The 72089-nt window shown below is 40.8% G+C and overlaps 3 protein-coding genes across 5 annotated transcripts in view; all 3 read left to right on the forward strand.

The window, feature by feature from the left end:
- Positions 1-16872: 16872 nt before the first annotated feature.
- On the forward strand, positions 16873-33309 carry LOC128703246 (UDP-glycosyltransferase UGT5-like). The gene is made up of 5 exons (XM_070103462.1): positions 16873-17127; positions 17364-17528; positions 17723-17945; positions 19651-19870; positions 30078-33309. Exons 1-5 carry the CDS (start codon positions 16948-16950, stop codon positions 30355-30357), a joined length of 1068 nt encoding a protein of 355 aa, XP_069959563.1. The 5' UTR covers positions 16873-16947; the 3' UTR covers positions 30358-33309.
- A 17712-nt stretch (positions 33310-51021) lies between these two features.
- Positions 51022-72089, forward strand: part of LOC128703110 (UDP-glycosyltransferase UGT5) — a 442390-nt gene continuing 421322 nt past the window's right edge. Inside the window, exon 1 of one of the 3 annotated variants that reach the window (XM_070103478.1) lies at positions 51022-51228. The gene's annotated coding sequence lies outside the window, so the exon portion shown is untranslated. Of the gene's footprint in view, positions 51229-51296; positions 51320-72089 lie in introns of those variants that run through there. The other 2 variants (XM_070103477.1, XM_070103481.1) reach the window with 2 other exon arrangements.
- Positions 56203-72089, forward strand: part of LOC128703245 (UDP-glycosyltransferase UGT5) — a 58417-nt gene continuing 42530 nt past the window's right edge. Inside the window, exons 1-2 of the mRNA XM_070103463.1 lie at positions 56203-56779; positions 66118-66291. Of these exons, the coding sequence (XP_069959564.1) occupies positions 56426-56779; positions 66118-66291 (528 nt within the window). The 5' untranslated portion in view covers positions 56203-56425. The remainder of the gene's footprint in view (positions 56780-66117; positions 66292-72089) is intronic.

The following is a 72089-nucleotide window of genomic DNA, read 5'->3' on the forward strand; positions in this document are numbered from 1 at the left end:
GGTAAGTCAAGCTCCCACTATTCCCGCCTTTTTTCCCCCACCCCGAAAGTGATAGTTTGACTGCCGGCTACTTGTTAAGGTAGGGTCAGTCTAGCTCCTGCCATCCCTTCCGCTCCTTCTTCCCCCCCCCGAAAGGTGACGTGTGGGGCTCTGGTCCAAATAGTAATCACTAGACTCAGCTCCCAGCACTACTGTAAGTACATTCCTGCCTTGTATTCTAGTGGATTTATTGGTTGAAAGCTTCACTTTTGACCAATAATAAACTTAGTCCTTTCAGTCTTGCTCTAGGTTGACTGTTGTAATAATCACCACATCTTTTAGGTATTGTACTTATCATGGAGAGTGATTTCTTAAGCAGTGGGTAACCTGTCTATCTTTCCAGCTTGGATGACAGAGAGGGTCACCTGCCAATCAACGAGCAGAACTGATGGAGATGGACTAACGTCCTGAGACTTCCCCTTTTTGGATTTAATTACCTGTGCACCTGTATGAAATTGCAGGACGTAACCCCTCATCATTGCAGTGGTAAAGAACCTGCTTTCCTGTCATCGGGATATAATACTCAAGGCTATACTGTGAAGAACTAGCCAATGGGTTGTAACCAACACCTGCGACCCCCCCCATCATCGGCAACGGCTACGATTTCAACACTCAGTGTACAACACCAGACACCCCTATATATATTAGCGTTGAATTCAGTTATTATTTATATTTTTCATTTTTCATTTTCTTTAATGTAGGATTAATATTTCATATTTAAGTGTTTTATATTTTATATTTTCTATATAAAAAGTGTTTATGTTTGTTATTATTTCTTTTTCTATTCATTAATTTTCCTGAAGAGGAGCCAGCCTGGGTAATACTGTCTGAACTTGTTACAGGGCTGAGTAAGCCTTCACAAGTGGCGACCTTGCCAGGATCAACTCTACTGAATCAAGATTCAATTCCATCTCGAATCTACCATTGGAACTTCAACGCCGCATACCACAGACGGTTACCACCAGCCATGAGTAATCATTCTCTATGGTAGGACTACAGTACAGGTATTTAAAAGATTTGGTGATTGTTATGGTCTCAATTTATTGTAAGTCAAGTCAAGGCAGGAATACTAGTTAATTCTGCCATCTATTTTTGTGTGAGCTTGAAACACTTTGGAGGATTAGACTCTAGGGACCCGAGATTTTCCAGTGACAATTTGTTTCATTGAGCTCTTTATTATATCAACGGAACTGTCGTAGGACACTCTTGATTTGTTGGTGAGAAGATTGGATGGTCAAGTGACCCCATTCTACTTACTGTTTGCTCGGAGCCAGCATAGAACCTTTCGTTTTAATTAATACATATTGTTTAATTGAAGCAGGGATCGAGCCCTCTGGTTTATTTACAGTTTGAGAGGAGCAGGAATTGAACCCTCCGTTTTCTTTAATACCCGTTTCATTTCCCCTGATAGTTTAAGTTATTCTTGCAAGCATGGAGGAATACCAGTTTTGGATGAATGCTGGAAGTAAGTTAGGAATAACAGGGAAAAATTTAGAATCTTTAATTAGTGCTAAGATCCAGGAAAGACTTGAAAGTGAGAGAGAGAGAGAATCGAAAGAGAAGAGAATAAGGAGAGAGAAAGAATAGAGAGAGAGAATCAAGAAAGACAGTTAGAAAGAGAAAGAGAGGATAAAAAGGAGAAAGAGAACCTTGAAAGACAGGAGAAAAAGGAGAAAGAGAATCTTGAAAGACAGGAGAAAAAGGAGAGAGATTGAATTGAGAGAGAAATCCAAGAAAGACAGAAAGAGAGAGAGAAGACAAAAAGGAGCGTGATAGACTTGATCGTGAAGAAAGAACTAGAGTACGTGAGGAACAAGTTAAATTAAGGGAACTTGAGGAAAGAGCAAAGGACAGAGAATATGAGTTAAGGGAGAGAGAAAAGGATCGCGAGCTCGAACAAGCTCGCCTTGAATTAGAGAACAAAATGTTAACTTTCTCACAACAGCAATTAGATGAAGGAGTAATGGAACAACGTGCAGCTAGTGCACATATTCCAACACCTAATTTACCTCCATTCACAGAGGGGGAAGACATAACTTCATACATTATCAGGTTTGAAAATACCGCTACCCTCTGTGAATGGCCTGCTGACACCTGGGCTACCAGGTTAGGAATGTTATTTTCTGGTACAGCTTTGAATATCTATGCAACTTTGTCGCAGGATATCATATGTAATTATAACCTATTGAAGAAGGCAATCCTTAAAGCATATCAAAAAACCACTAATTCTTACAGGAAAGATTTCAGGTATGCCACCTTACAGCTTGGCCAGAACTTTCTGCAGTTACAGGTAACACTCTTTCGTTTGTTCGAATTTTGGATAGAGAGTTCAGGAATTGATCGCAGTTATGAATCTCTTAGAGACTTCATGATTGCTGACCAGTTCCTGACAGCTCTTCCCCATCAGATACGAACATTCATCAGAGAACGTAATCTGATTAAAGCTGAGGAAGTTGCTGAGGCTGCTGACCTGTATGCTGAGGCTCACAATTCCTATAAAGACCTTAAGGGATCGAACCCTAAGGGCAAGGGTTCATCAGACCTTAAGAAAACAAAGCCTCTAGTGGAAAGTAAAATGACTTCTTTTATTCCTGTTTGTCATTTGTGTGGTGTTAAGGAGCGTAAACGTCCAGATTGTCCAAAGAAGGTCCAAAAAGTTGGAAGATGTTTTAAAGACTGTAATGACCAAGCACCCTTCTGTTCAGGAACAGTTAATGGACTTAATGTATCTACAATTTTACGAGACACTGGATGCACATGTATAATCATTTCTGATAAGCTGTTCCCTAACCTTAAAGAAACTCATTCCTCTGCTATACTTTCAGACTACTTGGGCCGTACAGACACTTTCCTACCATCCGTTGTTACATTAAGTCTAAATGGTTCACAGGTTGGTCTGAAACCGTACTAGCTCCCATCACTTCTTGCTCCGTACTAATAGGTAATGTAAAAGGTGCCATTCTTCCTTCTGAGGTTGACCTTTCATCACCAAAGATGGACATAGGTGTTTCAGATCCTCTTTCTGTAGAGTCAGAGAAGCCCCTCGAAAGTTCAGATGAGACAATGTCTCGTGAGATTCATGTGGGATTAAAAACCAGTGATGCTATTCTCGAAAGTGAGGTAGTAGGATCACCGGTTCACTTATTAGATGAAAGTGAAGATATCACCTCCGATACTATAAATGTCTTGACTACGGCTCAGACCAAAGCCCAGGCTTCTCCTACTGTCCATCCTTTCATTTTCCCTGACTTTAAGCCTTTAGATATATCGAAGGACTCCTTTGTCAATTTTCAACGCAATTGCCCTTCTCTTCAGGATTGCCATAATGCCGCTAAACAAAATCAAGTTATCCAAAGGAAAAACTTTTCATATAAATTTGAATATATAAAAGGTATCTTGTACAAGTCAGTATTCAAATTAAATTCAGATGAGATAGACTACTCCATCTTAGTTGTTCCAAGTCAATGCAGAGAGACTGTTCTTAAAATGGCTCATGACCTGCCAGTGGCCGGACATTTCTCGCATCGTAAAACCTTAAATAAAATTAGGGAAACCTATTTTTGACCAAAAATGTCCTCAGATGTCACTACCTATTGTAGATCGTGTAAAGTTTGCCAACTGTCATCCTCCCGAGGTACCAGGCGAGTACCTATGTTCAAAATGCCAGTCTTTACGGTACCTTTTGAAAGAGTAGCTATTGACATCGTTGGTCCCTTATCTCCACTTTCATCTGGGGAACATAGATATATATTAACATTAGTTGATTATGCTTCGAGTTTCCCTGAAGCCATACCCTTAAAGACCATAACCACTACAGAGGTGGCTGAAGCCCTTTTGTCCATCTTCTCCAGAGTGGGCATCCCTTGAGAAATTTTGTCTGACCGTGGGACACAATTCACATCTGACTTAATGCAACATCTATACCAACTTCTGGGAGTGAAGCCTCTCTTCACCACACCCTATCATCCCAGCTGTAATGGGAGGATTGAGCGCCAGCATTCGATTCTCAAGTCCATTTTAAGGAAACTTTGCTCCCTTAAACATAAGGAGTGGCATCGTTACCTACCCTGTGCTTTGTTTGCCATGAGGGAAGTTCCCAGTGACTCTTTGGGGTTTTCACCTTTTGAACTTCTCCATGGTAGACAGGCCAGAGGTCCACTGTCCATCCTTCATGACTTATGGACTAATGAGGAGGTAAATGCTGAGGTTCAGTCTTCTTACCAGTTTCTCCTTGACCTTAGATCCAAACTTGAGGAGACCTCTGACATAGTTTCGAAAAACCTAAGCTTGTCAATGGACCAGTACAAAACCTATTTTGATTCCAAAAGTCAGAGGAGAAGTTTTAAAGTATGGGATGAAGTTCTTGTACTTTTGCCGATCAAGTCAAATAAATTATTAGTAGCATGGAAAGGTCCACATAAAGTATTAAAAAAATGTGGGGAAGTTGACTACCTCATAGAAATCAAAAGGAAACCTAAGCTTTATCATATCATCATCCTTAAGAAGTATTACCGAAGAAATTCGGTTAACTGCCTTAATAACTTTGACTTAGTTTTTCCACACGAACTTGATACGACAACTGAAGAATGTAAGGTGTGCGTAATTGACACCTCTAACTTAGACTATGATGAAGAACTACATGACTTGGTGACCCTTGACCACTCGGGCGCTACCAACATTAATATTAATGAATCTTTGGATGACCATAAGAGACATGAACTACTTCAATGTGTAACTTTTCAGACGTCTTTACTGATATTCCAGGTGTTACATCCACGGTAGTCCATAAGATTGACTTAGTGACGGACAATCCTATCAAACGAAAATTATACCCAGTTCCAGTTCACCTTAGGGATGCATTTGACCAAGAGGTAGACAAATTATTAAAACTAAAGATCATTGAACCTTCCGTATCTTCATATTGTTCACCAGTAGTCATGGTTAAGAAGGAGGATAATTCATTTAGACTTGCTATTGACTTCAGAGGCCTTAATGCTATAACTCGGTGGGATGCTGATCCTATGCCCTTAATAGATAGCGGTCTACACAAATTTTATGATGCTTCCTTCTTTTCAGAGATTGATATTGCGCAGGCATATCATCAAGTAATGTTAGATCCTTCTTCTAAGCAGTACACCGCTTTTCCTACACACCAAGGACTGATGCAATATAGAACTATGCCCTTCGGTTTGGTAACTGCCTGTGCTACCTACGTGAGACTGATGAGAAAGGTCTAGGGTAATATGCCAAATGTTTTAGTTTATTTTGATAACATTTACATAATGACATCCACGTGGGGCGAACATATCCAAACATTAACAGCAATTTTGCGTAGGTTATGCTTGCATGGCCTCACTGCCAAGCCGAAGAAATGCTTCCTTGGTTATAACAAGATTAGATATCTTGGACTGATACTTTCTAATAATTCTCTGCAGCCTCTCTCCAGTAAGATCAAAGCTTTATTAGAATTTAAATTCCCCAAAACCAAGGAGCTCATGCGTAGCTTTCTTGGTTCTGTAAATTTTTATGCATGGTTTATCCCGAACCTTACTGATCTTACAGGCATCTTATCCGACTTCCTTAAAAAGTCTGTGAAGGAACCTCTTGAACTTTCCGACGTACCCTGGGAAAAGTTTAATGAGATTAAAAATATCTTCTCGAAAGTCCCTATACTTAAGATTCCAGATATTAATAAAACATTTTGTTCAAGAACTGATGCTTCCAATACTGGCTTAGGTGCGGTGTTACTACAATACCATGATGGTACTCCCTTCCCTGTATGCTTCCTAAGCCGGAAACTCCTTCCTGCAAAAACGAGATACTCCACAACAGAAAAGGAATGTTTAGCCCTTGTGTGGGGTATCTCCAAACTTAAATTTTATTTGCTGGGAAAAGAATTCATTTTAGAAATGGACCACAAACCTTTGATATACCTAGAAACTTTTAAGGGAACCAACAGTCGCCTCTTGAGGTGGACATTGGCACTCCAGGCTTTTAAGTTCCATATTGTGTACATCAATGGTTCATCCAATTATTTCTCTGACTGGTTAAGTCGTGACAGTCAGTAGGAGATTTGTTGCCTTACGCGACTTCAACATGTTAGAACTTTTTCCTAGCCAATTCTTCTTATTCTCCTTGACTATAAGTCTTGGTATGGGGGAGTGAGAGGGAAAAGTTCAATAGATAGGAGTAGCGATGGAATATATAGTAATAGTTTCATTGCCTGCTACTTGTTAAGGTAGGGTAAGTCAAGCTCCCACTATTCTGGCCTTTTTTCCCCCACCCCGAGAGTGATAGTTTGACTGCCGGCTGCTTGTTAAGGTAGGGTCAGTCTAGCTCCTGCTATCCCTTCCCCTCCTTCTTCCCCCCCCCAAAAGGTGACGTGTGGGGCTCCGGTCCAAACAGTAATCACTAGACTCACAGCTCCCAGCACTACTGTAAGTACATTCCTGCCTTATATTCTAGTGGATTTATTGGTTGAAAGCTTCACTTTTGACCAATAATAAACTTAGTCCTTTCAGTCTTGCTCTAGGTTGACTGTTGTAATAACCACCACATCTTTTAGGTATTGTACTTATCATGGAGAGTGATTTCTTAAGCAGTGGGTAACCTGTCTATCTTTCCAGCTTGGATGACAGAGAGGGTCACCTGCCAATCAACTAGCAGAACTGATAGAGATGGACTAACGTCCTGAGACTTCCCTTTTTGGATTTAATTACCTGTGCACCTGTATAAAATTGCAGGACGTAAATTGCAGGTGGTAAAGAACCTGCTTTCCTGTCATTGGGATATAATACTCAAGGCTATACTGTGAAGAACTAGCCAGTGGGTTGTAACCAACACCTGCGACCCCTCCCTCCCTCCTATCATCGGTAACGGCTACGATTTCAGCACTCAGTGTCACGAACACCAGACACCCCTATATATATTAGCATTGAATTCAGTTATCATTTATATTTTTCATTTTTCATTTTCTTTAATGTAGGATTAATATTTCATATTTAAGGGTTTTATATTTTATATTTTCTATATAATAAAGTGTTCATGTTTGTTATTATTTCTTTTTCTATTCATTAATTTTCCTGAGGGTGAACCAGCCTAGGTAATACTGTCTGAAGTTGTTACAGGGCTGAATAAGCCTTCACAAAAAGTTAAAAATATGGGCAAACAGGCGTGCTGCAGTGATCCTCCTTTCTTATGTTCTTATAAGATAGGTCCCCTTAAAAATAACTCTGGGCATCTCACTGAGAAGGAGAATGAAATGTGCTCTATTCTTAATAATTATTTTCTCTCGGTGTTCACTCAGGAAGACACTAACAATATCCCAGTAATTAATTTTTATAGCGGGCCTGATGGTGAAGATCTGTCCAGTGTGCCGTAAAGATCTGTCCAGTGTGCTCTCCGTGAATCTGCCTGAGATGTCCTCTCTTGAGCAACTCTATCAGCAGCTAAAATTGCTAAGCTTAGAATTGCTAAGCTTGACATACGGCGACTGACGGAGGAAAAGAGGATTCGAACTAATCCTCCTGTTGTGAGTCCTCAGGTCAAGAGAAGAACCTGGTCAGTGGCCGGCCAACATGGAACGAAGCTCAAAATCAAGAAGACTGTTGGAGTGGCGGAAACAACGAAGATCCAGAAGACTGCTGTGGAGACTTCGAACCCATTTTCGGTGTTACCAGACGAATGTGTGTTGTCTACTGGAAACGTCGCTATGAGTACCAAGGAATCATTGACAGAGGAGAGTGAGTCGACATCCCTTGAAACACCAACGAAGACATCGATGGTCTTCGGTGTTTTAGTTGGGGACAGTCAAGTGAAATTTATGGATAGGGCATTTTGTCTTAGGGACAGGAAGAGGAGGCAGAGGGTATGTTTTCCTGGGGTTGGGATGGGGGATATTGTTAGCCGTCTGGACGACATCATGAAAGGTAATGGGAGCAATCCTATTATCTGCCTCTGTGCGGGAGGCAACGATGTTGGCAAACGTAGGAGTGAAGACCTGATTAGCAGTTATAGGACAGCAATAGAGACAATTAGGAAGAAAGGTGGGAACCCTGTGATCTGTGGTATTTTGGCCAGGAGAGGAGTTGGAAATGAATGATTGTCCAGGGCATTTGGTGTCAACTGCTGGCTGGACAAACACTGTAAGGAAAATGCAATGACATTCATAGACAGCTGGGACCTCTTCTATGGCAGAAATGGCATGTATGCCAGGAATGGGGTTCACTTATCTAGATTTGGGGTAGGAGCACTGGCTAACGCAGTGGAGGGAGCTGTTAGGTCTTTAAACTAGAAATAGATAGTGGTATGGGTTTTCGTGGAGAAACAAGGTATTCTGAGTGTAGCGACAGTGCGAGTTTTAAGGAAATCAGTTATAGGAAGAATGAGGAAGAATTATTGGTGAACGTAGGAAAGCCAATGGCATTAGATGATAAGGAGAATAACAGGCATAATGGAGGAACAGTAATCAGCACGAAGAAAAAATAGAAGGGAGGGTTTCTGAAAATTTATTATACTAACAGTCGTAGTGCGAGAAATAAGATGGACGAATTGAGATTAGTTGCAAGTGCGGGTAACATTGATGTTTTTGCTACAACTGAGACGTGGTTTAATGTGAAAAATAGGGACATGCCTGCTGAATCTCACATTCAGGGTTTTAAATTGTTCCATGTAGACAGAACTATCGGAAAGGGGGGTGGGGTGGCACTCTATGTCCAAGATCTTTTAAATTGTTGCATAAAAACTGGTATAAAGTCGGAAACACATATTGAGTCTGTTTGGGTAGAATTTTCAGAGGCATAAAAAATTGATTTTAGGTGTGATATACCCTCCCCCAAAAGTGGATAGAGACCAAGGAAGACTACTGTGGGAGGAAATTGTTAAGGCCACAAGGCACGACAACGTTGTAATTCAAGGAGACTTTAACTTTAGTCAGATTGACCGGAATTTTTTTGAGAGGGAATTTAGAATCTAATGACTTTTTAGAAGTAGTGCAGGATTGTTTTTTGAATCAGTTTGTGACAGAAGCTACAAGGGGTAATAACCTGCTTAACTTGGTTCTGGCAAACAAGGAATCACTTGTTAATAATTTAGAAATTTCAGAGGAACTTGGCACAAGTGACCAAAAATGAATTACCTTTAGCATTGAATGGAAGTATGATAGTAGGGATAACTCAGTAACAGTCCCAGATTTTCGCTTAGCAGATTACAATGGGCTTAGAGAAAACTTATTATCTGTTGACTGGGGTAACGAAGAGAGCTATCAATTCGAGAGTTTTCTAAACACAATACATGCTGCCCAGAGAACATTTATCCCTTATGAAGAAATTAGGTCGAATAGAAATGACCCAAAATGGATGAATAATAGGCTCAAATATCTTTTAGGACAGAAAAAAGGAATTTATAGGCACAATAAAAGAGGTGAGGGTCATCTTATGAATCATTATACTGACATTAAGAGGGACATTAAAAAGGGGATACGGAAAGCTAAACGTGACTATGAAATTAAAGTTGCTAGGGAATCGAAAACTAACCCAAAAAGTTTTTTCTGGGTGTATAGAACAAAAGTTAGAGATAAGATAGGTCCCCTTAAAGATAGCTCTGGGCATCTTACTGACAAAGAGAATGAAATGTGCTCTATTCTTAATAATTATTTTCTCTCAGTTTTCACTCAGGAAGACACTGACAATATCCCAGCAATAATTTTTTATAGTGGGCCTGAATACGATATATTATGCAATATCATAGTCACTAGCGAAATGGTTATCAAACAGATAGACTGAAGCAAAATAAATCCCCGTGCCCTGATGAACTTTTTTCTAGGGTTCTTAAGGAGTGTAAAATGGAACTTTTTCATATTTCTCTTGAAACAGGAGTAGTGTCTGATATGTGGAAGATGGCTAATGTAATTCCTATTTTTAAAGCAGGGAACAAGTCGTTACCGCCAAATTACCGCCCAATAAGCCTAACCTCAATTGTGGGCAAGTTACTAGAGTCAATTATTGCTGATAATATAACATGCCATCTGAATAAGCATAGCTTGATTAATGATACTCAGAATGGATTCACTAGGGGCCGTTCCTGCTTAACTAATTTGTTGACGTTCTTCAGTAAAGTTTTTGAGGCCGTTGATGATGATAAAGAATTCGATATTGTTTACTTAGATTTTAGTAAGGCTTTTGATAGAGTACCGCACCAAAGACTGTTAAAAATAGTGGCAGCTCATGGCATTGGGGAAAAGGTGCTGTCATAGATCGAGTCATGGCTCACTAATAGGAAGCAGAGAGTATGGTAGATAAGACACATAGGCAACATTTAGGCAACTTTATTTCAAAACGTTTCGCCTACACAGTAGGCTTCGTAGACTTGAGGTTGTAAGTCCCTCAGCCTGGAGAACTTCTGTTCCACAGTCTGGAACTAACTGAAGATCAAGTATGTATAATGTTCGCCAAGACCAGGGTCCTGGCACGGATCTTAATCTTGAGATGACCCGTCTCTGGCTCCTGAAGGAGAATTGATTCTTCACTGTTGCAGCATATGCTGCTCAAGTACTGTTCTGGACAATTCACCTAGTGTGCCTCATAAGCGACTGAGGTTACTCCATCTCAGCTATTTCCTCAGCTGGGGACTGGGCTCTGTCCGCTCTGATAATCTGCAGATTCATGACATCCACTCTTTCCTGCTCTGTCAGTAAGCACACCCTCAGGAGTGTGCTGACCATCTGCCGGAACATGCTCTGTTGTTCCGTGGAGGTGATTGTGTTGGAGATAATTTCTACACCATAGGAAGGTTAGCATAGGCACCACTGTGACCACAGATGCAAGTTTTTACAGACGAATCTCCAGTTAGCGTGGCCGTGACGAACTCTAGATGAAGTCCCCTCAATGCCGTCAACATGACTCACGAAATCGTAATGACACGATTGCAAACAAACCATACCACGGGCGGGATTGAGCCCGCGGTCAGAGAGTCTCCAAAACTACAGACCGTCGCATTAGCCACTGGACCAGCTAGTCACAATAAGATTAGTCCATCTAGGTATATTTCTACACCATAGGAAGGTTAACACAGGCACAACTGTGACCACAGTGGTCACAGTTGTGCCTATGTCCTATCCATGTATCTAACTTGGCTATCCCCAACAACAACAATATTCTTACCTTCCTTGGTGTCGGTCGTTGTGACGTTCCCAGTAGTCGACTCACATTCGTCGGGTAGCACGGAGAGCATTAGATGTTTCCACAACAGTTTCCACAGCAGTCTCTTTCTTCTTCATCGTTACTACCTTTCCATTCGTCTTCTTGATCGTCAACTTCGTCCCATGCTGTCCAGCCACTGACCAGTTTCCCTTCTTGACCTGAGGAATCAAAACAGGAGGACTATTATGAATCTTCTTGTTTTCCTTGGTCAGTCGCCGAATCTCCATCTTCGCTACTCTCAAATCTTCCTTAAGCTGCTGGTAAAGTTGCTCGATGGAGGGCATCTTGGTTCAGTCCACGGAGAGCACACAAGTCACTTCTTCACAGGTCACCACTGAGTTAAGTACAGGTCACAACTGAGTTAAGTACAGGTCACCACTGACCTGTACCACTCCCCTCATTCTTCGTCTAACAAGTGAATGTAATCTTTCTTCATAAGGAAGATTTCTAATGCTACGTATTAATTTAGTCATCCTACGCTGAATGTTTTCTAACGAATTTATGTCCATTCTGTAATATGGAGACCAGAATTGAGCTGCATAATCTAGGTGAGGCCTTACTATTGATGTATAAAGTTGCAGTATGACGTCTGAACTTCTGTTGCTTACACTTCTTGATATAAATCCCAGTAATCTATTTGCCTTATTACGTACGCTTAGGCATTGCTGTCTTGGTTTAAGGTTGCTGCTTACCATATCCCCCAAGTCCTTTTCGCAATCTGAATGGCTAAGTTTTACATTATTTAACTTATAATTGCTAGGGTTATAGACACTCCCGAGCTTCAGAACCTTATATTTATCTACATTGAACTGCATCTGCCACTTTTCTGACCAAGAATAGAGTTTGTCTTAATCCTTCTGAAGTTCCCTAACATCTACGTTTGAATCAATTATCCTACCTATCTTTGTGTCATCGGCGAATTTGCTCATATCACTAGTAATTCCTTCATCAAGATAATTGATATATATTATAAACAACAACGGGCCTAGACTGATCCCTGTGGAACGCCACTTGTTACTGATCCCCACTCGGATTTAACCCCATTTATGGACACTCTCTGCTTCCTGTCTGTGAGCCACGATTCGATCCATGAGAGCACCCTTCCCTCAATGCCATGAGCTGCCACTTTCTTTAACAGTCTTTGGTGCGGAACTCTATCAAAAGCCTTACCAACATCTAGGTAAATAATATCAAATTCTTTACCGTGATCAACAGCCTCAAAAGCTTTACTGAAGAAAGTTAATAAATTAGTTAGACAAGACCGGCCTCTTGTGAATCCATGCTGAGTATCATTAATCAAGCTATGCTTATCGAGATGGCTTCTTATAATCTCAGCTATAATTGACTCTAGTAATTTGCCTACAATTGAGGTCAGGCTTATTGGGCGGTAATTTGACGGTAACGACTTGTCCTCTGTTTTAAAAATAGGAATTACATTAGCCATCTTCCACATATCAGACACTACACCTGTTTGAAGAGATAAATTAAAAATAATAGTTAATGGTTCACAGAGTTCCATTTTGCATTCCTTAAGAACCCTTGAAAAAACCTCATCAGGACCCGGTGACTTATTTTGCTTCAGTCGGTCTATCTGCTTCACAACCATTTCACTAGTGACTGAGATGTTACATAATTTATCTTCTTCTGGCCCACTATAAAAATTAATTACTGGAATATTGTTAGTGTTTTCCTGTGTAAATCCGAAAGAAAATAATTAAAATCGAGCACATTTCATTCTCTTTGTCAGTAAGATGCTCATAGTTATTTTTAAGGGGACCTATCTTATCTCTCACTTTTGTTCTATAGACCTGGAAAAAAGTTTTTGAGTTGGTTTTAGAATCCCTAGCAACTTTAATTTCATAGTCCCTTTTAGCTTTTCTTATCTCCTTTTTAATGTCCCACTTAATGTCAATATACTGATTCATAAGATGACCCTCACCTCTTTTGACACGCCTATAAATTCCTTTCTTATACCCTAGTAGATATTTCAGCCTATTATTCATCCATTTTGGGTCATTTCTATTTGATCTAATTTCTTTATACGGGATAAACGTATCATATTGATAGCTTTCTTCGTTACCCCAGTCAACAGATGATAAGTGTTCTCTAAGCCCATCGTAATCTGCTAAGCGAAAATCTGGGACTGTTACTGAGTTATCTCTACTATCGTACTTCCATTCAATGCTGAATGTAATTGATTTGTGGTCGCTAGCACCGAGTTCCTCTGAAATTTCTAAATTATTAACAAGGGATTCATTGTTTGCCAGAACTAAGTCAAGCAGGTTATTTCCCCTTGTAGGTTCTGTCACAAACTGCTTCAAAAAACAATCCTGAACTACTTCTAAGAAGTCGTATCATTCTAAATTCCCAGTCAAGAAATTCCAATCAATATGACTAAAGTTAAAGTCTCCTAGAATTACTGCATTATCGTGCCTTGTGGCCCTAACAATTTCCTCCCATAGTTGTCTCCCCTGGTCCCTATCTAAGTTTGGGGGACGGTATATCACACCTAAAATTAATTTTTCATGCCCCTCTGAAAATTCTATCCAGACTCTGTATGTGTTACTTCAGACTTAATACCCGTTTTTATGCTACAGTTCAAGCGATCTCGGACATACAATGCCACCCCACCCCCCTTCCCGATACTTCTATCTACTTGGAACAATTTAAAACCCTGAATGTGACATTCCGCAGGCATGTCCCGACTTTTTATATTGAACCACGTCTCAGTTAAGGCAAATACATCAATGTTACCTGCACTAGCAACTAGTCTCAACTCGTCCATCTTATTCCTAGCACTACGACTATTTGTGTAATATATATTTAATGACCCTCCTTTCTCTTTACCCTTCCTGGTCCTTTCTGTTATTCTACTAAACCTATTACTGTCCTTGTCAATTAGTGCCACCTCATTTTGCCTATTACTAGTTCTCCTAGCACTCATATTACTACACTGCGACTTCACTGTTTTCCCGCCAAAACCCATACCACTAACTATTCCTAGTTAAAAGACCTAACAGCTCCCTCCACTGCGTTGGCCAGTGCTCCCACCCCACACCTAGATAAGTGAACCCCATCCATGGCATACATGTCTTTTCTGCTATAGAAGAGGTCCCAGTTGTTAATGAATGTTGCTGCATTTTCCTTACAGTATTTGTCCAGCCAGCAATTAACACCAATTGCCCTGGACAACCATTCATTTCCAACTCCTCTCCTTGGCAAAATACCACATATGACAGGGTTCCCACCCTTCCTCCTAATTATCTCTATTGCTGACCTATACCTGCAAATTAGGTCCTCACTCCTACGTTTGCCAATATCGTTGCCTCCAGCACTGAGACAGATAATAAGATTGCTCCCATTACCTCTCATGTCATCCAGACGGCTAACAATATCCTTTATCCCAGCCTCCTACTCCTATCCTTCAAGCAGAATGCCCTATACATGTACCTAATCTGGCTATCCCCAACATCAACAATGTTTTTACCTTCCTTGACGACGTCCGTCGTGATGTTCCCAGTAGTCGACTCACATTCGATAGGTAGCACTACACCTTCACAATGCTTCCTTTGTGCTCGTTGTGACATTCCCAGTAGAACACCCACATTCGTCAGGTAGCACCGAAAGTTGGTTGGAAGTTTCCACAGTAGTCTTCTGGGTCCTCGTTGTTTCTGCCTCTCCAACAGTCTTCTTGATCCTCAGCTTGGTTCCATGTTGCCCGGCCACTTAACCTGGGGACTCACAACAGGAGGATTGCTTCGAATCCTCTTGTTCTCCTCCGTTAATCGCCATATCTCCTGGTTAGCAACCCTAAGCTCTTCCTTCAGCTGCTGGTAAAGTTGCTCAAGAGAGGGCATCCTGGTTCAGATTCACATAGAGCACACAAACAGGTCTTCACAGAGCTAAGTACACGTCACCACTGAGTACACGTCACCAGTGTACTCGTCACCAAATATATATATATATATATATATATATATATATATATATATATATATATATATATATATATATATATATGCAAAACAACCACTGTGAAAGAATAGTGAAATTCCAAGCTTTTTTTGTGACTACTAACATTATCAAGGAACAATATTCCTTGATGTCTTTTGCTGTCTTTTATACTTCAGGTAGAGACCTTGTTTCAATAGATGTCTTGAAGATTGTTGTTAGTGGTACACATAGCGCTTCTCTTCCCTCTCTCAGACAAATGGAGAGATGTTACCGGCCCTATCGCCTTGAGGTATCTAGCTCGCTTAGCAGCCTCTTCACTTCTTCCTCTGTTACGTATTGTGTCCTACACTTGATGGTGTATTCCACCTCTCTGCCTTTCTGGAGGCCCTTCTGTCTCCCCTGTGAACACTTCTTTGAATCTCATGTTGAGCTCCTGACATACTTCGCGGTAGTTTCTTGTGACCTTCCCCACGAATGCCACATAAGCTGGACAGCCTGGTTCACAAGCCATGTTTCTTCCCAGCCCGGGCACGTCAGTCAGCCTCAAGCATGGCTTCAAGCTGTTTCAATCTCCTCCTGTATGTTCTGAACTCTCAAGCAACTTTTATATCAATGCACCACACAGAAACAAGAGGGGAATATTTAGAGGAAGATCGCAGTCAGCAGGACTCGATACTACCACTGAGACGGTCCAAATTCCCAGGCAGCGCTCTTATCGTGTCCTGCTGACTGCGATCTTTCTCGACCCTCTTTCTTGGATCCTTTTCTAAAGTATCTGGAGAGTTTGTGATCAGTTGGTGTTTGAAAGAATTTTTTTTTAAAGAAAATTTTTAATTCAATTGGTTAGGTTACATTTTTTTTAAGTGAAAATTTGTTTAATTTTACAGTTTTGAATAATAAGAAGCACTTACTCATATTTCCCATTAGTTCTTTTAGATATTCCATCGATTGTTGATATCCTTTGCTCTAGTAAAAACACTCATAATTTAAAAATATTATAAAATCTATTCAATGCATCTACAGAAACAAGTGATTTAAAGCAAAAAACCGACTACTATTGGCCAGGATTTTTAAACCTAATTGTCTACAAAACCTCCCCGGAAATTAGCTAAACTCTTGATGGTTTAGGGTGTTGAGAATTTATTTAGCTACCATGGAGGCTGGCTGGACAGCTCGGTTTTAAAATCCCGGACAGTCAAAGCATGTTCTTTGGTTTATTATAATCGTAAACCTCTTAAACATTATCTCTTTATCTTAAGTGGCAGAGTTGCATGGACACAGTGCTTGTAGGAACAAAGTTGAACACACTTTTCTTGACATGTATTGAGTGTATAAATGAATAATGAACATTTGAGCAAACATATGCAAACATTTACAAACATATGTCCAAAAGGCACTGCATGGTAGTGGCTTCTTTTTCAGTCTAACAATATTTTATTATATGTAAACTACATTACCTACATACTGCATAAAATTAATATATTATTTGTATTTGTAACAATCGTAGTCTTGTTTGTGATTTTTTTATAATTTAGAAATGTTGCCAGGAACATTGGAATTTGGAAAGATAATAAACATGTTGCTGTCTCTCTCTGCTTTTGATATATTGAGAATGGTTAAAGCAAATCTGGAAACATATGAAAGTGATGAAGTGATGATTTAAGTCGGTGTACTGTGGCTCACAGATCTCACTCTTCCACAGATTGTATATCCCTTCCTGCACGAAGTTCCCTTCATTACAGTTTCAACGTCAGGGATGGAATCACGCCAGAGTTCAGTTATGGGTAACGTTCTCAACCCAGCCTACGTTCCTAACTTCTTGCAGGACTTCCCAAGACCCATGAGTCTCTGGCATCGCTTTTACAATACTTTGGTACACATTAGATTTGCGCTTTACTGGAGGAAATGGACCATTTTGCCACTGATACAAAAAGAGGTGAGAAATATGCAATCGCAGGCAATACACTAGGTTGGTACAGCAGATTATCGTCAGGGAACGAGTTGAATTATCTAAACAAAATTATTACGTTTCATTAAAAGTGTAGCAGTTATAATTTTACTGTAGTGAGTGAATGCTAATGTTACTTTGAGCAACTGAATCATTTTGATATTTTGATGCAATGCCAGACCTGCTCCCATGCACAACTGTTAAGTATCGGTGGTATTCCTCAGATCTCAGCTCAGTTCCCGGAGCTGCCACTGTTGTTGGACCTGGAGAGGAACGTGAGTCTAGCGCTGCTCAACAGTCACTTTTCAATCAGCACACCACTGCCTCTCCTGCCCTCACAGGTGGAGGTGGGAGCCATGCACTGTCGTCCTGCCAAACCTCTGCCTCAAGTAAGTTGTCCAGACTACCTGACCCATGTTTTGTATCATCTCGTTAAGCCACCTTAAACAATATCACAGGTCTGGTCCTGTCACTGATCAATATTTCTGTCTTTAGAGACTCAGAACTTGTCTTGCTTTACTGAGTTATCTTTCTTTGCGGAAATCTTTGATTAAAAGAGGATAAAGTACTCTTACTTTTACAGGAATTAGAGTCATGGATCACAGGGGTGGGATCTTCTGGCGTAATTTACTTCAGTTTGGGATCTTTTGCTCGCAGTGCCACAATGCCAGTCCAGTACCGCGACCTCTTCATCCAGGCTTTCCGCAGGCTACCACAGCGAGTCATCTGGAAATACGAGGAAGAGCTGGAGGACGTCCCTGACAACGTGATGATCAACAAGTGGCTTCCTCAGCAAGACATTCTTGGTGAGTCTTAGTTTGTGTAGCAGCCTCAGTCACAGTCGTCACACATTATCTATACTTTTTATTACTTTTGTTCCTTTTTTATAAATCTAGTAAAATTTTTTTGGCTCTTCTGATAGTCTCTCACACAAAACCTGTCGTTATTGCTAGTGCCTTTCAGAGTTCACATTCTTGATGTTCCCACAAACTGAATGCTATTTGACTTTCATTCTTACAAAGAAGAGTTTAATTTAATGTCTGATCACTAAAATCAATTCACAACGCTCTCTGAGTTACCTCAAACATTTTATACATGGTAAAACTAACATTACAAGGTAAAACACTGGAAAGTACAAAATTACTTAATAATATATTAGGTTTAAAACATTTTTAATGAACTGAGAAACGTCTGTGAAAAGTGTACTGTAAACTACTTTCCAATGCTGCTTGTTGTACCATCTATGTAAAATATCCCATCACTTTGATCAAGTTAGAATATATCTTCCTAGAAAAAAAATAATAGAAATACCTATATTTTCAATATACATACTTAAGGCTGTGAGTTCAACCTTATTGAAAATATAGGCATTTCTATGATTTTTTTCTAGGAAGATATATTCAAACTTGATCAAAGTGATGGGATATTTTACACAGATGGTACAACAAGCAGCAATGGAAAGTAGTTGAGAGTACACTTTTCAAGGACATTTCTCAGTTCATTAAAAATATTTTAAACCTAATATATAACTAAGTAATTTTAATATTCCCCATTAGAATTATCAGCAAACACTTTCCTCTTGTAAATTCACCCCACATAGAAATAAGAATGAATTCTATATTTTCACTTCATAATCCTATATTTTCATTAAAATCTTCACAGATTTTTAATAGACTCTTATACATATTACTCTATCAAATTTCCCTTTGACTTACTCATGCCTCTCAGTGACACCTAACAACCAGATTAAGTCTCTATTCTCCTACAGTAAAGTATCCACTCAGTCTACTCATTATCACCTCCATGTTTACGTCTCTAACTTAATCCAATGATTCACAATGACCAACCTATATTAAACACTTTGAATAAAGAACAAATAATACTACTTGATCAGCAAAAATTAAATCATAAACACTCATTTCCTTACCATGAAAATATACAATACATTGTTTCACATTCATCAATCTTTACATTGTTTCACTCCTGAAATTACAATATGAATGTAAATAAATTTCTGTGTGTACCACGGGATATAAACTTTAAAGATAACACAACCATGTTTTCAAACTACGAAATATAATACGAGCGAAATCGTATTCCACTTTACGAAAGTCGCACATATAAGTTTGGGTTAAGTAGGAAAAATCTTGATCCAACGAAATAGAGTTAGCCATAGTGTGATAGCCCCTGATTGGGACAATAAATCAAGCCATACAATTTGATCCGGGGAAATGGAGATAGCCGTAGCAAGATGTCCCTTTTTGGGGACCCAGAGCTACAGGCTAAAAGCTGACCATAACTAGTTAAATAAAACTATTGTGTTTGCCTCTCCAAGTGCATTATCGACTATTTAGAACCTAGCCTTCGCTGTCTCCTAGCCTCCTTCTGGTTTCCTTCCGTTTTCCTTATTGCTTAAAACTTGATAAGCATTAACGAAGAACTGAAAGATCATTCAGTTTTAATTTACAATGTACCATGCCTCTTCTTGCATTCACTACCACTGTTCCACAGCTCACAACAACGTGAAGGTGTTCATCACACACGGTGGTCTCCTCAGTATGCAAGAAGCCATCTACCACGCCACGCCACTCCTCGCTCTACCTATCTTCAGTGACCAGCCCAGGAACAGCATGTTTATTAAGAACTCTGGACTAGGAGACTTTTTGATATGGGAAGAACTTACTACGGACGTGATCGTTGGAGCTCTCACCAAAATTCTTATCGACCCCAAGTATGTAAATTTAGTATTAATATTCCAACCTCTTTAAGTGTTGTTTTATTTGTAATATAATATGCTAATCGTTTTTTATGGAATTATATCCTCTCCAGTTATGAAACTAAGTTCTTTACTCTCAATTGCGTGGAGTGTACCTGGAGAGGGCTCCGGGGGTCAACTCACCCGAGGCCCGGTCTCTGACTAGGCCTCCTGGTGGATCACGGCCTGATCAGCCAGGCTGTTACTGTTGGCCGCACGCCAACCGACGTACGAGCCACAGCCCAGCTAGTCAGGTACTGACTTTAGGTGCCTGTCCAGTTCCTGCTTGAAGACAGCCAGGGGTCTATTGGTAATCCCCCTTATGTATTCTGGGAGGCAGTTGAGCAGTCTTGGGCCCCGGACACTTATTGTGTTGTCTTTTAACGTGCGAGTGTCACCCCTACTTTTCGTTGGGGGGATGTTGCATTGTCTACCGAGTCTTTTGCTTTCATTGGGAGAAATTTTCGTGTGCAAGTTTGGCACTAGTCCCTCTAGGATTTTCCAAGTGTATATTATCATGTATCTCTTCCCGCCTGCGTTCTAGGGAGTACAGGTTCAGGAACTTCAAGCGTTCCCAGTAATTGAGGTGTTTTATCGCAGTTATGTGTGCTGTGAAGATTCTCTGTACATTTTCTAGCAGCAGTTTCACCTGCCTTGAAAGGTGCTGTTAGTGTGCAGCAATATTCCAGCCTTATGTTATATAATTTTCTTAATTATTATTGTTTGCTTAAATATTTGCTTAATTAATGCTTTCTCTGTCCATATTACAACCTCATATTTCTTTAAATACTATTAATTGCTATTACTTACCAAATTTATTATCAAATACCATTTCTTTTACTATCAGTACAATTTACTCAACATTTTTGACATTGTTTTAATTACCATTACTTACTCAATTACCATAATCTGTTTTAATACCACATTTACTATCTTAGAGTAGTTCCTTAAATACCTTGTACTACCAATTAAGCTCTAGTGTAACTACCAGTCCAATATTGAATCCAAATAACTCTTCTTAAAATTTAGTACTTGAAATAAAGATTTCTTTTTTTCATTTTATTTTTATTAATTAATATTTCTTGTAATCATTATTACTTACTAAAATTTTATTAAACATCATATTTACTACCAGTCAATTTTTACTTATGTACATTAATCATTATTTTATACTTTTCTTATCCTTTTGTTGCCAAATTTTCAAGTTTGTATATTCACCTCCAACCTTTATACTGTATTATCCTTTGTACCATCTTACTATCATATTATAACCAAGTCATTGTCATTTTTTTCTATTTTTTTTCTTTTGGTACATTAATTTGTGTATTTTATCTTGTCAATTTCAATCTAGTTATACTCTTGTTCTTGTTAACAACTTATATTAGACCCTAGTGCAGTTGCAAGTGAGAGTCTTGTTCCTTTTTAACTTGTATTCTTATATTATTAGTTTATACCTAGTTGTACTTTGGCTCATTCTAGCTCAATACATAGACAATGTCAACTTCATTATGTGTATTAGTGACTATACTCTATATACTTATCCAAGATTCCCACTACTACAGATATCAGTATTAGAACTCACCACATAATACAGGATATAAATAACCACTACTTAAGCCTAAAAGATGAATGATCACGTTGACCCTGATCTAAACCTCCATAATCTAACACACAATCAAAACTTATTAGAAAGTAACTGCCTTTATTACACAGCATCACAAGCCAGCACTATCATACACACTGCTCAAAGTCTATCAGTTCTTAACTACAACATCAGGTCCTTAAGCAAACACTATGATGACCTGGCACTCCTTGAGTCGCTAAAGACACCCTTCTCCTGCATTATTCTTACTGAGACCTGGCTTAAGTAGGACACAATAGATATCTACCCAATACCAGGATACGCAGCAATCCACAACTGTGGACAATACCAAGTTGGGGGTGGTACTGCAATCTATTACTCTAACCAATTATCTTGTATTAGCACAACTTGCTTTAGTGATGAATATGGGGAATAAATTTTTGCTAATTTTACTGTAAAAAAACTTACGACGCCTATAACAATCGGTGCCATTTACCGGATACCCCACAAAAACATCCCAAATTTCAGTGAGAATCTAAAGGAACTAATAACAAACAGACAAATGAACAAGCACCACCTTCTCTTAGCTGAAGACTTCAATATCAACCATGGCCTACCAGATGACCAGCCTGCAACTGATTTCATCAACAATATGAACAACACACTTATCGTACCAACAATAACTAAACCAACCAGGCTGACTGAGACAAGTGCAACTATAATAGACCACATATGGACCAATATACTAGCCCCCCTTAAATCAGGGATAATTACAGAAAGCACTACTGACCACTACCCAACCTTCCTCTTAACAAACATTAGTAAACCACCACTCGAATACAACAAAGTTTCATTTAGACTCCATGACGAGGCCTAAATAAGGAATTTCACAGCAGACCTAGAGACTGTTGACTGGCCTACAGAATTCTCCAATGCCATTGGTACTGACGATTGGACAGACATTTTTCTTAACAAAATACTTAGACTATACAACGAACATTGTCCTATAAAAACGAAACAGATCACGAATAAACGGCTCGGCTGCCCATGGCTAACCAGCAGCATTCTGAAATCCATTGATAAGAAACACCAATATGAAAAGCAATATAGACAGGGCTTAATACACAAAGTTATTCTTAAATAATATTCATAAGTTCTCACCAAATTAATAAAGAAAGCCAAACAACTGTACTACACCATCAGATTCACTGACACAAGAGGAGATATAAAAAAGACCTGGAAAACACTTTCCCAGATTTTGGGGACCACAAACTAAAAAAAACAAGAATATTGTCCTAACTAAACCTAATGAAACACCACTGCATCCCACTGATACAGCTAACAAGATAAACGACTTCTTCTCAAACATAGGATCTGATCTCACCAGTAAAATCCCACGTATCAACGCCTGTGTTGGGGACTACCTAGATGGGAATTTTCCAAATTCCTTCTCTCTTGTACCAATTGAGCCCACGGAAGTCACCACGATTATAAAGTCACTCAAAAATAACTCAGGGAATCTGTCTCAAGTCTCACCATTACTGTACAAGCGAGCGGCCCATGTCCTTTTGCATGTGATTACATTACTTTTCAACAAGTCACTAGAAACTGGCACCTTCCCGAAACTACTCAAGACAGCAAGGGTTACACCAATACATAAAGGTGGTGACCCTACAGATGTAAATATCTATAGGCCAATATCAAACTTTCCAATGCTATCCAAAATCTTCGGGAAACTCGTGCACAGGAGACTATATTCATTTATAAAGACACAAAACATTCTCAACCCGTGCCAATTTGGAGTCAGGAAAAATAAAAGCACTAATGATGCAATTGTAAAAATGCTAGATCTGCTTTACACAGCATTGGAAAATATAGAATATCTGCTAGGAATTTTTATTGACCTAAGAAAAGCGTTTGACACAGTAGACCACGACATCCTACTCCACAAACTTGACCATTATGATATAAGAGACCATGCGCTTGCATATTTCAAATCCTACCTTACTAATAGGTATCAGTATGTCACCATCATACTGATCAACACCATCAACACGACCACTTGATACTGGAGTTCAGCAGGGAAGTGTCCTTGGTCCCCTGCTCTTCCTCATTTACATTAATGATCATCCAAACGTATCCCAACATCTGAAACTCATTCTCTTTGCTGATGACACGACTTACGTCATCTTCCACCCTAATCTTGCCACCCTCAACACCATTGTCAACGAGGAGCTGCTCAAAATTCTGACTTGGATGATAGCCAATAAACTTACACTTAACACTGACAAAAGCTACTACATTATGTTTGGTAGCTGAGCAGGTGTTGTGCAACTTAACATTAATATCGACAACACTCTAATTGCCAGACATAATGAGGGAAAATTCCTAGGTCTATACCTCGACAACAACCTAAATTTCAGCACCACTATCCAAGATATAGCAAAAAAAGTTTTCAAAACGGTGGGGGTCCTCTCTAAGATACGATATTACGTGCCACAAACTGCCCTTCTCACACTATGCCATTCACTCATTTATCCATACCTCACCTCTGCTATTTGTGATTGGGGATCAACTGCAGCAACACATCTAAAACCAATAATAACCCAACAAAAAGCCGCAGTAAGAATAATCACTAAATCCCATCCCTGGCAACACACCCCCCACTCTTCATATATCTAAACTTACTCCCTGTTCAGAACATCCACACTTACTACTGTGCAATCTACATCTACAGGACCTTAAATTCCAATATTAACCTTGACATAAAACGTTTTTTTGATAGTTGTGACAGAACCCACAAGTATAACACTAGACACAAACATCTCTATGACATTCCCCGTGTCCGACTAAACCTTTACAAAAGTTCAGTGTGTGTCAAAGGGCCTAAAATCTGGAACAACTACTTGAAAACTCTAGAACTGCAGACACATTCATCACTTTCAAAACTACTGTTAGAAAACATCTTATCTCCCTGATTCACCTGGTCAACTAACTACATGTAAACCACTTGGTGGTTCACAATTACACTCACTAACCCATTGACTATAAACACAGAAATACGAATCTTAATCTTAAAATAATGAATCATAACTAGTCATAAGCTTGCCTCTGATACTCCAATATAGACACTATGTATTGTACCAAAAACAAAAGCATTCACATTGCTAAACTTACAAACTATAATGTAGTCACTTAGCCTTAATACCATATCGGAGTAATTGAAATTTCTCATGAGGAACAGGACGGGAGCTAGTACTGTGCCTCGTGGAACAGAGCTTTTCACCGTAGCCGTCTCAGACTTTATCGTGTTGACTGCTACTCTTTGTGTTCTATTTGTTTGGAAATTATAGATCCATCTACCGACCTTTCCTGTTATTCCTTTATCGCGCATTTTGTGCGCTATTGCATCATGGTCACACTTGTCAAAGACTTTTGCAAAGTCTGTGTATATTACATCCGCATTTTGTTTGTCTTCTATAGCATCCAGGACCTTGTAATAGTGGTCCAGTGGCTGGGACAGACAGGAGTGACCTGCTCTGAACCCATGCTGCCCTTGGTTATGAAAATGATGGGTATCTTGCTACTTAGAACCCTTTCAAAGATTTTTATGAAATGTGATGTTAGCGCTATCGTTCTGTAGTTTTTTGCTATTGCTTTACTGCCCCATTTGTGGAGTGGGGCTATGTCTATTGTTTTTAGCAGCTGTGGGACGACCCCTGTGTCTATGCTCTTTCTCCATGGGGTGTTTAGAGCACGTGATAGGGGCTTCTTGCAGTTCTTGATGAACACTGAGTACCATAAGTCTGGTTCTGGTGCATAGTGCTTGGGCATGTCATTTATTGCCTTTTCGAAGTCGTTTGCCGTCAGGATAATGTCAGATAGGTCTGTGTATACCAAATTCTGTGTTTCTCTCATAAAAAATTAATTTTGGTCTTCTAGTCTCAGTTTGATTAGTGGCTCGCTAAAAACCGAGTCATAATGGGACTTGAGTAGTTCACTCATTTCCTTGCTGTCATCTATGTAGGACCCATCACGTTTAAATTGGGGCCCATTACTGGATGTTGTTATCGACTTTGATTTGGAATAAGAAAAGAAATGCTTTGGGTGGTTTTGATTTCATTTATGGCTTTTACTTCTTCCCTCGTTCCTGACTCCTGTAAGATTCCTTTAGCTTTAGTTCGATTTTTGCTATTTCTCTGAGCAGTGTCTCCCTACGTATTGCAGATATATTGACCTCTTTTAGCCGCTCTGTTATTCTTTGCCTTCGCCTATATAGGAAGTGCCTTTCTATATCTTGTTTACATCTCCTTTTCCTTAGAGGAATATGCCTTGAGCATACCTCGAATGCCACAGAGTTAATCTGTTCTAGACATAGATTGGGATCTTTGTTGCTTAGGCTATCTTTCCAGTTTATATACCTTAGAACTACGTTTACTTGTTTCCACAATTTATGCTTTTGTTATTGAAGATGAATTTGATGAAAGTTCCCTCGTGACTGTTCCCATTTTGTCGGTTTGGGGGCCCGCGCATACATGTCTGAACCTATCTTGTTTTGTGATCTGAGTATATTGTTTTTGATAAGGTAACATTTCGTATCAGATCATCATTGTTAGTAAAGATGAGGTCCAGTGAATTCTCCAATCTTGTGGTTAATTTAGTGCAGAGATTTAAAAGCTCGTGTGTGTGTGAGTTTTCATCTGAGTGCCTCCTGGTGTTATCTCTGCTACAACGTTATTTGCTGTATTCCTCCATTTTAGGTGCCTTAGGTTGAAATCCCCCATGAGCAAGATGTTGACAGCTGGAGCTGGAAGATTTTCCAGACAGTGGTCAATTTCCAAAAGCTGTTCCTGGAATTGTTGGGAAGTTGCACCCTGAGGCTTGTATACAACCACAATTACCAGATTTTGGTTCTCGATCGTTACTAGTAAAACTTCAACTACATCATTTAATAGTTCGGAACATATAAGTGACTCTGTGATATACAGGCCTGTTCACTCTGTCACATCTGTATAGCTTGTAACCTGGATCCATATTTCGTTGTCCAAGTGATCCTTTATGTGGGTCTCTGTGAAAGCCGCGAGCATTGCATGTGCCTCTGCAAGCAGTCCACGGATGAAAGGTATTTCGTTCCTCGATGCTGGCTTTAGACACTGTATATTTGCACAGATGAATATCGTTGGATTGGTGATATTGGTGGTGTGAGGGGGGGGGGGGTTCCTGGCACTAATATCTGTTAGTCTGAAGTGGAGGCCATCGACTGCGATTCCACTACAGAAATGATTGGAGTTGGTGTACGATTTCTCTTATTTCCTGCCAGATTTTTTTCCTTCCTGGCGTTAAAGAACCCTCTCTCTCTGGAGTGGCTGTGGCTACCCTAGTTTTCCCATGGTCTTGATATTCTGCATCTTCTCGTCCCTTTAGATCGTGTGTAGATTTGTATTCAGGGATCCTAAGGTCGTCCCAGCTGTAGTCTTGTATTCAGGGATCCTAAGGTCGTCCCGGCTGTAGTCTTGTATTCAGGGATCCTAAGGTCGTCCCGGCTGTAGTCTTGTATTCAGGGATTCTAAGGACGTCCCGGCCGTAGTCTTGTATTCAGGGATACTAAGGTCGTCCTGGCTGCAGTTTTGTATTCAGGGATCCTAAGGTCGTACCAGCTGTAGTGTTGTATTCAGGGATCCTAAGGTCGTCCCAGCTGTAGTCTTGTATTCAGGGATCCTAAGGTCGTCCCGGCTGTAGTCTTGTATTCAGGGATCCTAAGGTCGTCCCAGCTGTAGTCTTGTATTCAGGGATCCTAAGGTCGTCCCGGCTGTAGTCTTGTATTCAGGGATCTTAAGGTCGTCCCAGCTGTAGTCTTGTATTCAGGGATACTAAGGTCGTCCCGGCTGTAGTCTTGTATTCAGGGATCCTAAGGTCGTCCCGGCTGTAGTCTTGTATTCAGGGATCCTAAGGTCGTTCCGGCTGAAGTCTTGCATTCAGGGATCCTAAGGTCGTCCCGGCTGTAGTCTTGTATTCAGGGATCCTAAGGTCGTCCAAGCTGTAGTCTTGTATTCAGGGATTCTAAGGTCGTCCCGGCTGTAATCTTGTGTTCAGGGATCCTAAGGCCGTCCCGGCTGTAGTCTTGTATTCAGGGATCCTAAGGTCGTCCCAGCTGTAGTCTTGTATTCAAGGATCCTAAGGTCGTCCCGGCTGTAGTCTTGTTTTCAGGGATCCTAAGGTCGTCCAGCTGTAGTCTTGTATTCAGGGATCCTAAGGTCGTCCGGCTGTAGTCTTGTATTCAGGGATCCTAAGGTCGTCCCGGCTGTAGTCTTGTATTCAGGAATCCTAAAGTCGTCCCAGCTGTAGTCTTGTATTCAAGGATGCTAAGGTCGTCCCGGCTGTAGTCTTGTATTCAGGGATCCTAAGGTCGTCCCGGCTGTAGTCTTGTATTCAGGGATCCTAAGGTCGTCCCAACTGTAGTCTTGTATTCAGGGATCCAAAGGTCGTCCCGGCTGTAGTCTTGTATTCAGGGATCCTAAGGTCGTCCCGGCTGTAGTCTTGTATTCAGGGAACCTAAGGTCGTCCTAGCTGTAGTCTTGTATTCAGGGATCCTAAGGTCGTCCCGGCTGTAGTCTTGTATTCAGGGATCCTAAGGTCGTCCCGGCTGTAGTCTTGTATTCAGGGATCCTAAGGTCGTCCCGGCTGTAGTCTTGTATTCAGGGATCCTAAGGTCGTCCCGGCTGTAGTCTTGTATTCAGGGATCCTAAGGTCGTACTAGCTGTAGTCTTGTATTCAGGGATCCTAAGGTCGTCCCGGCTGTAGTCTTGTATTCAGGGATCCTAAGGTCGTCCCGGCTGTAGTCTTGTATACAGGGATCCTAAGGTCGTCCCGGCTGTAGTCTTGTATTCAGGGATCCTAAGGTCGTCCCGGCTGTAGTCTTGTATTCAGGGATCCTAAGGTCGTCCCGGCTGTAGTCTTGTATTCAGGGATCCTAAGGTCGTCCCGGCTGTAGTCTCGTATTTAGGGATCCTAAGGTCGTCCCGGCTGTAGTCTTGTATTCAGGGATCCTAAGGTCGTCCCGGCTGTAGTCTTGTATTCAGGGATCCTAAGCTGGAATGATCGTGCTGGTTTTCTAATGTATTTCTTCTCAAACTTCCACATGATATTACATATGTTCCTGATGTAGTAATAGAATGATTCTTGTTTTACTGGAGGGAGATCTTAATAGAAGTCTAAGATTTAGTAACTAAAACAGTTTCTTTTCAGTTAGTTTGGAGACATTGGCTGCCATGTTGTGACTCGGCAACATCTAAAATATCCCCATTTCGTTTTTAACTATAAAGTTCATTTGTTTCCAAGGTTCTCTTAAATGTTTAACAGCCCTCCTTAACTGTTTATTTTCTCAGATCGCCCTTCAGGTCACATGTTACCTATATATTCTCGCCATACTTGAGGCTCATTTAGAGCTATTTCCATCTTCATAAATTCCACGTATGGGCTAAACGTATTCAATAAAAATTCACATTTTATTGCATTTGAGTCTTTTTTTTTTAGTTGTGTCAGTATTTTATACAATTTATCTTCAAAATTTGCAGATAAAGACTTATATAATCTCTTATACAACCCGTTAATAATCATTCAACCTCTTCTCTCACATACTCTTCCTTCCTTATATGATATTCTGTCAATACCTCTATTACTTTTATCTTTGCTTCAGTATTCCAGCAGTCACAACTCTTCCCATCTGCATCACCCTAGAAATCTAGCACTGTATTCTTAAATCTACCACTTATCGCTTCATTATTTATTCTATCTCTAAACCACTTTTCTTCATATATTTGCTTGCATCTCTCACTGTCATCTTCAATTCATTCATTATCACTTCTATGTTACTCCTTGTACTTCAGCTTCCCTTTTTCATGTATTGTAGAAACTCTAAATAACGATCTGATATCCAATCACTTTTCTAAAACACACATATTCAGAAGTCTACTCACCAACCCTTTATGTATTTAAACCTAACCTAGCAAACTATAACTCTTACCACATCGAATCTCCAGTAATTAGTAATTCTGTCTTATCTTTAAAAAAGTATTACCGATTACTAGAATATTTTCTTTCTGTAGCCCACTTAGAGGCCTCCAATTATCATTTGCGCCTGTCATTCCAAACCTACATAGTATGCCTCCAGCAGCAACAGCCTGCTTGACCAGGCAAGCACCATAGGAGCTAGCCTATGGCCGTGCTCCGAGAGTAGTGAAACTCTCAAAACTCTTCAAAGGTATATCAAAGGTATATCTTCACCTTCACCTTCAACAGCTTCCTTTAGCATTTGGGACACCCACTACAATTATTCTGTCTCTTGGTTAAAAACTCGCTAAACCTTTCTACACTTCTTTCTGTCCCAGGTGTATACAAATTTTCTATAACCCCTTTTCATATTTCTCATTTCATACTATCACCCCTTTTCATATTCTTCAAATTTTCATCGTTCTCATTAGTCGTGAATTCAAACACTTGACCCCCGGTCCTTTCTTTATATAACTAATAATTTAATATTTCTGCTTCCTCTCTTTTTCCTCTGTAACTTGTGTGGGTAATCTTTCAGATTTTTCTTCACAGGTATAAGGAAAACGTGCTGAGGATGTCAGTGCCGTTGCGGGATCAACCAGTACCACCCACGGAGCTGGCAGTGTTCTGGACGGAGTACGTCATCCGTCACAGAGGTGCGCCCCAGCTGAGGTCACCAGCGGCACAGCTCTCCTGGGTGGAGTTCCTCATGCTGGATGTAATCCTCATACTACAGTTAGCTGTGTTCGGCTTTATATTCGCTCTGCGTCGCTTCTTCAGAGTTGTCACTGCTAAACTCTTCGGCAGTGACGGCAAGATGAAAATGGAATAAGGCTCAGAAAATCTTTTCTTTTCGGTAGAATGATTATATCGTATAGCAACTTTTTTGTTTATGTTGGGTTTCGTGCGTTTCTTTGATAGGTTAAGCTGAGTATGAATATATGTGGTGCCGAATTGGTAAAACTTGTGATTTTGGCTTAAATAGCAATGGTCTTCTTCCCGAATAACGCAAGCGAAAATTTGTATATGCAGTAATTTCGCAAAAATCATTCTGATTTTAACTGAAAAAAAACATATTTCATTATCTTTGTTTACTATTAAATTATTGTAAATTTATCTGAAATATATTTAGTTGGATTAGTCTAAATTAAATTGCGCTTGTTATAATAATTATAATAAACGTTAGGTAAGTTTTCTAAGGTTCTATGGTACAAAATTATAAATTTTTACATTAACATAAATGAAAAAAAATATATCTTTAAACGTTTAAGATAAAAATTTAGAAAAGAATAAATTTTAAATGAGTTGTTGATAATTGACCAATTTTTAACTATTCTGCAGAACATATATATACCACAGTGTAAATCAATGGAAATTATTCTAAACATAACCAAAAGAAAATATATCATTGATTTGAAGCAATATTCAATAAATTTATTCTGACCTATACTATACATAACAAAATTTGGTTAAAAAAATTACATTTTTTCATTTAGGTTAGATGAGGTTTCTAAGTTAGGTTTGGCCCCAAAAAACTTTTTATAACATACAGTATATCACGTTTTTATTCAGTGTTTGTACATGAGTCTGGTTATTAGTAAATACTGGAATAAATAAATTTTTTCAAAGCTTTTTTTGTATCTTGTAATGTATATTGAAAGAGAAAAATATAAATATTTTTTTACAGAAGATAAATATAATTTGTTACTAAATAAATGTAATAAGACCAAAATAATGATTTGTGATAACACGATTTATCTTAACAATGATGAGAAGGCGACGTGTTGTCTCAAGTTCTGGTCTCTGATACAGGTTGTTTGCCCGGCTAGTATGACTCAAGGCTTTTGTTTTCTTTCAGAAATTCACTAATGCAGTGAGGATTTTCTTCATTACGTGAAACTCTTTGTCATGATGTAAAGTCGTTAGAAATGAACAGCTGACAACATCAGTCCTCTTAAGTAAATATTCTTATGCGATGTTCACTGAGAGCATTACTTACTTCATATAGAAGCTTAGATAATGGTGCATCAACTGCACTTGAGAGCTGCTGTTATCACACACACTTGAGATAATCGTAGTTGATCACCACCAGGTCCAGTTAACCTTTCAAGTTACTGTTAAAATCTTAATTACATTAAAAACAAAAAGAGTACAAATACCTGTAGCAGAGTTGAGTACATAAACATTTATTTTGCACCCAGAAACAAATTCATGAGCTTACACCTGAGTCAAATTTGTTTGTAAGTTCTGAGAATGTTGCTCATAAAACATTAGTGCTTTTACTTTGCATATCTTTATTGGATTTGTTTCGGTTTTAGGACGTTGGTCACTTTAAGTGATACAAGAGACAGAGAAACAACAGCATACACAATTCGTAATCATGTCACTTGCGAATATCAGGTGATGGTGTTAGGTCACCTAATTGCTGTGTTACATGGCAGCAGGGAATCATCGTAGGCCGGAGAAGAACCTGACATGTACAAGAGTAGTTGAGATAACCAGTTTGTTAGCTGTTTGGTCTGTGGTGTAGCTGAGGTAGGATACTAGTCAATAAGCTACCACAACTACATTTTAAACTCCTTTTAAAAGGAAAAGCAAACAATCACGAAAAAGTAGTTAAACTGAACATTTGATCTGAAAATAGTTAAATACTGTTATAGACTAATGGTATATGTAATGCCCTTAAGGGAGATGCCAGAATGATAGTGAGGGGCTCTTGATCCAAATTGCAGTACAATGCTATGGGAACGCATGGGAATGGCATTCCTTTAATATATTTGTCAAGTTGAACGACGTTCCTTCACTATTTCATAAATAAAACCGAACCTCAAAATCTCTCACCTCGTCAAATTTTAAATTTTATGCTTAGAAGAACATGAAAAAGAATTAATCACTGTTTTGCTTTTTGGAGGACCTGCCTCGTATAGGTCAGTAGGCCTACTGAAGTGTTCCTCCATTCTTATGTTCTTATGGTCCATATTTTTCAGCTTTGGGAAATGTTAGTTGGAAAACATTTGCATTCCAGATTACGATGCAAATCAACTATTAGTTGCCTATTCCATCCCTGTGTTGATGTGTGTGGTGTAAGTGGTGTTAACTTACTGAATAACCCTCATCCGGTTAAATTGGCAACACAATGTACCAGTTAACGTATCTTGTTAAATATTTGACTTGTTAGCTTTAAAACTGCCATGATTGGTTGCTTTGATGGGAGTTGAGCACAGCCAAATCTCCACAGCCACGCTTGTGTGGGATTTATCTGAGAAAACCTGCATGTTAATAACAATGAGACCAATGCTAACCTACCTATGGTGTATCAAAATATACGTAGCTGGAGGAATCCTTTTAGAGTCAGCTGGACGAGTGGTTAACACACTGGCCTCGGAATTTTAAGGCTTTCTTGTCATGGGTTTTAGCCCCTCCCGTCCTGTGATTTATCCCAGCAGCAATCACTAAAAGCTTCGATTTTATTCCCGAGGCACATTACCTGTGTGTACTTTTATTTTATAACCCCGACTCTCATTACCATCCACTTTCAACTTCTTTTGTAAATTAATAAAGAAATTGTTGCAGTTAATTAATTTATTCACTATAATTTGACAGTATTGTAATATGGTATATTCATTTTCTCCTACAAGAGAATTTGCCTGTCCTGTCCTTGACAAGGAAAATAATGTTTAACTTAAAACTACAATAACAACGGTATGTAATTGTTTTCCTTGGAGAGTTTTTTTTATATTTTATTTAAAACATGACATTACAAAAATATAATATATAAAACTCATTTAAGGCTATAAATTAACACAATCCTACCTACAGCTAACATTACACACCAGACTTACAACTCCGTGTGGGTACAACCCCCCCCCCTCCCTGCTCCCTCATCCTTAACCCTTAACCCAAACCTGTTGGAGCTACCCAACAGAATTACATGATATGAACAACACTTTTATACACATCCCTCGAAATGGTACTTAATAATCGACTACAGACCATGCAATTCATTGCACTGAACATATACAGACATATTACCCCCCCCCCGTGGTTATCCAACCTCCCCACTATTTACAACCTAACATACTATAAACAATGAATGTTGCCTAATCTAATGTCACACAGCAATGATCAAAACATTAATTTATGTAATTGTCCTAATGGTTCAGTTACGTAATAATATGTATTACACAACAATGGTGATATAGAAAAGTCACAGAGACATAAAAAATGACTACAAAGCCATAGGTATAAACTTAGCCGCAAAAATCCAACACATGTAAGCTTCTACACATTTAAACATGCAATTCCAGTGTTAAAAACAATAACACAGCTTCAACTATGACATTCAAGCTCTATACAGCTTATATGAACATAACATAGTGCTATTGACAACAGTACAATACAACATAAAATATAACCATGACATAAGTAACACATAAAGACTGCCTAGCACACACCTAACTACAAAAACCTGTAACACCACTATTGCCCAACTTTATTTACACTGTCTGACGTACATTAAACTCTTTACTTTCAAAACAAAACTGAAAATTGCAGATCACCAGTGACGAACAATAATGCACAGACATTAAAACAAACATATCACATCATATCTCTGGACACCGTGCATGATCACAGCATCAACACTATGCAGTGCAAGGCACCTAGAAAACAAGTTGGAGCAAATACATGCAATTATTATAGCAAATCTCCAAATTACAATGTCATTACCGTAAATCAATATTACCACACACAATATGTATAATAAGTGTAAAGTCCTGTCACACAAAAAACTGGCCAGCTCCACAGGTGCTAGCACCCGTGGTCCACATATTATTCACTCACGCATCACTCATCCAACACTCACGCAAACATGTGTTGTTATCCATTACCAGGGAGGCGACCCTGTTTTCACCCCTGACTTCCCTACCCCAGCAACACTTTCCAATCATACCCTCCCCTCCCTCGTATATTACAAGTCTAATAAAACCTGTAACGTAAGTTGCCTATATCCCTCTGAAAAATCCTTCACCCACCTCCTCCCATAAATTTCCTTATTTCTACATACCGTTTTATAGAACGTTACCGCTAACACCCTCCTCTTCACCTCAGTAACCTGTTTCCCCCGCAATCCCCACACTATATAGATATAATCTGCCATAATGTATCCCACAGCTCTGATTACACTTTCCTCGCAACCCCCCACGTCGAGACTTAATGCTCTCAATACAGAAATTCCTTTACCTCCTATCCTATTTATCACCCTATTTAACCACCCCTTGACACTCCTCATTCCATCACAAAAATATACTACATGAAAAGCCGACTCCTCCCCACCACATATCCCACACTCCCCCCCGTCAACGACTCGTCTATCCCGTAGAACCACACCCGACGGTAAAATGCCGTGCAGAAAACGATACATTACATCCCGAACACGAGGTTGCAACCTCATCCTACTCAAACTATTCCATATACTTCCCCATGCATACATGGGGAAAATTCCCTCTACAGGAGCTACAACCCTCCCGGCTAACAATCTACACAACCTACCTATTTTAACCTTTGCTGGCTCTCGATCCCACGCCAGAGCCCTCAACACAGTTTCACACTCATTCAACTCAACTCCTGTATACATCCGTTGCAATCTGTTATGGATCCTGGCCACCCCCCCCCACCCACACTTTCCCTCATCACCTCCCTTTTAATGTAGACACATTTGACCCTCCGCTTTAAGTCCAGCAATCCCAGCCCCCCCTTACTTACAGGTAACATTACCATCCTAAGCGAGTTTTCCATGCGTGCCACAGTTAGATCGCCTGCATAAATAAGACTGCAAATTTTTAACGAATTCACCTGCTTCCTCACAACTGCACTACCCCAATCAACCCTACCTGCCCAAGCTCCTAACCCCATGACCATGGATTTATCTGAATTTACCCTCATACCAGTTGCCCCTGCGAACATTTGTACTACCCGGTCTAATGTGTCCATTGACATCCCCTCCCTGATCAGAACAGTTGTATCATCCACATACCCAATTAAAACTGGCCAAACCCTCGCAACCTCACACCCTGGTCCCACTACGTGACACATACGCTGCTACATCAATCTATAAAAGGGGTCCTGTACGCACGCAAACAATGATTGTGACATAGGACACCCCTGCCTAAGTCCCATATCCATTACAATCTTCCTACCCAATCGACCTTTAATCTGTACCCTCGCCATTACACCTCCATACAACGCCTCAACCCAACCCACTATTTCTTCCCCAAACCCCTGACCCCTGAGGATGGCTTTCAATTCTTTTCGATCCACTCTATCATATGCCCCTTGCCAATCGAGCGCCACCAAACCTCCCTCCCTCCCCCCTCCTTTTGCCTTCACGAAATCCCTAAGTAACCCATGCCCCTCCACCATAGACCTCCCTGGCAAACCAAACTGAGTTTTTGATACTACCCGCCCCACCACACACTTGACCCGATTTCCCAAAATCTTCGCAAACAATTTATAATCTGTGCATAACAACGAGATCGCCCGGTAATCCCGAAGCGTATGCTGCCCCTTACCCTTCGGTACCAATACAACGACAGCCGTTGCCTGCTTCTCACCCAGCTCACCTCTCTACTTCATGCAATTTAATAACCTAACCAGAAAATGCCTCAATAATTCCCAATGCTGCTGATAAAACTCTGCCGGGAGTCCATCAATTCCCAGTGCTTTGCCCTTTCGCATTCCACTTAAAGCCCTCCATATTTCCCCCCCAGTTATTTCCCCACCCAGTGCTTCCCTATCACTGTTACGCAACTGACATACCACACTTCCACACACCTGTTCTAAAACCCCATCCTCTACCCCTTCTCGTTGCCAGTACTTCTCATACCACTTGTCAGCAAATGCCCCCATTCCTTCCGTAGCTTGTATGACCTGCCCCTCCCTGTACCCTCCTATCGACTCATGAACCTCCAACCATGGAATAGTCATTGCCTGCTGTCTTTGTTTCTGCCTACGCAATATGCACGATGAAGGTCTATCGCCCCATAACACCTCTTCCACCCCCGCCTGTACCTGCACCGCTTGGAACCTCTCATCCTGTACCTCACGCAGCCTCCCTTTAATTGCCATAATATCATCCATTGGATAAGTGCCCGCCACCGCCCCCCTCGCATAACAACCCCGTAACCTATCCTCCAAATAGTTAGCAAGCCCATATTTTAAAGAATTTATACATTTCCCTTCCTTTATGTAATATTGCTTAATCCGTTCTTTAGCCACACCATCCCACCACATCACCACATCCTCTACCCCATTTACCTCTGCACGTAACCCCTCCCACAGCGTTGCAAATCCCTCTATCCCCTCCTCATCACCTAACACACTTGTATTTAACTTCCAATAACCCCTAGATATACCTGCTAGTGACTCCCACGCCACCTCTGCTACTACCGCCCGATGATCCGAATAAGCTACTTCTATTGTACGGAAAAATGTCAACCAAACCCCTTGAGATATATACAGCCTATCCAACCTAGCCGCGTAACTCCGTCTTACAAAAGTGTGCTCTACCTCCCACGCCCCTCCTCCAACCGCATCCCGCAACTGAATATCCCGCAAAAGATCTCGCAAGGCCGCCGACACGTGCCCCGCCCCTTTTGGTTCCACGTCAGCCCTCCTAATAACGCAGTTCCAGTCCCCACCAACGACGGCCACTGCAGGTAAACCACGTAAGAAGAAAACTAGTTCTTCACATACAAAATCCCTTTTTACCCTCACATCATTTTCTGCTGGTGCATACACACTTACAAAAGATACCCTCTGCCCCATCCACCACCCATCCACGCACAATACTCTTCCCCCCCTCCCCCCTCACTTCTTAGCAACACAAACGGGCTTGCCTCCCTGATCAATATACCCACACCACCTTTCAGACGTGCAGATGGCAGAGTCATGACCTGAAACCCCTCCACCTCGAGCACTCTTCCCTCCTTGAAATTGTGTTCTTGCAGGAACACTACATCCACCCTATATTTATACAGAAACATTCGAAACCATTCCTTCTTCACACTATTACACAGTCCATTTACGTTCACAGTCATACACCTAAGACCTCTTTACAGTTTCCAACCCTTCCTCCTCTCTTCATTCATCCCAGGGCCTCCTGTCCCAGAGCCAGCACAAGGCTTCACACCATCAACCCCCCCCCCCTTTTTTGCGATGCCTCTTATTGTGACTACTTCGACATTGCTTTTCCTTCCTCCCAGACTTCTGCGCCGGCGTCAGGACATCATTTGAGTCTGACGCCGCCGCTCTCTTCCTCGTGATGCCCTCTACATCCATGTTATCTTCTGAGGTTCCCTCACGATGTACCTCAACCTCCACCACGCCTCGTTCCACAGCACACGGCGACAACTCACTCTTACTAGTTGGCCCGTCAACCCTGATATGGTTTTTATCATTACATTCCTCTACAGGCAACGCCGTGCCTCTCACCAGCTCAGGTACAACATCCTCTGCAGGCGGCGTCAATGTCCTTTACACTTCCTGAAGCTCTTCCTCTAGAGCCTGCACCTCCTCCTGCACTTGCACTTCTGTACTTTTCCCTTGTCTAGTAACAGATCCTTTTACATCACAGCTTACCTCACACATGCCAGTCTCCTCTTTGGAATCCTCCACCTCTTCAGTCCAGGATTGTCTGCATCGCTCTTGGGCCGTGTAGACCCCCTTGCCTGACGCTCCTCAGTAACCTGACAGCAGTGGTACGAGGAGGTGTTGTGCATTCGCTGCCTGGATGAGGTAGAGTGCGGTCGTGCTTTGCACCCCTCTACTGTTTCCCAGACGAGCTACTCAGTCAACAACATGGCGCCAGGTGTGCGCAGGAGAGTGAATACTGTGGGCATTGAACTTATTAGTGGGGCTTAACGCCTACGTCAGTCGATGTGTTATTGCCCAAAATTATAAGAGAGACATACGGCATCAGAGACGAGGATTTATATGGAGTGGCACTGAACGGTGTATATAGAATTTTCGTGAAAGTGCTAACTGCTCAAGTATACGAGGCTTTGGTTGATCGTTACCAAGATGTCAGCATTAACGTAACACCGGCAGTGAGGGTAAAGTTGACGGATGTATCACAACATTATTCGTGGGTTAAGCTCCGCATCGTGCCTTTTGAGGCTGATGAGGTAGATATTCGAAATGTATTCGAACATTATGGAACTGTACATCTGGCCCAACCTGGCAAATGGGTAAAAGGTGCTTACACAGGATTTTCTGAGGGTTCTTTTAATCTCAAGATGACGCTAAGGCATCCTATACCCTCGTATGTATATCTCGAAGAGTTTAGAACCCAGGTAATGGTAGCGTATGCGGGGCAGAGATGTACGTGCCGACTGTGTGGCGAATATGACCATATGGCGGCAGACTGTGGCAAGTGGAGTATGGCTCCTGGGCCGGCAAGGGGCGGAGCACCTGCGCATGAGCACCCGATGCCTAAAGAAGAACGGGTGCAAGGAGGAGGGCGTGGTCGCATGTGGAGTGAAGAGGTGGTGGCTCCTCCTGTGGAATCGGAAGAAGTGGTGATCCATGAATCACCTGGCCCATCAACAGTACAGTTGTCAAGTGAGGAGGTACAGGAGGGCGCAGCAGTGAAGGCTATTGATGAGGAGTTGGAGACGGTGATACAGGCTATGTTACAGTCTATGCAGGTGGAGAGTTACAGCGAACAAGAACCTGGGATCAGGGCGGAAGGTGTGTGTGGGGAAGGGGAGCATCAGGTGGCACCTGTGGTGGGCAGTGCGAGTGCCATGGAAGGACATGGAGGCGGATTAAGGGTGGTAGAGGTGGAAGTCCATTGTGCTGGCTCCCAGGACTCAGATATGGAAACTGAGAGAGCTACAAGGAAAAGGGCAGCAGCGTCAGATTCGGACGATGTTCTGACGCCGGCGCAAAGGCCGGGGAAAAAGACATGGGGTTATGGTACCCAGAGTGACTCTGCGAGAGGGCCACAACAGAAGGGGGGGGGATGGTTGGGAAGGAGGGGGGGAGTCTGTGGCAAAGGCACAGTCCAGGGGAACGGTCTGAAAGGGAAGAATCTTGACATGAGGCGGGGAAGGAAACCTTAAACTGGCCTCAGGTGTGTAACAATAAATATTAATGGTCTGTGTGATGGTGTTAAACGGGAGTGCTTCAGGATGTTTTTGAATAGGTACAAGGTTGACGTAGCTTTTGTGCAGGAGCACAATTTTAAGCTTGGTCGTGAATTAGTGGTGCCTGGGTATCAGGCTTATGTGTTGCCGTCTGAGCATTTAAAAGGAGGAGTGGGTGTGTTGATCAGGGAGGCGAGCCCGTTTGTATTGCATAGGAAAGAGGGGGAGGAGGGGGGAGAGTATTACGTGTGGAAGGATGGTGGATGGGAGAGAGGGTGGCGTTCGTGTGTGTGTATGCCCCAGCAGAAAGTGACGTGAAAGTGAAGATGGATTTTGTGCGGGAGGAGCTCGTGTACTACCTATGCACGTTACCGTATGTGGCGATTGTGGGGGGGGATTGGAATTGTGTAATTAAGAGGACAGACGTGGAACCCAGAGGAGCGGGATATTTTTCCTCAGTCTTGGGGGGCCTGCTTAGAGATCTTCAGTTACGTGATGCTTTCGGGGGAGGTCTGTGGGAGGTGGAACATACGTTTACAAGAAGGGGATATGTGGCTCGTTTGGACAGGTTATATTTATCTCAGAGGGTTTTGGTAGAGTCTTTTAAAACTATTGAGATGGTGGCTTCCGATCACAGGGCGGTATTAGTGGAGGTGGGATGGGATGCTTTGGCTCGTAGGCAGGGAAGTTATTGGAAACTGAACACGATGGTTTTGGGGGATAGGGAGGGAGTGGAAGCGTTTGCAATATTTTGGGAACAGCTCTGTGCCGACAGAAGGACTGAGGAAGATGTGGTAGGATGGTGGGATAGTGTGGCTAAGTTAAGAATACGTCAATTTTATGTGAGGGAGGGCAAACGCATTAATCAATTGCGGTATGGTTTGTCAAATTACTTAGAATCTAGATTACGAGATTGTTACGAGGGGGGCGGTGGCCGGGGTGTACCCGGTGGAGGATATACACATGTTGAAGGACAGAATACGGGATTTGCAAGAAGAACGTTTTGCAGCTGTACGGGTACAGGCGGGGTTGGACGAAGTACTCTGGGGCGACAAGCCATCAGCTTGTGTGCTGTGAGGACAGAAGGTACGACAGCGAACGACTACAATACCGGGTTTGCAAGTCATATCTTCTGTGGGGGGTTTTAGAGAGGGTCAGATATTAAGGGACACCAAGGGGATGAATGCATATGCAGATAGATGGTTTGAGGAATACGGGAAAAGTAGTGGGGTGGATGGCGAGGTTCTTGGGAAGGTATGCGAGTATGTGCCGTGCAAACTGGGGAGGAGTGATCGGGAGGCACTGGGTGGGGTCATTGAGGAGAGGGAAATATGGAGAGCCCTTATGGACATGAGGAAGGGTAAGGCACCCGGGATCGATGGTTTACCAAGCGAATTTTATGTACAGCACTGGGGTCTGCTTAGGGGTTTTCTAGTAAGGTTAATGAATGCCATGAAAGACGGAGGTAAGATGGGAGAATCTCAGGCAACGGCGGTGGTGGTGTTGGTCCCAAAGGGTAAACAGCAGAGTACCCTTCGGGATTACTGAGCCATTTCGTTGCTTTGTGCTGATTATAAATTATTTGCGAAAATTCTTGGGAATCGGCTTAAATGTGTTGTGGGGAGGGTCGTGTCTGAGTCTCAGTTTGGTTTACCTGGTAGGTCAATGAGCGAGGGCCACGGGATTATCAAGGGGTTCCTGGAGGATATGGAAAGGGGAAGAGGGGCGTTGGTGGTGTTGGATTGGCAAGGGGCTTATGATAGGGTGGAAAGAAAGGCTTTGAGGGATATTCTCCTACGACAGGGGTTTGGCGAAGAAATAGTGGGGTGGGTGGATACGTTGTACTCAAACGCGAAGGTAAGGGTGCAAATCAATGGGTGTGTGAGGGGGGGGAGTCAACATGGAGCGGGGTCTTCGGCAGGGATGTCCTTTATCACAAATATTGTTTGCATGTGTTCAGGATCCCTTTTATAGGATGGTGGAGGATCGTCTAAGGACGGGGGGGAGGGATGGTGAGCTGAAGCCGTGGCCTGGTTTGGTGGGCTATGTTGATGATACCACTATTTTGGTAAGTGAGGAGACACGGTTAGGACTTTTGGGGGAAGTTGTACACACTTTTGGGAGAGCTACTGGGATGAAGGTAAATCTGGAAAAGTCAATGATCATGGGGCTGGGAGAGTGGGCAGAGAGATTAGATTTTTTTTTTTTTTTTTATTTTTATATTTTATTTAAAGCAGTTCATACAATATACATAGATAGTTACGTATATATATGTGAATAAATAAATATAAAAAGAGACATTATCAGTGGCTCTGATCCTGCCCACTAAGTAACTAATCATTATGAGTCTGATATGCACCTAACTACATAACTAACATAATGTACAATGATACAAAGCACTTACAATATTAGTGACTCACCCCCCCCCCAACATTTACGTAATTGTTATTATTACACTCAAAAAGTTGCGCTAAGCCACAATGATGAACATGTACTTTAACAGTATTATATACTCCATACATTCTCATTTTTAGTTTAAAACATTACTATGCGTTAATAAAGAAAAGACGCCTTAGCTGGTCCTCCACAGAACTAAATGAAATTACATATGCGCAATACACTTACACGTTTATCTATGAGCCGACATGAAACAAACTCCACAACATCTTAAAACTATTCAATGAACTTTTTAAAATACTGACAACTATTATACTTTATGACAATATTTGTATAATAACACTGCTTTACTATAGTGAACAATGTCAAACAATATGATAACTTTACACTGGATATTGAAATACACACTTGTATTACATATACCAAGAATGTATATTATTAAACACGTATTGTCTTGTTCATCAAATTCTAGATGTTTAATGACATGTTTCAGAGCCATTTTTAGACTTGCTCTTTCACGCACTATGGTTAATAATACAACATTATAGCCCCTAATCGATTGGTAAGCCGCCTCTTGCTTCTCAGGAAACTATGCTTAATAATCATGATATTCTATATCCATATAAATCATTTTACCCTCCCCCCTTTTACAGAGACCAGTCCACCCAGCCATTACGACACTAATGCGCGCAACCCTCTCACAGTCATACCTCTATACGATACCGGAAAATCTCTGGCCCATCTACATCCATACACTACCTCATTTATACACTTTGTTCTATAGAAGTGTCCTGCTAAAGCCCTTATTCGTTCCTCCCCCCCCACTTCCCTCATCACCCACGATATATAGACATAATCTACCACTAAATACATGACGGCCCTCCTCACACTATCTCCCACTCCCTCTATATCCAAACTCAGTGCCCTTAATACCACTAACCCACTCCCACCCACCATATCCAACACTCTTCGTAACCATAGACGTGCCCGCTCGATCTGCTCACAGAAATACACCACATGATATGCTGTTTCCTCCCCCCCACACAAAACACAACATTGAGACTTCAAAATTCCCATCTGATACAGTCGTACTTTAGTTGGCAAAATCCCATGTAAAAACCTATACATAGTTTCCTTCACCCTTGACTTCACCCGTAACTTACTGAAGTCTCCCCAGATTCGTGTCCAATTATATAATGGAAAAACTGTCTCCCCTTCCAACACCTCTTGAACCCTTTCCAACCTCCCCAAAACACACGCCGTTACATTTTCCGGATTTCTTACCTGTAATAAGTATCTCAACATACTCATACACTCCTCTAATTCCCTACCCCCCCACCACCGCCTCACATCTTCCATCACTTTTCTCACTCTGACACCACGTTCCCCGCCCAATCTCAGATAACAATGCTTCACGTACATGCTCTTCAGTCTGCTACCCAAAGGAATTAAACCTAAACCCCCTTTTGCCAGCGGTGTCATTACAACCGTTTGCCTCAGCCAATGACAACCATATCCCCATATAAAATTCAGTACTTTCCTTTGCACTTGCCGCACATCTTTCGCCATCAATGGGTACACCACAGCCACGTGCCACAATTTAGGATAAATGAGTGTATTAACTACAATGACTCTCTGTTGTATAGTTAAACCACTCGTTCTTATTCCCCCTAACCTAAGCAATACTCTTTGCACTACCCTTTTAGAATTTGCCTCTCGAGTCTCCTGCGCTGCCCCTCTGTACAATACTCCACAAATTTTTAACTGCTCTACTACCTGCCATCCAAACTTTTTTCCCAGTTCCCCTCCCACCCATGACCCCACCTCCAGTAATTTCGACTTCTCACTATTAACATTCATACCTGTTGCTCCACTAAATATTTCAACAATTCTACTTACATTCTTTAACCCCTCCTCTCCCCCCACTAAGACCGTCGTGTCATCTACATAGCCAACTATACCCGTAGCACCCCTAAATCTTACCTCTCCCTCACTTACACCAACTTTTATCAACCTATATAATGGGTCTTGCAGACATGCAAATAGGATCTGAGACATGGGGCATCCCTGCCTCAGCCCCCTACCCATACTAACCATCTTCCCCACCCTTCCATTAATTTGCACTCGTATTTCTGCACCTCTATATAAAGTTTCCGCCCACTGCACGATTTCCTCACCAAACCCAATCTTCCTCATAATCATCCATAATGTCTCTCTCTCTACACAATCATAAGCCGCCTTCCAATCCAACGCAAGAACACCTCCACCATCCATCCTACGCTCCTCTATATAACCTTTTATCCTCCCATGCCCACTAAACATTGTTCTCCCTGGCACACCCATCTGTCCCCCATCTATAACCTTCCCAATTACTTTACGCAATCTATTACCTAACACCCTGGCAAACAATTTATAATCCCCGCACATTAATGATAAACCTCTATAATCTAGGATGCTATTCTGTACTTCCCCCTTTGGAACCATAACTACTACACCTGTCCTTTGTGTTAGACTCATGCTTCCCTTATCCTTCATTACATTCATCAACTGCACCAAGAATTCCTTCATTACATCCCAGTTGCTCAAATAAAATTCATTTGGGATTCCATCTATCCCAGGTGCTTTCCCGACACTCATCCCTTTTAATGCCGTCCACACTTCCTCTTCATCTATAGGCCCTTCTATCATCGCTCTATCTGCTGACTCTAGGTTGCTCTGTATCCCCTTCTCTAAAATCTTCATATCCGCTATCTTTCTGTTTCCCCCTCTCATATATATCTCAAACCACTTATCAGCATAACCACTCATACTTTCCGTAGTTACTAACCTCTGTCCCGTCGTATACCCTCCCACATCCGTATGTACGTCCAAATTCATCATAGTCATTGTCTTCTGTCGCGTCTTTAATCGCCGCAAAACACAGGCAGATGGCTTATCTCCCCATAAAACATCTTCCAATCCACCTCTCATTCTCTCACCATCAAATCTTGCATTCTGCATTTCCATTAATTGCGCTTTGATGCCCTCAATCTCTTGTACTGGATAAACCCCACTAAAACCTTCATAGCACTGTTTCAGCAGCCCTTCCAAATATCTCTGTAAGCCATATTTCCATTGACTTACCTCCTTTCCTTTCCTCATATAAAAATTTTTGATTCCTGGTTTGGCATATTCCTCCCACCATCGTAGTATATCACCTCCTTTTCTCCCCTTGTTCCACTCCTTTGTCCACCACTCAACAAAACTATCACCGTCTTCCTGCTCGTCTAACAATCTCACATTAAGTTTCCAATAACTCATGTAACGCTTTGGTAAACCTCCCCATCCCACATCCACGACCACTCCTCTATGATCTGAAAACACTACATTTATAGTTTCTGTAGTAGCCACCTGTAACCCGGGAGAAGCATAAATACGATCTAGTCGTGCCGCGTATCCTCTCCTCACATATGTATGCTCCACGTTCCACCCCTCCCCCCTCACAACATCCGTTAAGCCAACTCCCCCTAAAACATCTCGTAGAACCCCCAGAACACACCCTGCATCCCTCGGCTCCACATCTTTTCTACGTATCACACTATTCCAATCCCCTCCAAATAATGAATAAACAGGTAAACCCCGCATATGATAAATTAGTGTGTCCCTTACAAATTCTTCTTTAACACGTCTATTACTGTCCGCCGGCATGTATACACTCACAAAACACACACGTACCCCACCCCATGTCCCATCCACCCTCGCTACTCTCCCATCTCCCCCTTCTTCCCAATGTAACAATTGGAACGGACTGGTCTCAGCTATTAAAACTGCAGCACCTCCCTTAAGCTTCCCAGTATACCCAGCATAAACTTTATATCCATCTACCGACAATTCCCTTCCATACCTGAAATTATGCTCTTGTAAAAATACTACTTGTATGCCAAGTCTCTTTAAAAAAACACTAAATATCTTACGCTTTACATCAGCCCTTAGGCCGTTAACATTTAAGGTTAGACACTTAAAAATGCTATCGGGGGCTTACCAATCGACCGATATCCTTGCCTTTCCTTACGTTTTTGCTGAACATTCTGATCGCATTGTCCATTTTTTGCCTCACCTTTCCTCTGCCCCTTTCCTCCCCCCCCTGTTATTTTTTTTTTTACATCCACTGATAGTTTCTTACCAGTTCGTTGCGCTGGTGTGAGGACATCATCACTATCAGAAGCCCCTGCCTCTCTCTTACGTGATGCCTCTACTATGTGCATTCCCTCATCTCCACAATCTACGTTGTGTACTTCAACCACAACCTCACTAATCCTGTTTAATTGCTTATCCCCAACACCCACATTACTCACCTCTTCAATTCCTTCCTCACCTATAAGTTTCCCTTCTGACACCATGCTTAGTGTCTCGCCCTCATTCTGATTACCTAAGAATTCTTGAATAACATTATCTATAGTAGCCGTAACCTGACTACCCAAATCCTCTCTTCTCACCTCATCCTCCAAACGCATTTTCTCAATAACCTGAGACACCTCCGGTAATGTTACACATTCTTCCGGATTGTCTTCCACGATTTCACTCCATGTTCTCTGATCTTGAAGATGCTCCCCTGTAGACTGGGTCGTCACCTCTCTCTCCTTCCACACACCTTTTCCCTCTCCATTTTTCTCAGGTGTTGATCGACGAGGACACATTGCTGCTATATGATCAAAGGCTCCACATAGTCTACAGGTTCGTCTTTGCCCCGCATATGTTACATATACCTGTATTCTAAAGTCACTCAGAGTCACATATGATGGTATAGATTTGCGCAAAGACATTTTGAGGGTAAAGGAGCCCTCACGCAGTCCACCATACATATTATCAGACCACCTTCCAACTGTTGCCTGATGTATAACACCATACTCGTTGAATGTTGCTTTTATATCTTCTTCATCCGCTTCAAATGGGACATTCCGTAACTTTACCCAAGTATAATACTTGGATACGTCCCTCATGCGTACTTCCAGACCAGGATTAACCGTCATACACACGTCTTGGTATTTTTCCACCATCTTGTCATAAGTCGCAGCCGTCACAAATTTCACAAATATCCTTGTTGCTCCATTTAAGGCAATACCATACAGATCGTCTTTGCTGATGCAGTAGGTATCCCGTAGTATAGCAGGCAGCATAACAGAGGCATTGGTTTGATATACTGCTCCTTTCAACACCTCAATACACACAGTGTTGATTCTCCGCCTGATAGCCTGCGCCATCTTGTGAAAATCACTCAGTGCTACCAACAGGTGCTAGCTCAACTGCCAACGTCCGTCCTCCACCAAGGCTGAGTGACGAATGCAGGAGCAAGGCGCAGCACAACCTCACGGCCCTAGAGCGATGAGGTCAATGATGTCCTTTATCACAAATATTGTTTGCATGTGTTCAGGATCCCTTTTATAGGATGGTGGAGGATCGTCTAAGGACGGGGGGGAGGGATGGTGAGCTGAAGCCGTGGCCTGGTTTGGTGGGCTATGTTGATGATACCACTATTTTGGTAAGTGAGGAGACACGGTTAGGACTTTTGGGGGAAGTTGTACACACTTTTGGGAGAGCTACTGGGATGAAGGTAAATCTGGAAAAGTCAATGATCATGGGGCTGGGAGAGTGGGCAGAGAGATTAGATTGGGGATGTGATGTTGTGCAGCGGAGGACCGGGAGTCTGAAAATCTGCGGTGTCATTTATGAGGCTGACCTGAGTGCTGCAAGGGTTAGCAATTCGAATAGGATGGTGGAACAGGTGCAGCGACGGTTGGGAATGCTGCGACCTCACCATTTAACCCTTAGGCAACGTGCAATTGTCATCAATGTATTACTATATAGTAAAGTCTGGTTTGTTTCGGCTGTGATGCCGTTAACAGGAACGGCGATCACGAGTATTCTTAGAATGGTGTTCAAATTTTTATGGGGTTCAGGGTGCAACTGGTTGCAAAGGGAGGTAGTGACATTGCCGGTATGTAGGGGAGGGTTGGGTTTGTTGGACTTGAAATGTGTGTTTATTAAGAGGGAAGTGATGAGTGCAGGTGGATGGAGGGGGGGTCAGCTAGATAAGGTACATGCTCACATGAGGAAATGGTATGGAGGGGCGGAAATGAAGGAATGTGAAACAGTGTTACGTGCCTTAATGTTAGCCAGGGAACCGGGAAAAGTAAAGGTGGGAACTTTGTGTAAATCGTTAGGGGGATATGTAGTGGCGCCAGTTGAAGGGATCTACCCCATGTATGCATGGGATGTAATATGACGAAGATTTAGTAAATTAAGGATACGACCTAGGGCGCGTGAGGTTATGTACCGTTTCCTGCATGGGATTTTGCCAACGGGAGCGATGCTCCGAGATAGGAGGGTTATTGAGGGTGGGGGGTGTGGCAGATGCAGTGGGGAAGAGACTGCGTATCATGTCGTCTATTTTTGTGAAGGTTTGGAGTGCATCAGGGTATGGATGAGGACGGGCGTGGTGCGGGGGGGGGGTCAAGGTGTGTCGGTATTGCGAGCGTTGAGTCTTGATATAAGTGGTGTGGATGAGAGTGTGGTAAGAGGTTTAGCATATGTCATTGTGGACTACATATATGTTTTATGGGGTATGAGGGGGAGGGTGGGTGGGGATGTGATGAGAAGGACTTTGGCGGCGACGTTTTATCGAACTTTGTGTCGCAATAGAGACATTTTTGGGAAAAGATGGGAAGAGTATTTTTCTGAGGGTTATAGAGGACTAACAATAGGGAATTTATTGGTGTTATAAGGGGCTTTAACTGCCGGGGTGAGTAGGGTGGTAAAAGGGGAGGGGGGGGGGTTCAGGGGATTTCAACGGGCTTACCTCCTTGGGTATGCAGTGATGTGGTTGGGTGTGATTGGAGGTACTAGTGTGTGACCAGATGAGAGGTTGTGCAAGATAAGTTTTGCTTAGTTCCCTTGATGGGGAAGGTGTAAGGAGCAGATTAAATATATAACATGTATTAATGTATAACCTATAAATTATATAACATGTATATTTCTTTGGTAGCGTATTATGTTCCACTTGCACTGGTATTGCAATTGAATTTGAATTTTCTTGAGAGGGTTTTCCTTTCACTATTTCCTTAAAGCACTGAGTTATTTTTGTCTTTTTTTGTAACGTGGTCCAGCATCAATTTGACGTAATTACCTATTATTATTATTCTTATTTAAGGTATTGTAATTTTGGTAGTCCTGTACCATTCATGGTTGTAAATAATGTTTCCTCAAGTGACATGTGTCATAATAATCCTAAATTGAGGATAATTAATGTCATGCTTATTCAGGTTGGTGATAGGGTTAGTTTTCAATGTGTGTGTGTGAGTGGGGGGGGGATGATGGGTCACCTGTGTTGCAGCACAGGTTTCTTAATAAGGCATATTGTAGGTCTGGTGTATTTGTTGCGAGTTGTATTATGGGTGATTGTCATTAAGCTTGGTGCATTATTGTGTTGAGGTTGTAATTTTAGGAGTTTTATTTATAGCCATTTTGTGGCCTTTGTTATTATAACTTTATTCCTTCTTAAATTGTGATATGTTTTAAAAACTTGTATATAGTAGACTGTCAGATGTTGCCTGGATTGTTTTGTGTTTATATATTGTTTTATTGATGTTGTCCTTGTTCATTTTTTTATATATGTACCTATAAATATTTGTACATGAAGTTTTAAATAAAATATAAAAAAAAAAACCTCTTCACTCCACAAGCGCCCAAGCCCTTTCGCGTGGGGCTCTCAACAACAGCTATCACGCTGGTAACTGGTGCTTCACCAGTTTGTGCAGGCGCCCTCCTCAGCTTCACGCACTCTGCCGCCATATGGTCGTACGCCCCACATATTCTGCACGTACGTCTCTGTCCGGCATACGATACCATAACTTGAGTCCTGAAGTCCTCCAACACGACGTAAGACGGTATGGGATGTCTCAGAGTCATCTTCAGGGAAAAGGTACCCTCCGGACGGCCCATGTAAGCACCTGCCGTCCACTTGCCCTTTTGTGCCAGATGTACGGTTCCATATGTCTCAAAAACACTCCTGATGTCAGCCTCATCTGCCTCAAATGGGACATTACATATCTTAACCCACGTAAAGTGGCGAGATACGTCGATCAAACGCACCTTCACAGCTGGAGTAGCGTCAAGACTCACGTCTTGGAATCTCGTCACCGAAGACTCGTACACGGACGTGGAATTCGGTTTGACAAAGATTCTGTAAGCCCCATTCAGGGCTACACCATACACCTCATCGTCTTGGATTCCATAGGTCTCCCTAATGATTGTTGGGAGTAAGACTTGGGCTGAAGAGGGTGAAATCGCCCCACGAAGCAGCTCAATACCAATGGTATTTACGCGCCTCCTCACACTCAGCGCCATGTTGATACAAGGTAGCTCGCCTGAAAACAGCAGAGGGGTGCAGAGCACAACTGCACTCTACCGTGGTCAGGCAGCGAATTTTTAGATTTGTTTACAATAATTTGGAGAGTTGTGGTGGTTAGTCTTTATGTGAACCTTTGAATTGTTATTATTTGTTAAGGTTCTGTTCCTTAGTGTGATATTTTTACATATTTTTACGGCAAATATCAAGACAATAAGGTGCCCACTCTCTTACCCAAGATTAGACTATGGTTCTCATTGCTTATTTTCCTTAAGCCTAGAAAGGTGCAGTTAAAATAGATCAGCTAATGAACGCGTAGCAACGAAGAAGGATGATAATGTTTATTTTACTCATGATGATTAGGCTAATCTGCACATTTTATGTAAATTACTTATTGGAAACATTCCTTTATATTATATAAAAATAATATAATGAAACGAACAGATTTTTAAGCTTAATGTTATAGTAAGCAAAATTTGAGAATAATACATGTGAAGAGCAAGTAATGTAAATTATAATAAAACTGTGATGGTTGGCATCTGTGTTGAAGATTACGATGGTTGCCAGGGAGCGCTGCTGTGTTGTTCCTCTCAGAGTCTACCACAGTGATATACTTTCACTCACAGTGTGAAACAGTAAAGTGTTGAACTTAACCACACCTGAGTATCTTCCTTCACAGTGTGGCACAGTAACTTGTTGAACTTCATAGTGAGGGAAGGTGACTTGTTGAACTTGATAGTGAGGGAAGGTGACTTGTTGAACTTGATAGTGAGGGAAGGTGAGTTATTGAACTTGACAGTGAGGGGAAGGTGAGTTGTTGAACTTTATAGTGAGGGAAGGTGACTTGTTGAACTTTATAGTGAGGGAAGGTGACTTGTTGAACTTGATAGTGAGGGAAGGTGACTTGCTGAACTTGACAGTGAAGGAAGGTGAATTGTTGAACTTTATAGTGAGGGAAGGTGAGTTATTGAACTTCATAGTGAGGGAAGGTGACTTGTTGAACTTTATAGGAAGGGAAGGTGAGTTGTTGAACTATATAGTGAGAGAATGTGAGTTATTGAACTTGATAGTGAGGGAAGGTGACTTGTTGAACTTGATAGTGAAGGAGGTGAGTTGTTGAACTTCATAGTGAAGGAAGGTGAGTTGCTGAACTTGATAGTGAGTAAAGGTGAGTTATTGAACTAGATAGTGAGTGAAAGTGAATTGTTGAACTTGATAGTGAGCGAAGGTGAGTTGTTGAACTTGATAGTGAGGGAAGGTGAGTTGTTAAACTTCATAGTGAAGGAAGGTGAGTTACTTAACTTGATAGTGAATGAAAGTGAATTGTTGAACTTGATAGTGAGTGAAGGTGAGTTGTTGAACTTGATAGTGAGCGAAGGTGAGTTGTTAAACTTGATAGTGAGCGAAGGTGAGTTGTTGAACTTCATAGTGAGGGAAGGTGAGTTATTGAACTTGATAGTGAAGGAAGGTGAGTTATTGAACTTGATAGTGAATGAAAGTGAATTGTTGAACTTGATAGTGAGTGAAGGTGAGTTGTTGAACTTGATAGTTAGGGAAGGTGAGTTGTTAAACTCTCACTTCATCAAACAACCAGAGCAGCATCACTCTGACTTTTCATTATTTAAGAAAAGATTGTATTAAGATGATAACAGATCAATATTAACAAAGGATAATGAAGGAACAATATCATCAAAGAATGTACCTGCAAATTTCACAAACAGTTTCCTAACGTAGTTAATAAACTTTGAATTGCTTCATTTCCTGTGATAAGTGGAAAATTTTTCTCCTGGTCGACTTCAACCTTTTAATGTTTTTGTTTATCAGTGAAAGCATCACAAAGATTTTGGTTTGTGAAAGTTTTAATTTATCACTTTTATTAAACAAAACGTTTCCTTACATTACCTGGGGAATACCTCTTCTGATCAGCACCAGATTAGCAAATTATGGTGAAGCTTACGTTGATTTTGTACTGATTTTGAGCTTTTTAAAAGCCTATTTGCCAAAATTGTTAAAAATATCACTTGGAAGAAAGGGAATTAATTAAGGGATCACTCTTGGTGAGACCTCATGAAGTTGGTTGAAGTATTGACATAGGTGAGTTACAAAATAATTGAGATGACACATTATCATTATTGTAATATACTGTTTTATACAGCCATTAATAGAGCTTTCCTTAGACTAATGGGTTAAGCTTATAACCAGCATGAATTATTATGTGGGAAAATTACCTGCATGAGGTTTGCAGGGTATTACCTGAATTATTACATGCAAGTAATTTGGCCGAGGTAAGTGGGACTTAGTCACAGTAGGTCGCCGAACTGTGACTCCCTCGATGCCTACTTCATCGCCTCTCTCACGAAAAGCTAGATCTAATATTTAAATTAATAATTACAATCTTATTCTTCTTTCAACAAACCGGCCGTATCCCACTGAGGCAGGGTGACCCAAAAGGAAAAACATAATCTTCTCCTTTTAAATTTAGTAGTATACGTATAAAAGGAGAAGGGTTACTAGCCTCTTGCTCGTGGCATTTTAGTTATATCTTGCAACACACGTGGTTTACAGAGAAAGAATTTTGTTCCACTTTGCCAGAGAGATAAGCAGCAATAAACAAAAACAAGGACAAGTAAGAAGACAGATGAAAACCCAGAGGGGTATGTATATATATGCTTGTACATGCATGTGTAGTGTCCCGTAGCCTGGTGGTTAAAGCTCTCGCTTCACACAACGAGGGTCTGAGATCGATTCCCTGTAAGGGTAGAAACATTAGGCGTGTTTCTTTACACCGGTTGTGTATATTCCCTATCAGTAAAATGGGTACCTGGGTGTTAGTCGACTAGTGTGGGTCGCATCCTGGGGAAAAACTGACTTAATTTTCGCGAAGTGCTCTGCCTAACAAGCGGCTTTCTATATAGTAGTATGTCATTGATGTCAGCTAGGTATATGTACTTGTAGAAATAAAGATTTATTATTATTATATTTTTATTTATGACAAATTTTAAAATAATGTGGATTGTATATAATTAGGCTTGCTGGGTACACAGGATATAATTATTGTACGTAAATTATAATGACATTATCAGAAAAGAAATTTGTATTACCACTTACCATTTAATTACTTTAGATGAATCACACCACAACACCTGCCTGACAAATAAACCCTACATTGGGCAGCTAGAGATATAAATGAAAGGACTTATGGTGCACTTCCCTGTGTCAGTGATAGCGCATTTCTTATTTTTCACCATCGACATGTAATTCTTGAAGTGTGCAAATTTCCTGTCCCAGTTCTTCGTCACGGGACATTAACACCAGTTCCTATTACAAATTCAGGCCAAAACATCCCAATTTGGCCTTGAAGACGCTAGATTATTAGCTGAATTTTCCACGGCAACCAGTGCTCTCTCTGCATCACTCTGCAGCTGCTGCACACCCTCCTTCATGCAAAATTTCTCGAATGGTCAAATCAACATAATTTTAATACACAATTATTATACTAATCAAATTTACTCATGCTGAATTTGGGAAAATTCAAAATTTTCCACAGCTAGATTATAATTACACCGGGATTCATTCAAAAGATTTGACTTAAATTTTTCATTTCTGAAACAGTTTACATTGCACAAAATGCTTATATTAAAAATCTGATTTTTTTGGATTCCTTCTCTTATGCCTATAAAGAATTATTATAACCTTCAATGAAACATAATCTGCATGAAACAATTATAAAATTAATTTTTCATATGTATCATCGCTTTAATTATGCACGATTGTCTACTGATGGTGTCTGAGAGAAGAAAAATTTACTCATTTAGGAATATTCACTTACCTTATTCCACCGAATATGTTAAGTGAATTTTTTTTTTCAATAACTCTGACTAAGTCAATCTGAACATAATGAACATATATATATATATATATATATATATATATATATATATATATATATATATATATATATATATATATATATATATATATATATATATATATATATATATATATATAATTTTAAGTAATTTTAAATATATTGAATAAAATTTAGAAAAGAAAATTTATTGATTTAGGTGATGTTTCTAAGTTAGATTTTCTCCAAATATTTGATAAGCGTTTTCAATGAGAAAATGTGAAATCAAGCTTTTTTTTTTTTTTTTTTTTTTTTTTTGCAAATGTCCATATTAATGGATCTGTCTTATTCAACATGACACCACGATTATTTTGAAACCAACTCGAATGAATAACTAAGATTAGATTAGTTTATCATAATATGTCACAAGAAGCCACAGATTATAATATAAAAATTAATACTTATTACGTACAATCTTTTAAGAAAAAGAAGATAAATAAGTATACAAGATATGATTTAGTGCGATATCATAGTAGTTTGTTGGACTATGTATTGGTAAATAAAGAACTGTTGACTAGACTTCAGGATGGTCAGTAGGCTGAGGTCAGTGGTCACCTGCGGTCATACCTGCCTAAGCTCTTGGGAGTTAGCGTGGGCTGTTACCAAGCACCATGGTTTGTTGTAGTGCTTTAGAATCTCAGGTTCAAGTGTTGAAGAAGGAGATTCTACTTCTTCAGGAGGAAAATAGGAGGCTGAAGCTTCACATAGATAAGTTTGGGAATGAGTGTGAGAAGGATTTAGCTGGTAAGGAGGAAATGGTCACCAGCAGTGATAGTGGCAGCCGCTTTAAGTGGCAAGTGGTTCACAGTTCAGGAAGAAGGAAGATGAGGAGAGTTAATAGAGAAGATGCGAAGGTAGGAAATCGACTCTGTTCTCCAAGACGAGTGTACTTCAGTGGTTAGTGAGGATGAAAGTACCACTGATTCTGCTGCTAATCAAGGTAAGAATATTTTAATAGTAGGCAATTCTCGGGTAAGATATATGGACTGTGCATTTTGTAACAGAGACAGGAAGGTCAGACAGAGAGTGTGTCTTCCTGGAGATGGTGTTGGTGACATAGTCAGCAGGTTGGATAATATTATGGCAGGTAATGAGAACAAGCCCATTATCTGTCTTAGTGCTGTGGGTAATGATATTGGGAAGGGCAGGAGAGAGGAGCTGCTGGATAAGTACAGATCAGCCATAGAAGTAGTTAGGTCTAAGGAAGGGATCCCAGTCATATGTAGCATCTTGCCTAGAAAGGGAGTGGGCAATGAATGGATGTCTAGGGCAATTGGTATAAATTGCTGGCTAGACAGGTATTGTAAGGAACTTGCAATCCCATTAATTGATAACTGGGACCTATTCTTTGGCAAACATGATATGTATGCAAGGGATGGGGTTCATCTCTCTGGGGATGGGGTGGTTGCATTAGCCAAATCAATTGAGAGTGTAATTGATGACTTGTCTAGGAATTTAAACTGACAGATTATAGAGGTATGGGTGTTTGTGGGAAACAATCAGGCTGCAGCATTAGGGTTAAAAACTCCAGTTATTACCGGGATACCTCAGGGATATATTTAAAAAACAATATTCAAAATAAAGTTGCCAGTAATGGCAAATCAACTGATCAACAAAGAAAGATAGTAGAGGACAACGAGTGACTAGCTCCCTTAAGGTTTACAATACAAACAGTAGGAGTCTAAGAAATAAGATAGATGAGCTTAGATTACTTGCAAGTGCAAGTAATATAGATATTATTGGTATAACAGAGACCTGGTTCAACCTGAAAGATAGAGAAATGCCTTCTGAATGCAACATACAGGGTTATAAACTATTCCAGACTGATAGGGTCAACAGGAACGGTGGTGGAGTGGCAATGGTTGTCAGAGAAAATTTAAATTGTTGTCTTAGAAAAGATATAAGATTAGAAACATTGAACACAGAATCTGTTTGGCTACAGTTTCTCTAGGGATGTGACAAATTAATTTTGGGTGGGATTTATAGGCCCCCAAACCTTGATAGGCAGCGCAGTAAGCTGTTATGGGATGAAATTCATAAGGCATCTAGATATAAAAATGTTGTGACAATGGGAGATTTTAACTTTAGACAAAATGATTGGAACAATATGACAGGAAATCTTGAGTCTAGTGACTTTCTTGATACGGTTCAGGATTGGTTTTTAGAACAGGTTGTGACAAAACCAACTAGAGGAAACAATCTGCTTGACTTGGTTCTTGCCAACAAAGAATCACTAATTAATAATCTTGAGGTTAATGACGAGCTTGGGGAAAGTGATCACAAATCACTTAGTATCAATATATCATGGAATTATCCAGATAACTGCAATCAAATTTCTGTCCCAGATTTTCGCTTGGCCGACTTCAAGGGACTGAAAAATTACCTGGGTGGGCTAAATTGGGATGTCCTGACTATGGGTCAGGTAGGTGATCTTGGTTGCCAATATAACGTTTTTCAGAGCATAGTTCTTGCTGCCCCGACAACTTTTGTTCCGAGTAGGGAAATTAGATCTAATAAAAATGATCCCAGATGGATGAACAATAGATTAAAACATCTCATTGGTCAAAAGAGAGGCATATATAGGCGTATAAAAAGAGGGGATGGGAAGTTAAGAAATCAATATATTCAATTAAAGAGAGAAATAAAGAAAGGAATAAGAAAAGCAAAAAGGGATTATGAGGCTAAGGTTGCAAGGGATTCAAAGACTAACCCAAAAGGGTTCTTTCAGGTATACAGAAGTAAGATTAGGGACAAAATTGGCCCACTTAAGAGTAACTCTGGTCGGATCACTGACAGTGATAAGGATATGTGTGAAATTCTCAATACCTACTTCCTCTCAGTTTTCACCCAGGAAAATACTAGCGATATTCATTGTAATAATAGATTATGTAGAACATGAAAATAAACAATGTACGATTGTGGTAACTAGTGACATGGTCCTCAGACAAATAGAGAAACTAAAACCTAACAAATCCCCAGGTCCTGATGAACTGTTTGCAAGCGTGTTAAAGATTGTAAAGAGGAACTTAGCATACCTTTGGCTAATCTTTTTAACATATCACTACAAACTGGCATAGTGCCTGATAAGTGGAAAATGGCAAATGTAATACCTATTTACAAGGCAGGTGACAGGTCCTTGGCTTCGAACTATAGACCAATAAGCCTTACCTCTATGGTGGGAAAATTTATGGAATCAATAATTGCCGAAGCAATTCGTAGCCATCTTGACAGGCACAGATTGATTAATGAATCTCAACTCCGTTTTACAAAGGGGCGTTCCTGTCTTAAGAATTTATTAACTTTTTTCACTAAGGTGTTTGAGGAGATAGATTATGGTAATGAATATGATATTGAGTATATGGACTTCAGTAAGGCTTTCGATAGAGTTCCACACCAGAGGCTATTGAGGAAACTTAAGGCACATGGAGTAGGAGGAGAATTTTTTTCCTGGGTAGAGGCATTGCTGACAAATAGGCAGCAGAGAGTTTGCATAAATGGGGAGAAATCAGAATGGGGTCACGTCACTGGCGGTGTTCCTCAGGGGTCAGCGTTGGGTCCATTGTTGTTCACAATTTACATAAACGACATAGATGAGGGAATAAATAGCGACATAAGCAAATTTACTGATGACACCAAAATAGGCTGTCCAATTCATTCTAATGAGGACACTAGAGCACTCCAGGATGATTTGAATAGACTGATGCAATGGTCAGAGAAGTGGCAGATGCAGTTTAATACAGACAAATGCAAAGTTCTAAATGTTGGACAGTGAAATAACCATGCCACATATAAATTAAATAATGTAGATCTTAATACTACAGTGCATTAGTGTTCGCAATAAAGCTAACAGAATTCCTGGCTTCATATTTAGAAGTATAAATAATAGAAGTCCTCAGGTTGTTCTTCAACTCTATATATCCTTGGTTAGGCCTCATTTAGATTATGCTGCTCGGTTCTGGTCACCATATTACAGAATGGACATAAATGGTCTGGAAAACTTACAGAGGAGTATGACAAAGATGATCCCATGTATCAGAAATCTTCCATATGAGGATAGACTGAGGGCCGTGAATCTGCGCTCTCTCGAAAGACGTAGAATTAGGGGGGATATGATCGAGGGGTACAAATGGAAAACAGGTATAAATAAAGGGGATGTAAATAGCGTGCTGAAAATTTCCAGCTAATACAGGACTTGCGGCAATGGTTTCAAGTTGGAAAAATTCAGACACAGGAAGGATATAGGAAAGCACTGGTTTGGTAATAGAGCTGTGGATGAGTGGAACAAACTCCCGAGTACAATTATTGAGGCTAAAACGTTGTGTAGCTAGATAACAGGGATATCTTGCTACTCCTACTTACACTTTGGTCACACTTCACAGACACGCACATGCATATATATATATACACATACATCTAGGTTTTTCTCCTTTTTCTAAATAGCTCTTGTTCTTCTTTATTTCTTCTATTGTCCATGGGGAAGTGGAAAAGAATCTTTCCTCCGTAAGCCATGCGTGTCGTATGAGGCGACTAAAATGCCGGGAGCAATGGGCTAGTAACCCCTTCTCCTGTAGACATTTACTAAAAAAGAGAAGAAGAAAAACTTTATAAAACTGGGATGCTTGAATGTGCGTGGATGAAGTGCAGATGACAAGAAACAGATGATTGCTGATGTTATGAATGAAAAGAAGTTGGATGTCCTGGCCCTAAGCGGAACAAAGCTGAAGGGGGTAGGGGAGTTTCGGTAGGGGAAAATAAATGGGATTAAATCTGGAGTATCTGAGAGAGTTAGAGCAAAGGAAGGGGTAGCAGTAATGTTGAAGGATCGGTTATGGAAGGAGAAAAGAGAATATGAATGTGTAAATTCAAGAATTATGTGGATTAAAGTAAAAGTTGGATGCGAAAAGTGGGTCATAATAAGCGTGTATGCACCTGGAGAAAAGAGGAATGTAGAGGAGAGAGAGAGATTTTGGGAGATGTTAAGTGAATGTATAGGAGCCTTTGAACCAAGTGAGAGGGTAATTGTGGTAGAGGACCTGAATGCTAAAGTAGGAGAAACTTTTAGAGAGGGTGTGGTAGTTAAGTTTGGGGTGCCAGGTGTAAATGAAAATGGGAGCCCTTTGATTGAACTTCGTATAGAAAGGGGTTTAGTTACAGGTAATACATATTTTAAGAAAAAGAGGATAAATAAGTATACAAGATATGATGTAGGGCGAAATGACAGTAGATTGTTAGATTATGTATTGGTAGATAAAAGACTGTTGAGTAGACTTCAGGATGTACATGTTTATAGAGGGGCCACAGATATATCAGATCACTTTCTAGTTGTAGCTACACTGAGAGTAAAAAGTAGATGGGATACAAGGAGAATAGAAGCATCATGGAAGAGAGAGGTGAAGGTTTATAAACAAAAAGAGGAGGCAGTTAGGGTAAGATATAAACAGCTATTGGAGGATAGATGGGCTAATGAGAGCATAGGCAATGGGGTCGAAGAGGTATGGGGTAGGTTTAAAAATGTAGTGTTGGAGTGTTCAGCAGAAGTTTGTGGTTACAGGAAGGTGGGTGCGGGAGGGAAGAGGAGCGATTGGTGGAATGATGATGTAAAGAATTGGATTTGTCAGTTAAAATATAGGAGAGGAGAGTTATTAAATGGAGAGTTAGAGGTATTGGGAAGATGGAGGGAATATTTCGAGGAATTGTTAAACGTTGATGAAGATAGGGAAGCTGTGATATCGTGTATAGGGCAAGGAGAAATAACATCTTGTAGGAGTGAGGAAGAGCCAGTTGTGAGTGTGGGGAAAGTTCGTGAGGCAGTAGGTAAAATGAAAGGGGGTAAGGCAGCCGGGATTGAGGGGATAAAGATAGAAATGTTAAAAGCAGGTGGGGATATAGTTTTGGAGTTGTTGGTGCAATTATTTAATAAATGTATGGAAGAAGGTAAGGTACCTAGGGATTGGCAGAGAGCATGCATAGTTCCTCTGTATAAATTCAAAGGGGACAAAAGAGAGTGCAAAATTATAGGGGGATAAGTCTGCTGAGTATACCTGGTAAAGTGTATGGTAGAGTTATTATTGAAAGAATTAAGAGTAAGACGGAGAATAAGATAGCAGATGAACAAGGAGGCTTTAGGAAAGGTAGGGGGTGTGTGGACCAGGTGTTTACAGTGAAACACATAAGTGAACAGTATTTAGATAAGGCTAAAGAGGTCTTTGTGGCATTTATGGATTTGAAAAAGGCGTATGACAGGGTGGATAGGGGGGCAATGTGGCAGATGTTGCAGGTGTATGGTGTAGGGGTTAGGTTACTGAAAGCAGTGAAGAGTTTTTACGAGGATAGTGAGGCTTAAGTTAGAGTATGTAGGAAAGAGGGAAATTATTTCCCAGTAAAAGTAGGCCTTAGACAAGGATGTGTGAAGTCACCGTGGTTGTTTAATATATTTATAGATGGGGTTGTAAGAGAAGTAAATGCGAGGGTCTTGGCAAGAGGCGTGGAGCTAAAAGATAAAGAATCACACATAAAATGGGAGTTGTCACAGTTGCTCTTTGCTGATGACACTGTGCTCTTGGGAGATTCTGAAGAGAAGTTGCAGAGATTGGTGGATGAATTTGGTAGGGTATGCAAAACAAGAAAATTAAAAGTGAATACAGGAAAGAGTAAGGTTATGAGGATAACAAAAAGATTAGGTGATGAAAGATTGGATATCAGATTGGAGGGAAAGAGTATGGAGGAGGTGAATGTATTCAGATATTTGGGAGTGGACGTGTCAGCGGATGAGTCTATGAAAGATGAGGTGAATCATAGAATTGACGAGGGAAAAAGGGTGAGTGGTGCACTTAGGAGTCTGTGGAGACAAAGAGCTTTGTCCTTTGAGGCAAAGAGGGGAATGTATGAGAGTATAGTTTTACCAACGCTCTTATATGGGTGTGAAGCATGGGTGATGAATGTTGCAGCGAGGAGAAGGCTGGAGGCAGTGGAGATGTCATGTCTGAGGGCAATGTGTGGTGTGAATATAATGCAGAGAATTCGTAGTTTGGAAGTTAGGAGGAGGTGCGGGATTACCAAAAATGTTGTCCAGAGGGCTGAGGAAGGGTTTGGAGGTGGTTCGGACATGTAGAGAGAATGGAGCGAAACAGAATGACTTCAAGAGTGTATCAGTCTGTAGTGGAAGGAAGGCGGGGTAGGGGTCGGCCTAGGAAAGGTTGGAGAGAGGGGGTAAAGGAGGTTTTGTGCGCGAGGGGCTTGGACTTCCAGCAGGCATGCGTGAACGTGTTTGATAGGAGTGAATGTAGAAAAATGGTTTTTAATACTTGACGTGCTGTTGGAGTGTGAGCAAAGTAACATTTATGAAGGGGTTCAGGGAAATCGGCAGGCCGGACTTGAGTCCTGGAGATGGGAAGTACAGTGCCTGCACTCTGAAGGAGGGGTGTTAATGTTGCAGTTTAAAAACTGTAGTGTAAAGCACCCTTCTGGCAAGACAGTGATGGAGTGAATGATGGTGAAAGTTTTTCTTTTTCGGGCCACCCTGCCTTGGTGGGAATCATCCAGTGTGATAAGAATAATAATAATAAAAAGATGCATGACTCACGAAATCGTAATGGCACGATTGCAAACAAACCATACCACGGGCGGGATCTGAACCCGCGGTCATAGAGTCTCAAAACTCCAGCCCGTCGCGTTAGCCACTAGACCAGCTAGCCACAATAAGATTCATCCAACTAGGTATATTTCTACACCATAGGAAGGTTAGCACAGGCACCTCTGTGACCACAAATGCAAGTTTTTACAGACGAATCTCCAGCTAGCGTGGCCGTGACGAACTCTAGCTCAAGTCCCCTCACTGCCGTCAACATGACTCACGAAATCGTAATCACACGATTGCAAACAAACCATACAACGGGCGGGATCTGAACCCACGGTCAGAGAGTCTCAAAACTCCAGACCGTCGCATTAGCCACTGGACCAGCAAGCCACAATAAAAACTAGCATTTGTGATCACAGTGGTGCCTATGCTAACCTTCCTATGGTGTAGAAATATACCTAGTTGGACGAATCTTATTGTGGCTAGCTGGTCCAGTGGCTAACGCGACGGTCTGGAATTTTGAGACTCTCTGACCGCGGGTTCAGGTCCCTCCCGTGGTATGGTTAGGTAAATTCATGAGTGCGGGTGGGTGTGAGTTGGACCTGGCTAGCTTGTGCTGCTGGACCTGGTGCTGTGCTCCATCCTTGAGTGGAGGTGACCAGATTGGGTGGGTCATTGTGCTAATCCGGGTGGGGGGTCATTGGGGGGGGCATGGACCTGCTCTGCATGGGTCAGTAGGCCTGTTGCAGTGTTCCTCCTTTCTTATGTTCTTATGTACATGTTTATAGAGGTGCCACAGATATATCAGATCACTTTTTAGTTGTAGCTACAGGGAGAGTAAAAGGTAGATGGGATACAGGAAAACTGAAACAGAAAGTAAGCGAGAGATGAAGGTGAATAAACTAAAAGATGAGGCAGTTAGGGTAAGATATAAGCAACTATTGGAAGATAGAGGGCTAGTGAGAGTATAGGCAATGGGGTCGAAGATGTATGGGGTAGATTTAAGAATGTAGTGTTAGAGTGTTCAGCAGAAGTTTGTGGTTACAGGAAAGTGGGTGCGGGAGGGAAGAAGAGCGATTGGAGGAATGATTATGTAAAGAGAGTAGTAAAGGAGAAAAAATTAGCAAATGAGAGGTTTTTACAAAGTAGAAGTGGTGCAAGGAGGGAAGAGAAAAAGAGAGGTTAAGAGAATGGAGAAACAATGTAAAAAGAGAGCAAATGAGATAGTGGGTGAGATGTTTAAAAAAAATATATAAAAAATAAGAAACAAGTTTTGGAGTGAGATTAATAAGTTGAGGAAGCTTAGAGAACAAATTGATTTGACAGTTAAAAATAGGAGAGGAGAGTTATTAAATGGAGTTAGAGGTATGGGGAAGATCAAGGGAATATTTCAATGAATTGTTAATTGTTAATGAAGATAGGGAAGCTTGTGATTTCGTGTATAGGGCAAGGAGAAATTACATCTTGTAGGAGTGAAGAAGAACCGGTTGTGAGTGTGGGGGAAGTTCGTGAATCAGTGGGTAGAATGAAAGGGGCAAGGCAGCTGGGATTGATGGGAAAGATAGAAATATTAAAAGCAGGTGGGGATATAGTTTTGGAGTGGTTGGTGCAATTATTTAATAAATGTATGGAAGAGGGTAAGGTACCTAGGGATTGGCAGAGAGCATGCATAGTTCCTTTGTATAAAGGCAAAGGGGATAAAAGATAATGCAAAAATTATAGGGGGATAAGTCTGTTTAGTATATCTGGTAAAGTGTATGGTAGAGTTATTAGTGATAGAATTAAGAGTAAAGACGGAGAGTAGGATAGCAGACGAACACGGTGGCTTTAGGAAAGGTGGAGGTGTGTAGACCAAGTGTTTACTGTGAAACATATAGGTGAACAGTATTTAGATTAGGTTAAAGAGGTTTTTGTGGCATTAATGGATTTGGAAGAGGCATATGACACGGTGGATAGGGGGGCAATGTGGCAGATGCTGCAGGTGTATGGTATAGGAGGTAGGTTACTGAAAGCAGTGAAGAGTTTTTTCGAGGATAATGAAGCTCAGGTTAGAGTATGTAGGAGAGACGGAAATTATTTCCCGGTAAAAGTAGGCCTTAGACAAGGATGTGTGATATCACTGTGGTTGTTCAATATATTTATAGATGGGGTTGTAAGGGAAGTGAATGCGAGGGTCTTGGCAATTAGAAGATAAAGAATCAAACACAAACTGGGAGTTGTCACAGTTGCTCTTTGCTTATGAAACTGTGCTTTTATGAGATTCTGAAGAGAAGTTGCATAGGTTGGTGGATGAATTTGGTAGGGAGTGCAAAAGAAGAAAATTAAAAGTGAATATAGGAAAGAGTAAGGTAATGAGGATAAAAATATTCGGTGACGAAAGATTGGATATCAGACTGGAGGGAGAGAGTATGGAGGAGGTGAATGTATTCAGATATTTAGGAGCAGACATATCAGCAGATGGGTCTATGAAAGATTAGGGGGAATCATAGAATTGATGAGGGGAAAAGGGTGAGTGGTGCACTTAGGAGTCCTTGGAGACAAACAACTTTGTCTGTAGAAGCAAAGAGGGGCACTCTTATATGGGTGTGAAGCATGGGTGATGAATGCTGCAACGAGGAGAAGGCTGGAAGCAGTGGAGATCTCATGTCTGAGGGCAATGTGTGGTGTGAAAGTAATGCAGAAAATTCGTAGTTTGGAAATCAGGAGAAGGTGCGGGATTGCCAAAACTATTATCCAGAGGGCTGAGAAGGGATTGTTGAGGTAGTTCGGCCTTGTAGAGAGAAAGAATCAAAACAGAATGACTTTGAGAGTAAATAAATCTTTAGTGGCGGGAAGGCAGGGCAGGGATCAGCCTAAGAAAGGTTGGAGGGAGGGGGAAAAGAGGTTTTGTGTTCGAGGAGCTTGGACTTTCAGCAAGCATGTGTGTGAGCGTATTTTATAGGGGTGAAAGGATACAAATAGTTTTTAATACTTTATGTGCTGTTGGAGTGTGAGCAAAGTAACATTTATGAAGGGATTCAGGGGAACCGGCAGGCCGAACCTGAGTCCTGGAGATGGGAAGTACAGTGTCTGCACTCTGAAGGAGGGGTGTTAATGTTGTAGTTTTATAACTGTAGTGTAAAGCACCTCTCTGGCAAGACAGTGATGGAGTGAATGATGAAGAAAGTTTTCTTTTCGGGCCACGCTGCCTTGGTGGGCATCGGCCGATGTGTTAATAAATAAAAAAAATGTACAATCTGAGACAGGCAACATGGACACATGTACTTCACCATTATATTGTCGAATGTGTATTACAAAATTCATCACACTTAGCATGTCACCCCGGGAACATCGGGGTGTATTTAAGAATATACCCCGATGTTTCCGGGGAGCAAGCAGACTTTAGAACGTAATATATAATAAGTAAATTTGCAAGATTAGAATGCTTTTCGAAAGTAATCAACTTTCATCTTCCAATGTCATGTACAGATTAATATAACCAATGTGGGTACATGAACCACTGTGTAGCTAAGTTTGTTATACAACATCTTATATTAAGTTTACATTTCCATGCCTGAGAGAACTTGTCTCTTTATATTGTCCTCTTTCATGCTCGGGAACTGAGTGTACCCGAATGTAATATAATTGAGAAGTTTCTGACTATGATCAATATTAGCTAATCTTACATCAGAGAAATACGTAGGAAAACTATGTTGCTGACATGATCTAATACCACTCTCTATTGAGTAAAAGTTGGTTTAATGAACAATTTATATAACATATATCTGTCCATAATAATTATTTAATATATATTGTCATCCTTCTGAATGTAGCTTTGGAATAGATTTAGATATTTACAGATATGTGATAGGTTTTATTTTAGAATAATGTATAAACTGTAATATCTATTGATCTTTCTTGATCTTAGTTTCTCTCACTCCTGATTCGGATCAACTTGATCTCCGTTGTCACCCTCATTGTCAACAAATTAATTATTACGTTTATAAATCTTTGCCTGCTTACTGTTTCAGCATTTAGCTGGGTGTTAGTCGACTGGTGTGGGTCGCATCCTGGGACACTGACCTAAGGAGGCCTGGTCACAGACAGGGCCGCGGGGGCGTTGACCCCCGGAACTCTCTCCAGATAAACTCCAGATAATGCTGAAATGTACTACATGTTAAAAGTGTAATTAATGCTGTCTGCAGATGAAGTCAACGATTATGTGTGTACTGGTGGTGATGCTAGTGGGAAGCATCATGGGGAAGTTGTCTCCACCTGAGAGGTCCTATAAGATCCTTATGCTTCTACCCATCTCCTCCAAGAGTCACAGAAATATCTTCATGCCTCTCGCTGTGGCTCTGGCTGACCGTGGACACAAGGTAATACCATAATATGTTATGTTTGTATTTCATAATTAGCATAAATAAATTCACGAATAATTTTATTGAGTTCTGAGTATGCTGAGCATAACTAAGAGAATATCTTAACAAATATTGCTTAAGTAATAGTAAACAGTGACGTAAATAAATTGAAAGATATGTGATGAATGGTTTGAAAAACCGACAAGTTGAAGATTGAGACACTTATGCAGCATATGGGAATCTTTATTCAGGAAACGTTTCGCCACACAGTGGCTTCATCAGTCCAATACAAAGAGGAAGGCGTAAGGAGAGGAGGAGTATGAGGTAATCAGTCCCTCAGCCTGGAGTCGATGTGTTCAGTCCATCTATCTTGTAGAATGTATAGCATAGGGCCGTAGATTGATGGACTGAACACATCGACTCCAGGCTGAGGGACTGATTACCTCATACTCCTCCTCTCCTTATCTCAGTAGTAGTAACCAGTTACCAGTAACCAGTGTACCAGTAGATGACTCACTACCAACCATCTCTGCCTGAGTCACTGTCTGTATTTATATTGTGCTGACCACAGCAGTATTCAAAGACCCCCTCACATATGGGTACTGTGGGCAGTCAGTCATACGAGAGTGAGCAAGGAGGCAAGGTTATGGCTGTTTGGGCACTCCCCACATTATCCATAATTATACGTACTTCCAGCCTACGTGAGTATTACTTTACCCTATCCACGTGTTCGAACTCCCACATGATAAATGGTGGCAGCGGTGGGATAGCGTGGAAATTAAGCTTTTGAAGGGTATTTCAAGATGTTAGAAGACTGTTTGTGAGTAGCCGGCGGGTCAAAGGTGAACCATCTCACCCATGTCAAGCTACTTGCTCCCCTCACAACCTCCACCTCCAGCCTGCAAGCCTGTTGCAGCCGTTTCAAGCTTCCTGGCTTAGTTCGTGTGCTAATTGCTTCAATCTCCGAGGGGTTGACCCGGATTTTGCAATTAAGCCAGTCAGTAAGCCAGACTGTGGAAGTGAATGCCAGTCAGCCTGTCATCCAGCCTGTCTCCTGTCATCCACCTGCTCCTCCGTGCTGTGTGCATCGTTACCCGTCTTCCAGTCAGCCATTCTCGTGGGTTAAGCCAGTCAGCCAATCCAGCTTCTAACCCAGCTGAGAGAGAGAAGTAAGCCATGCATCCTCTGAAGTATTATTTCATATATCGCTTTGTGCTCCCAGTTGGATGCCAGTTGGATGCTAAGCATGGTCTTCACCATCCCTGTGGCATAGTGGCTTATCAAGCCACCTTCGTGGGTAGTGAGTGGAGTGCACGCCAGTAAGAGTCACCACCTCACCCACCGCTATACACTCTCCCTTCACCCACCCACCACCAACCACCACCACCAGCCATCCACCTCATCTACCTGTGGTTGTTTGCACCCTTGTACCGGGTCCTAATACTGTTTTGGCTCACATAATTGGTCAAGAGATTGTAGCTGAGTGCCACCGATAAAGCCAGTTACATGAGTTCACCGAGAAAGCGAATTTCTTCACGACGACAGTGTGAGTGTCGGCGTCATCACCACGCAGGACAACCTTCCTCATCACCAGTCATCACCCGACTACTACAGACTTCAGTGATAATTTTCTGTTTAGAGACAATTTTCTTGCATTTAAAGACATTTGCGTGTGTGAGACATTTATAGTGAATTTCTTGTGTACTCTAAGCCTTGTGTTTTCAGTGTAGACTCAGTGTTTCTTTGACTCGTTATTTTTGCAATATTTTTCAGTGTTTTCGCTCATCTTATATTTTTTTTTATCTGTGTTTTTATTTTATGCTACTCTCTGTCCGTAGTAAGTATTATTGTGTAGTGTACCAGTCAGTCACTCTGTGTGAAGTGATTCATTTTTTTTTTGGTATTCTTTCAGCATTGTATTCTCCAGTAATTGGCATTGTATTTCATGCAGTGATATTCACCCCAGTTTACCAAATTATCCATTTATTTCTATGTGTGTCTTTTTCGTATGCCAGCAGTGTCTCATTCCTCTAATTTTTTCGCAGACTTGTGTACCATTATTATTGCCAGCAAATTTTTGTCGTATCAGTCACAGCAAGATTTTGTTGTAAGAATATACTAAAATAATGAATACGTGATTAAGTGTTGTGTGCCCTGCCACTTGTAAGTGTTAAACTTCCCGTTTTGTTCCTTGTTTTAATTTTTATTCATACTTTTTCATATTTCTTTGAACAAATTCACTCTTGATGTAATTTCAATTACTTTTAACGTAAAGTGTTTTCTTTACTCTGTTTGAGTAAATTGTTTTGTCTAATTTACAATTAAGAGTTAAAGTGTTCAATCAATTTTTCTTCATATTTTTATTTTATTATTTAACCTGAGTTTTCCCAGTGAGACTTTATTATTGCAGTGATTATTTCTACACCTTATTTTGTTTCACTTGTTCTGCAGTGAATTATTTTGTTGAACTTGTTCTGCAGTGAATTATTTTCTTTTATTGATATTTTTATGTATTATTATTCTCAGTTCATTATTGCATCTTGTTTTTCATTTTATTAATTTTCCTGATGTTATCTTGGCATTATATTTTAATTTTGTTTATGCATTCTTAGAAAATATTTAAATTTCCCAGTTATCTCTCGTTGCATACAATTTAGTAATTTTATTTTATACTTTTTACATTGATTTAAAATTTTCTTAATTAATTTCTTTATTAGCAAGAGTAAAGACAGCTCATTTTGCATTTAATTCAGTCTCCAGTAATATTTTTACTTGTATATTTCAATGTAATTTTTTTTTCTTGGCCAATAGTCCTTTACATTGAGTTGTCCTTCCTCTTGCAGTGTATCTTAGACATTTTTTTATTACTTATGCAGAATCGTTAAGCATTTTCTTCCCGTTTAAGCTTATTGTGTCATTCTCTCCATTTTTCTTGTCTTTATGTCCTTCAGTAAGTTCACTGAGATGTCCCAGTCACTTCTGAACGTTCACTTAGTGTATCATTCCAGTCAAAGTCAATATGAATCAGTCCACAGTACCAACATTCCCTTACTGACTGAAAGACAATATCTAGCCCTTGAGAAATGTGTTTGTTCTCACAGCTTGTATCTGAGATTTGTTAAAGTGCTGCGAAATGTGAAGTTCAGATTAAGTTCCTATAGATCCGTGAATTACTTATTAACGTAGCCGAGCGGTCAGGCACTAGTAATTCTGTCACTCCCATCTGTGTTCCACCTACACCTTCAGACTTGCAGGATAGTGTTCCGTTGCCTCAAGTGTCCGAGGACACTCAGACTGCCTTGAGTGCACAGCCTATCCCTGCAATGACTGCTAGTTCGAGTAGTAGTTTCTCCACAGGGGATGCCTTGTCAGAAAACGATTACTTGAAACTAGTAATGCCATCTCTTGTTGATGTGACATGCTGTCTGCAGAAAGACGTCTCTGTTACAGCTAGTGTTCTCACTAGAGTGTCTGTTGTTGTTCTTGTGTTTCAGATGGTGATCCCATCCTAGTTGACAGTAATCAGTGCATTGTTACAAGTTATTTCTCGAGTAACTTTCACATGTTAACGCTTGTAAGTGTAGTTTCTTTATAGTTGATACCTCGTGTCACTGTGTGCGACTCAGAATATCAGCATTGTTGACCGTGTTCATTTATTTTCTCCTGTGCTTGCAGTTTGAGATAGTAGATTCGTTCTCCCTTGCTCATATTGCGTGTTATAGCATTATTTTTTTCAACCAGGGGGAGTCATCCACTCCACCGAGTTTGTTCATTCCTCCAGTAAGAACAAACAACCTACTGGAAGGTTAGCCAGATGGACCTTGACTATCCAAGAGTTCAATCCCACCTTTGAACACTTACCTGGCAAGTCAAATGTAGTCGCAGATGCCTTATCGCGACATGTTAGTATAGTAACTGCAGACCCTCCATTTAGTGCTGAAGATGTAAAGAATGCTCAACGAACAGATCCCATGTGGTCTGGTGTGATTCGATTCCTGCTCCAGGAAGATCTTATTCTGACTGTGAAGCCACCAGCACCCATCAGTGACTTTGTCATGAACCAAGAATTACAGTATCGAACAGCCGAGTTGGGTACTCCTAGCAGAAGAGTATACCAGTTAGTAATTCCACAGTCACTAGTGAATGTAGCCTTACAGCTAGTTCACGATGTACCAGGTGTTGCACACCCTTGTATGGATCGTTCAGTAAAACAAGCCAGATTGAAATACTTTTGGCCTCGTATGGCAACTGATATTTCTGAGTATGTTAAGAAATGTAGTGTCTGCATGCAACATAAAGGTAATGCTAATGGCCCTAATCCAATCCAGGTGTATCCAACTACTAGCGAACCGAGGGAAAGAGTTGCGCTAGATCTGTTAACTAATTTCCAATGTTCCCTCCAAGGCAACAAACATCTCTGTGTTATGGAAGACCATTTCACCAGATATTGTGAGTTAGTTCCTATTGCAGATAAGACTGCCGAGACAGTAGCTAAAGCGTTTAAAGAACGCATTATCTGCAGGCATACCACCCCTAAGTCCCTAGTAACAGATAATGGAGGTGAATTCTGTAATGAGATTCTTGAAAATTTGTGTACCTTGTACAAGATCTCTAAATCCACCATTGTTCCTCATCATCCTGCCAGCAATGGTTAGCAGAACGAACCAATAAGAAAGTACTTGATGTCTTGAGAGCCACTATCAATCCCAACAGTGAAACTTGGGATGAAGTTATACCTGATGTGCAGTGTGCTATAAATTCTGCTTACAATGTTTCTATAGGTGACACTCCACATTATGCATTGTACGGTGTAGATAAACGTTTGCCTTATGAGTTGTTATATTCTAATCCGAAACCAAATTACAACCCTGATGATTTCATAGCAACTCGTACCAGCTTAGCTCAAAGTGTTTTTAGAAGAATCCGTGAAACACTTCATAAATCAACAGCAGAATTTACAAGAGTCGCAAACACTCGAGCAAAGCCATCCAAAATTAAAGTAGGTTCGAGAGTTATGCTGACTAACTTTAACAAAACGTCTGCAATGCCAAAGCTTGATCAAAAGTTTGTTGGTCCTTATCGAGTAGTTGAACACATCACTGGTAATAAGTATAAAGTTAGAGAAATTAGTACTGGTCAGTATAAAGAATCGCATTTAGATCATATGAAGTTAGCATGTGATGATAATGATGTTCCAACCCAGACTAATGTGACAGACTCTGACAATCCTCCTGATCCTGTACTCTCTTCCTCTGATACTCAGTCAGACGATCAACCTGAATGTCGTTATTCCCTACGTACACGACAGGTATTGAGAAATCCTCAAGTATCATTTGTAACTTCCAATTCAGATTTGCCTCAAATACAGCATGAGTTAGCCAATGCAACAGAGTTTGATCCTCCCAGAGATGACACCCATTCTGCATATGTTAATCTTACCCTAGCAGAGTTGGGGTTAAATGTAAATAACCTGTATAGATGAATAATTACAGTATCAACTTATCAGTTTTCAAGATTTTTTTTTTTTTGTGTTCACGTTGTCTCCGAATTCTGAGAGTTAACAGTCTAGATTTGAGTGCACCGAATCTGCCTTTCTGTTAAACACTTCTTTGTATATATTTCTTCTTCAGAATCCGTAGATCACATGAATACAGATCGAGCGATCAAATTTTTTTTATCACTTCTACTGTGTAATCCCAACGTTGAGTTTCATTCGATGAGTTTCATTCAATGAGTTTCATTCGATGAGTTGTGCTATATTATACCTTGTATTGCATTACAGTTTCAGTTACGTAAGCTTCCATTCCAATGTTCTA

This window comes from Cherax quadricarinatus, chromosome 85 (genome assembly GCF_038502225.1).
Source record: "Cherax quadricarinatus isolate ZL_2023a chromosome 85, ASM3850222v1, whole genome shotgun sequence".
Lineage (NCBI taxonomy): Eukaryota > Metazoa > Arthropoda > Malacostraca > Decapoda > Parastacidae > Cherax > Cherax quadricarinatus.

Bases quoted from the DNA above. Each gene is read 5' to 3' on its own strand.
- LOC128703246 (XM_070103462.1), top strand. From the start codon at position 16,948: ATGGAATCACGCCAGAGTTCAGTTATGGGTAACGTTCTCAACCCAGCC. The intron at 17,128-17,363 runs GTGAGAAATATG...GGTATTCCTCAG, and splicing joins TGCCACTGATACAAAAAGAG to ATCTCAGCTCAGTTCCCGGA. The intron at 17,529-17,722 runs GTAAGTTGTCCA...TTACTTTTACAG, and splicing joins CTGCCAAACCTCTGCCTCAA to GAATTAGAGTCATGGATCAC.